Here is a 72,089-nt window from a genome sequence, read left to right on the forward strand (position 1 = left end):
TTTTATGACCTACACAATGGGGCAATGCTTGAGTCGTATATATTTACGAAATTTAGCATACCTGGACAGTTTCCCATACCGTAGCTTGAAGCTATGAAATTAGGTGCGTATCGTCCTAAGGCATCGAGCAATGTCTAATGCTATATTTTTGACCTACCTGATACCATAGGTTTCTAGCATTGGCTAATGCTCAATGTAAAAATCCTTTATTGACATAGTAAATATAAGAGAAATGGTAAGGGGCACTATTGGTGCCCAACACTACAAGGAGGTGGCATACCGTTATTGGAGCAATCCAATATCGGGTTCCACACATTTGAATTTAATAAGTATTATGAAGTATCGCTAAACAACTATAAGGTGTCACCTCATGTGGTGTTGGGCACCTTAAGGTGTCAAATAATATATTAAGATGAATGTAATTATTATCAAAATTCTATTCTCATTTATTTTATCAGAGAAGAAAAAATTGATTTTGAAAATTTACATGTATATTTGAGCATAAATTAAATATTATATATATGTTCAGACCAATTTATTGAATAATAACTTTTATCACATAGTAATTATATTAAAAGTTATATTTCTTTCAAAGGAATGCTAATTAAGATTTGAGTTTTAATTTTGACATTAATTAATTAAGTATATTCATACAATTTCAATATTGTTTAAATTAATTAATTATTTCTCCTTTTATATAGTATTGAAAGTCCTTCATCAATACTAAATTTTTTTAAAAAAATTTGTGTTATCCTCATTTCCTGCCTTGGGCCCGGGACGGTGGTCCAGGCCCACTAACTGGGCAATTGGGGTTGGGCCCATCCCAAACCCCTTTGGTAGGAAGTGATTGACATAGACGGCCCAAGTGTGGGTCCAGACCTGGACGGTGTCCAAGAATAATGATCTGGGACGTTCATCCGGGAGACGTACAACTGTTTGGGGTTACAGTCGAGATGTATGCAAACGGTCCCGGAGCCTGGTAAACGATCTGGGCTCTAGGTAGATGACCCGGGCTTACGATGAACGAAGAGGGACAGAGGTAAACGAACCCGAGTCAAGTCCTCAGGGTTGGCAGGATAAAGCATCCGTGACCCAGACTCCGCCCCATGAAGCGTGGGAGTTGTCCCCACGTTTCACCTGCGGAAAAGGCCACCTTGGGATTGTATGTCGCTGGTTCAGACCTGTGCCGCCACTACTCTGACTGATCTTGTCCCCTGAATCTGCCTCGTAACTCGGAATGCCCAGACCAAAAGCCCCATTTTGTCGGGTGATAGATAGGCTTTGGGCTGCCCCAGTGGGCTCTGATCATTGTTTGTCTTTTATGTTTTTATCCTTAGTATTGGGTTTCCGATAGAGAAGCCAGTGATATTTATAACTTTGTTGGGCCTGGGTCAGCCCGGCCCAAGCCTAGTGCTCCTGTGAGCCTATAAATACACATGACAGAGAACTGAAGAAAGGATCTCTTTTTGGCTTGTATACAGTTACTCTGCTAAAACAAAGAGAAAAACTCCATTGTTATAGACTTTCCAAGCTCTAATACAACTGTCTCGTGGACTAAGGCTCATTAACGCCCCAACCACATAAAAATCCTGTTTATATCTTCTAAACCCCTTATCATTAATTTCGCTTAATTTTTATTAATATAGTTTCCGAAAATCTCGGTAAACAGTTTGAATATAGGATATTAATATTTGGAGAAAATTACATTTTATATGAGATTTTAATAGATTTTAAGAATTTTTACGTTTATGGGTTTATTTTCCCATATTTTTTTATAAAAGTTGGTTTATGTCATAGTTTTAATCTTAATCAAATTTTATTAGTTTGGAAAGGTATGTTTGTAATTTGATTATTATTTTTTTAGCTTATTTGTTTTTTATATTAAATTTTTCTTTGGTTGTTTTGCAATTTTTTTTTGTAATATGAATTTTGTTTATTATTTTTTTATTTATTATAAACATTTTTTTTCCTTTTTTTTAGATTGTACGTTTCTTTTTTCAAATCCTTGATAAGATAACAAATTACTTGATTGATCTTTTACAGTTATGTAAAAATAAAATCCTAGAGCTAGGTTAAATAACATGTACCAGGAGGGGTAACTAGTTACCCTGAGATGAGTAATCTTCTTCCATAAGAGGGATAACTAGTTACCATGAGAGGGGTGACTGGTTAGTCATATTAAATATAAAAAAAAAAAAAAACATCAAATTTGAAAGAAAAAGAGGAAGAACACTTCATTAAAAAAAATATGAAGAAGTAATTATGATTTTAGTAACATAGGTAACCAGTTACCATAAAGAGCCCATAAATATACACACACATCAGAAGGTAAAGGTAACCAGTTACCCCTATATATATACACACAAAGAATGAGAAGGTAACTAGTTACCCCAAAAAATTTACACACAAAGAAAGGGAAGGTAACTAGTTCCCACAGACCTGAAGATAAAAAGGAAAAAAAAAACAGATTCACCCTATTTCTCTCTCTCCCATCTTCTTCTCTTCCTTCATCAAGAATCCTAGTCATCGTCTGCCTCTCATTGTCGACTCTCCACTCTGAACACCTCCTTGCATCACCCCGAAAATATAAAAATATTCAGGTTTGAAAAAAATTCAGATCTGAAAAATGGTCGACAATCGAGGTTAGGACTGCCTAGGTGCGACAAGGCTAGTGTGGAGCTTTCAAGTTCTTGGTTCTCGGCTTAGAGTGTTGGGTTTGTGGTCGGGTTGCAGAGGGGTGGCGTTGGATCTCGAGATCGACGACGGAGATGGAAATGAGGAGGGTGGTTCGCGTCTAGGTGTGGGTTTTCGTGGGGATGGGCTCGGAGTTATGCCGCGAAAGAGGTGTGAATTCACACCTGGGTTCGGATGGTGGGGCTCGGGCGGAGCTGGGGTCTCGAACGGTTGGGGCTCTCGAACAGAGGGTCGCTGGTGCTGGATGGGGTCATAGTTGGGGTCTCCGAAGTTGGAGGCGATTGTGTCGGCCGGAGCTTGAGGGGATGGCATGGCTGGGTTTCGGTGAGAGAATGGGTTTGTGTGGATGGGTTTGGAGAGATAAAGGATTTTTGTGGCTGGGGTTTGAGAGAGAGAATAGTGCAATACTAATTTTACAATAGTACCCCTGTGTTGGCTTATGTGTTTTGGTTTTAAATTTAGCTTCTATATTTAGTTAGCTTGTAATTGTGTTTCCCATAGTTTGTTTTTTTCTTTAATAAATTTTTCCATACAAATTAGCAAAAGTATAATCCTCATATTTTTGCACAGTGATGGCATAAAATCCATATTTTAAAAAAATTCCCTAATATTTGGCTGTTTTTATTCGTATCTTAGTTTGGTTTTAATGAGTTTTGCATTTTATATATAAGTTCAGGTACATAATGTAATTTTATTATTTATTAGGAATTAAAATTTAAAAATTATAATATGAAGTGATTCATATCACTCTTTTTTATTTATTTTGACACCCTCATTCGATCAGGGATATCAATTTCACCACTTGGGGTAGTGTACTGATATGTGTCGTTAGCCGTACCAAATTTAATTATGTTTTCTTTTTAATTTTACCAATTATTTCATTATAACATTAAATAAAGGTCGAACTCACGATAACTATTACTTAATTTATTATTCAAATGATGAAAAAATAGTAAAGAAAAGGTATTTGAAAATAGATGAATTGAAAATAAAAATAAAAAATATCAATAAAAACATTTGAAGATAAATTTAATGGTTAAAATAGTTAAGAGGTCATTCTCCACCACTAAATATTCATTCAAACATTTTAATATTAACAATGATCTATATTCCATATCAATTTATTAACCCCGGAGATAACACATAAGCAATCATTATCTCAAATCTCCCTAATGTACTTCATTAAAGTGAAGCCCTCTTATTAATTTTTTTACTAAACAACCTAATGGAAAACACTTTAGATTTAATCTAGCAAAAATATTAATTTTCATGGATATGAGTGAATCTAAGTAACAAATCCAACAAGCGTGTGATTCATTTAACTTAGGTTATATTCTTCATCACAATTACAGACACCTTTGGCATTATCCTTAATTGTAAATTATCACAAAAACATAGATTTCTAAACGATTAGGTGAGTATTAACCCTAAGATGATAGTAGATATAACGTAACAATTTCTGTAACACCCTAAACTCCAGGGTCCGTTACGGTGTGCCTTGTAAACAGTGCTAAACTCGCTAATCGAGTCATTTGGCCAAAATCGTGTACTAAGTATGATTAGCGGTTTAGGGATTAAAATTTTTGGTTAAGATGTAACGTTTCATTAGAACGTTTATTATATACATTGGGATCTCAAAAATATAATTTAAAGGTCTATTACAAGAAATACTTACAACCAACCGATCTAAGCGGAAAAACAGGGTTTAACCCTAGTTCCTCTCCTTCAAACCTCGGCCGTGGCGGTCGAGCAGCTGCATATGTACACGTCAACACCTAAGCTCTCCAACTTAAGGATGGTCCAGCTTTCTTTTGCCTTTACCTGCACCACATAGCACCCGTGAGCCGAAGCCCAGCAAGAAAACTCAATATGCTCATGAACAGTAATAACATGTCATTAAATCATAAGGCACACGCCTAGCAGATATAGCCCTAGTCAAGCAGGCAAAATGATTCACATAATGATGGGTATCCATGATAGAGAATCCTGCCCTCCTGAGTGGACGACTATCAAGTCAATCTTAATCAGATAAGTGATTTATCACTGGTGGTTCCGGTAACCATACCGGGCTGATAGCCCTGAATAAAAGAGTGACAGTAGTACAAGTCACTAAGGTGGGTTCCGTTCCCTTTATAAATAAGTGATCCTTTCACTAGCTTAAACATGATAGGTGCATGATGATTAGTCACCAACATAACCTTCCTCATGACCCTAGAGTCATAACTATGGAACATTGTTCCCTAGCCATGTGACAAGCAGTCACCTAGGCCTTAGGCCCTGGCTTTGAGTAACTAGTCCTAGACTAGCCAAGCGCTTATAATTTTCATCGACCTTCAGGTTGGTCCAGCATTAATACCCCATATAAGTCATTCAACGCTGATATCGATTAGATCTAATCTTCACTCGGCCCTGCGTCCTCGACGCTTATGCCATTTCTGACTCTCAGGTCAGTGATACGCGACCAGTGCCGATTCTGAATAGTTGATACCACACACAAGCAAGCAATGCCACCAAACATATATCATATGTCAAATATCCGAATATAAGGCATTCAACATGCTTACTTAACAACTGCTAGCATAATTAGGACCATGCATAAACACAGAGGCTCAAGCTCTGAACATTCTCATATTCAATACCCATAGCATGCCCTAATCACATGTTTCTCGTGCAGCAGATGCATCACATTTAATCACTTGACATGCCTCAATCATAACATTGCATGTCACATTTAATCAACCAACATGCATCAAGAATAACCATGCATGTCACATATACACAGGGTGCATTTTTCTTTCTCAGATTCGAACTAGAATGAACAAAAGAATGACCCTTGAGAACGATCAACTTTTAGTCCTTTGGCGGTCACTTAGTCATAACCAAATATGGGAAATCATCAATAAAAAAGATCAACATAGGTTTCCAAACCAATATCTAGCCTCCGAGACATCAATCTAAACTAATCCAAGTAGTAGAAACAATCCCGAGGCCTAAAACTATGTGCCCGGGGTTAAAACACACAAACGGGCTCAACCCTACTCAAGAGTCGCGGCCCTGACACCTTGGGTCGCGGCCCCCAGTCACTCCAGGAGCAAGGGCCGCGGCGCCCAGCAAGGGCAAAAACCTCCCACCTACTTCATCGAGCTAAGGCCACGGCGCCCAAGAATAGGGCCGCGACCCCCAACCCAGAGCCATCCCCAAACACGATTTTTTAACATCCCAAAGCCTCCAAAATCATGCCTAAACATTACCAAATCATCAAATCAAAGTTCCCAAGCTTCCCAATGGCCCAAAACCATCAAAACCCAAGGCTCAATCGAACCAAAAACTCAACGATTCACAAAACCCAATTCTAAGCTTAGAAACTCTAAAAACTCAAAACTTTAAACTTAAATTACCTTTGATTGGGTTGTTTCTCATCAAATCCTTCGGTTAAGAAGCTTCTAATCTTTCCTAGGATCGCTATGCCTCGATCCTCGCTTGATTCCGACTCCTAGAACTCGAGATTTCTTCAAAAAGGCTTCGAACAGTAAAATGAGCTAACGAAGGAGAAAGGAAATGATTTCTAACGTACGTACTATCTGAAAAACTACTTCAAGCTTAAGTAACCTCGAATAAAACCTAGTGCTCGGGGTCCCAAAAACACCCCCGGGGACATTATAGTCAAAACTCTCAGAATTTCCTCCTGATCTCAATAACTCTCAATTTATCATCAAATAACATCCTCATTACCCAATAATTGACCCCGTTATGACAAAACCGCTAACTCATAATATAAGATCATCTCATGCCGAATAGCTCGAATATATCTCCATAATAATAGAATATCATCCACAAATTACAGTATGCACCCAAATATACAAATAAGCCCTCAATGGGCCAAATTACCAAAACACTCTTATAATTATAAATACACCCATATGCATGCATTTATCATCATATAATAATATAATTCACATAAACATGCATATAGTCATTAAATATCATAATAAATCAATTATGGCCCTCCCGGCCTCCTAATCAAGGTCCTAAACCTTAGTAGGAAATTTGGGGCATTACAATTTCCCTAATAAAGCTTAGTGCCTTGATTAGGGGGCCTAGAGGGCAATAATTGAAAAATATGTGCATGTTTGTGATTATGTGCATGATTATATGAATTATGTGAGCTATATTATGATATGACTATATTGACATGTTTGGGTGTATTAGGCATGCATGTGGGCCTGTTTCATATTAGAATGACATTTTCGTAATTTTGGCACGTTGAAGGCATATTTGAATATATATATGTGTGTGTGTGTGTGTGTGTGTGTGTGTGTGTGTGTGTGTGTGTGTTTTGTGATTGATACCACATTATTATGTGGATATAATTGGGTTATTCAGTACGAGGCGATCCTAGGGAGCAAGTTAGTAGTTTAGTCATAACAGGGTTAAATACCCAGCTCAAGGTGAGCCTAGGGATATTTTGGCAAGTTAGTACATTACCGGGATTTATTAGGTAATGGAAAATTATTTAGTGATTAATTGAGGATATTGGAGGTAACGGGAATTGTGAGGCGTTAATTGAGATTAGAGATGGAAAATGTGACAAATGACACTATTGCCCTTGAGGGCATTAGAGAATAAGCTAAAGAGCAAGGGGCATTTTAGTCTTTGTGCCAATATAGTGACTTAGTCAATAGAATCCTTGAGAGGCAAAAAACCAAAGAAACACCTCACACACACACACACACACTCTCTTTCTCTCTCTCTCAGTTTTCACTTTCTCTCTAAGCAAGGTTAGGATTTTGAGATTTTGGAGTAAGAATTCTTGTGTTAAGGCTTGGAAGTTTGGAGTTGGTGCTAGGAATTTGTTAACAAGAAGCCTAGGGTCGTTCTTATCAGTTGAGGTAATGTCTTCCACCTTTTAAATTATGAGTTTTTGAAGTTTTAGAGTGTGCTTGATTTCTATAACTCAAGGGTTGAATTATGGGTTTATGATTGAGTTTTTATGTGTTTTTAAGGTTGTTTATTGTTTTTCTGAGCTGTTAAGTTCATTTCTGGGGTTGGTTTGGGTTAAATTTGTGTTTTGGGGCAAATTTGGGAGACTTGCGATTTCTTAAAATCGCAGTTTTTCTGAGTTCGTAGGGCCGCGTTGTAGCCCTCGTGAACTTAGAGAACAGGGAAGGTGTTTCAAACCGCCTTGGCGCTAGGCAGATTGCACCGCGGTGCATGTCTAGTGAATTGAGGGCTGGGCTCTTTGACTTGAGGAGAGTCGCAGCGCTTAGTGAGGGGTGTCGCGGCTCAAATTGAGGATATTGGACAAGTTAGGTTTCGAGTGGTGGGAACCCGAACCTAAGGACTTGAGAAGGATTCTATTACCCGGTTTAGTAGAATTCGAGGTTCCGGAGACTAGGACTCAGTCCGGAAGTCTTTATTTACTTGATATTGATGGATATCTCTTATTATGGTTGTGACTAGGATACCGCTAGGGCTCGAGATGGGATCATGCTCGGGAATCGTTGATAACAAACTTGTGCTTGGACAAGAGGTAAGAAAACTGCACCCAATACATGATATATGTGATTAGGGCTTGGCCCAGTTTTTGATTGTAGATATGATTAGAGCTCGGGCCCCTATAAATAAACGTGATTATGATTATGCATGTGATTGCTTGATTAAGCATGCCTAAATGCTTTGTATCTGGATAATTGTTAAATGATGTATGCTTGTTGTTGACCCTAGTTTTGGTCAACGACACGGAGTCTAGAAAATGACAGAAAATAATATAGAGCTTGAGAAAATGATCTAATGGAAAATAAAGGACACAAAGAATTATAGTGGTTCGACTCCAGTGATTGGTAATAACCTACGTCCACTTGATACTATTATTAGTATTGAGCTCCAAAGGTGTGATCAAAGAACTCGGGTTCTTGAGTTTCACTGACCTTAAAAGAAGAAAACAATACAAACGATGGATAATAGTAATACAATTCTGAAGAAGAGAAAAAAGATCGATCCCCTTCCTTGAGCTATTTCTTGTGTATTTATAGGCTCCAGAAGGGTTACATGAATTAGGAAATAATATCTATCCTTAATAAACGGATCTGCCAGTCATAATGAAGAGATATTCTCGGATATCATCACAACTGTACAGATCTTTACATAAATGAATGGAGTATACAACCAGTCTGGTCGTATATAAGACTTGATATTTTCATGTGGAAATAATGCTGGTCGATAGGTGAGCAATATCTTTGCCACGTGTCGGCCACGCCATCAACAATTGTTTTTTGGATAAACACTTGTTCGCATTATCTGACTGAAAAGTGCTTGATTTATAAGTCAAGGACGACAATAGTGCGCTGAGCGTTGGTCGAAAGCATTGACTTATAAGTCAAAAGCAGCAATAGCGCGCTGAGCCTTGGTTGATATGGATAGGCCTAATCAGGAGAGTGACATACGCTTGACCAACCCAATGGTCCTTGGAAAATTAAAGCGCTAGGTACGCTAGACCAGCTCCAAGGCTGGTTATATAAAGGATAGGGCAACGGGCCCCGGGGTGACTCCATAGTCCCATATCCTAGGGCACTGGGCCCTAGAATGACTTATTAGTCATTTATTTAGGATAGCGGGCCCCAGTGTGACTCTGAGGTCACCTATGAATAGAATGCATGCATGAGTAGGGTTATTACTGCTGGACATGTTTATTATCATTCTATGATATGTTTTAACTGCTTATGAGCATGATTTAAGTTTTCTTACTGATCCTTGGCTCACATGTGCTATGTGGTGAAGGTAAGGGAAAAGGGAAGCTGGAACAACCATGAGTTGGAGAGCTTCGGTGGCAACGTGTACATATGCGGTTGCTCGACCACCACGGTCGGGGTTTCTCAGAGTAACTAGGGTCAAACCATATTTTTCCGCTTAGGTTAGCTAATTGTAATTTTTGAATTGTAATTAGCCTTTTAAACGTTATTTTGGGATTCCATGTATGAACGTAAATATTTTAATGAAATGGTTATCCCTTTTGACCAAAAATTTTAACCATAATCCGTTAATCACATTTAGTTACACATTTATGGCCAAGAGACTCGTTTAGAGAGTCTAACACTAATAAACACCTAGTATAACAGTCTTGGCTATCCAGGGCGTTACCGTAAACTATAGTGAAACCATATTCAGTGGCCATATAAATAAGATTATAACAATAATAATGAAATTAAGCATAAGAAAATATAAGCAATTTGACATACGAAAATATAAGAATAATACAAATTATCAAAAACAATAAATAATATTTAGGGCTTTAAAATCACCCTTAATAAGCATAAAAATATTACTAAATTTACTAAGAGAAAAAAAGTAGAAAAGAATGTCTCTCTCAGGGTCGAGTGTTTTCATATAAAGACAAACATCTATTTATAATAGTCTCATTATGACTAAAACTAATTAGAATAAATTTTAAAATCTAAAACTTAAACCAATAGATATTAATTTGCTTTTTATATTTATGTGATATCTCCAATTTTTCGAATTTGGTATAAAATCCTTGCAAAAATGGAGTTTGAAATCTGTTATTTTCGTGGTCCCCAAGAAATTGGTTTTTCAAATGCAAGTGATTGTATTTTGGTCATAACTCTCTTTATATACCTTGGATTTGAACTATTCAATATGATATGGAAATCTAAGAAAAATAACTACAACTTTTATTTCTGCTAAAATTTCCAAAATATGGCTGAAACAATATCAAAATCGCACATAAAGTTTCAACTCCAACTTTGGCTCAGGCTCAGGCTCCAATTCTTTTATTTTATTTATAAAAATACCACACTTTCCTATAAAACCAAATAAATAAAATGAAAAATAAATATTTCCAAACAAAAAATATATTAAATTAAATGCATAGAAATATTAATTCAAACTCAATCTATTTTTATAATAATAAATGTGTATTTTAACTCCTAAAATTCTTTATATCACAAAAATCACAAAATATCAAAACAAAATTAAAATCATTAACATATAACTAAAAACTAACAATTTTTAAACCTATGTAAATTAAGAATGTATAATTAAAATTATACTTATCATGCACCGCGGTGATCTGACCCTAATGGGGTGGTTTTTCACCTCTTTGAGTGATGTGGGGCACGGGGCGAGGATTCCCTGCTTAATATTTAAGTGGGGTGGGGCGGGATTGGTACCGAATCCCCAACCCCAACCCCGCATCAATTATATATGTATATTAAATTTTATTATATTTATTAATACTAAAAAGTTTATTTAATAATTATTGTTGTCATAGGTTTTTCTCAATTATATATAAAGAAGCATCTTGGCTCATTATTTAAGATTTGGTATCTCAATTTAATTATTTAGGATAATACTATCTTATTTTTAAGACCATGTTAAAGTATTTTCTATTTAATATCTTATATTTAGATCTAATTTAGTATCTTATATTTTGTAGTATCTGGTACACATATCTTACCATTTATTTATCAATTTACTTATTTATTTATTTATCTGTTTATTTTATTTTATAATGTGTTCTTTTCTTTTTATGTGTGTGGGTGTGTACGTGATTAGTGGTGAAAAAATACACATTTATTGATTTTAATAGTCAAAATAAATTAAGTTTTAATTAATATTTTCATGGAATTAATATGATTTATTTTATAAATGAAAATATTTGATTATGATTTAATTTATTGTTATTTTGTTGGAATTAATTGGTATTTTGGCAAAAAGAAAAAGAAAAGAATAAAGAAAGAGTTAAATCTGAAAAACAAAAGGGAATGTGGCATTTTTGAAGTGAAGGAGCCCAATTTTTCAGCCCAAGCCCAGCAACAAGCTCTCTCTTCTCTTTGCCCAGCTGCCACGTGTCATCGCCACAGCCCGCCACGCGTCCCAGCAGCCATCTTTGACCCACCTTTGACTGACCCATGTTAGCCCTTTGCTTCATTTCAACGTGACCATCAACATTGACCCACATATATGCATATATGCATATTTCCTTCAGCATTTCAACGTGACCATTCCACAAAGGCCCAAATGCATATGAAAGCCCAACACTCCATGCACCCAAGGCACCCAACGACCCAGTCAAGGCCCAAGGCATTTTCTTCAGCCAAGGCTGCCTACGTGGCACTCTCTCATTGGTTGAAAATGGGTCAAAACCCTCTTGTGTCACCAGCCGTGTTTTGTGGGTATTGGGCTTTGTAAATTGCTATTTTGAGCTTTATAGATTATGTTTTTGTGGTATTTTAGAAAAAGAGCATTTTGACTATACACAAAAATAGCTAGGGTAATATTAATAATAAGATTTGATTTTTCAAAATCATATTTTATTATTAATATTTCAGATTTATTTTGTAAACCCCATTTTGTTGTTTAATTTCTTTTTAGTCCTTTTCCCCATCTATAAATAGGGACACTTTCTTCACATTTGGAATGTAATTTTTAGAGTAGAGAAACTATAGAAAAATTTCTACTCACTTTCTTCTCATATTTTGTGAGAATCATGAGCATAATGGCCTAATCTTCCTAGGAAGGTTAGGGATGATTCCATATGCAAGTGATGTTATTTTGCTACTTTGATTTACTATATTCTTAATGTAATATATTTGAGTTATTTATGTTCTTTCATCTCTATCTTTATTTTGTTATCTTTATTTACTTATGCTAATAGTATATAGGATTAGTCATGCTATTTCTATGTGCTTCTAGTTAGTAAAAGTAATATTGATACATAATTTTATGTCTAATCTTCTATTGCATTATTGCCCTTGGGTATTTTGTCATTTTTAGATTTTTCATAAGATTAACATTGTGCTTTTAAAGTAAAGAACTTTATAACTCAAATAAACTTTTGTTAGAAAAACTATGGACTTTAATGTTAGATTTTCCAAGTAAATATTGGGATGTGAACTATTTGCTTGTGTATTTTTGTAAATCAAGTAACCAAGTAACTAAACAAGCATATGGATGATTCTTGAAACCTTTCCATTTCTCAAACTCTTGATTACATCTTACATTTATCTCACCTATCTCACTTTATCATTTCATCAAAAAAATACAATACCAAAATCTCAAACCTCTTTCCATTTACAATTTTATTTACTTCTTGTTACTAACTTTTTGTGTTATTTTCTACTAACCTTTTGATTTTAGGTTACCTCCTTGTGGATCGACCGCCCGATCTTACTACAACTACCGCTTAGTGTAGTCACATTTTGGGCGTTAAATAGTGCGCGTGCAAGACCACTTGTGTACGTGCAAGACCGCCTTGGACGTGTGGTGTAGAGAGAAAAAGATGATGGATATGGTCTTGATTAAGGCTGAGAGAAAGGATCATGGTAAGCTGACATATTTGGGAAAATATAAGTATTTAAGGTAAACATATATGGAAATATTGCTTTTGATTCTAAAGGATTATTGAATCATTTTATAGAAAGAAGTTAATATTCTTAGCGTCATCAAAATAGTAAATGAAATTGCCATGATTTTCCAAGTGGATGGTAGAAATGAACATAGTCAAGATTATGTATGCATACATGATTCTTGAAAATCAAAGGGGATTATAAGAGGATTTCGAAATTAATAGGAAGATAGGGTTTGATGGATGAATCTAGTCGGAATTTTGTCTGGATTAAATATTTGGGAAGAGATCATAATATGATTTTAAGTTTGGATTTGATTAGGTTTGAAATACATGTAAATAGAAATATTTGAACCATTTAGATTTTATTTGGAAATTTGATGGAGAAGTGGTTGGTGAATTTGTGAGCTATAATAATAGAGAATGAGGGCCTAGGCCGAAACACATAGAGAGAAAGGAAGAGACGTGAATAAATTTGGAGAAGAAAAAGAAAGAGAGAAAAAAGAAAGAAAGGAAGAATCAAGGTTTTAGAGGTAAGTATTATCTTTGTACGCCCTGATTTTCCAATAGGCTATTAGCGAGTTGAGACACGGCCTAAATTATATCAGCCACGAGGATCCCCCATGACCAGAGCTGTTGTCGTTAGATCCTACCTCGTTAGCTCGGGGTATCCAAAGGTTCGCCAAGATTACTTAAGGACTGAGTCTAGACTATGAAGGCCACTGGTCGAGGAAGCATCCAGCTCGTGGTACGAGCTAGAGTTGGAGGCTATGACCTTTTAAAAAGTCAACCACGCAAGGTAAACGTGTATATATCAGACATCACGTGTCTGATATATCCCTGACTTCTTGGACACGCAGCATGAACGTGCGTATTCAGACACCCAAGGTTGGGTTGGGCCATGCGGCCCATTACCCCCCTTACCTATTGATTAGACCACACTTCATGTGTCAGGTTTTAGGAATTAATCATGAATGTCACAGAAGTGACATGATAGGTAAGAAGGTCACAGGATGACGACCTTCTTACCAACTCCCAGGTGCCCTCTCCTATAAATATGGAGACCTTGGGAGTTGCAAAGGGTTGGATTCTATTGTGTAAGGAAATACCCTGTAAAAGAATACCAAGCATATAGCAATAATATTGGCTGGTGGAGTAGAAGGATTTTAACCTTTGAACCACCTAAAAAAACGTAGTTGTGTCACCAGTCCATTTACAAAGATCATTCATCTATTTCGGTTCATAGTTAAGCACTAATCCCTTCCTCTTATTTTCTTAATTACCTGTTGGCGAAGAACCGCGTCAACAGTTTGGTGCTTTCATTGAGAGCTAGTTAGATTGGTGCTGTCACAAACATCCAACTATGGTGACCACTCGATCAAGATACGATAACGAGGCGGAACAACATCATGGGCAGGAGGCTCATCATGCCGCCATCTCTGGTGAGCAAAATCCTGAAGTCCTGCAGCAGCTAGGCAAGTAGCCGGTTGGCCAGGATGACACTAGAAGTTCAGTGCCCCGGCCACCTAATCCAAACCCAGATTTTTACACTGCGGTATAAATGGAGAACACTCAGCTGAGGAGCCAACTAGCAGAAGCTAGTTAGCAGATTAAGGAGGTGTTGGCCCGACTACCCCCTCTTACAACCGACACTAACGTCGGAAAGAGGCAAGGCGAGACTCGTAAGTCCCACCGGGGTAATCGTTCTAGGCCTAGCCACTTGGACAGACCTCCGACATCCAACTCTATTCCCACATCGCACCATCGAGAGGCAAACTTCGAAGAAATGCCTAGAGCCGAACAACAGTATAGCCGCTCGGTCCGAACTTCAACTCCCAGCTCCCAACCAGCCTCGAGCGCGCCCAGGAGAGCTCGAGGGAATTCCAGAAGGAGATCCGGGGAGGGCTCATAGCATCAGCTCGTCCCCACCAGCCGTCCTATGCCTCGTCCAGATCGCCAGGCGCGGGACCCGCAGGTTGGCCGGGCCGAAAGGCCCCCACCTAACTTGATCCGCCCTGATGGAACCAGAATTGCATCTCCAGTGAGGCATCCTCCGTCACCAATAAGATATCCGTCTCCTCCTTGGCCCATCCGAGATATTCCAGCTTATGGAAGCAGCAGGAGAAACCTGTCGTCCGCAGGACCTTCCCGACGTAGCAGGGCGCCGAGAGAGAGCCCGAATCCTCACCCCCTAAGGCGGACTCCGAGCTTTTCTAACGGGAGCTACTGGACCGGCAGCTGCCGGAGCGACCTTTCTGGCGGAGACCTGCGTCAACGCTTAAGCTCGGCGCAAAGTCCTCAAGCCACCCAGAGGGGCGACCTTCGAGACCGCCTTAACTCTCATAGGGGGGAACCAGTAGGAGGTGGAAGCCATGCTCGCTCAGGGGGAGACCTGTCCGAGATACGTAACGACAGGAATGCCCCAAATAACCTATCTCAAGATAGGAGGGACAATAACCCACCAAATGTATACAATGGATCCGGAGCTGTCGAGCAGCCCCGGAACAACCAAGGAAATCAGGACAAAACCCTTGAGTGCTGGCTCAGATGGAGGAGCTAATGAGGAAACTCCTGTCGGAGAAAGAGAAAGACGAATATGATTCGTGGGACAAGCTCGAGCTCTTCGCCCCCAGCATAGCAGCAACGGCATACCCACCCGGTTTCCGTATGCCGCACCTATCCAAATTCAATGGAGACGGAGATCCGTCGGATCATCTGGGGATGTTCAATACCCTGATGATGGCCCACAACATTGGCCCCGAACTGAGGTGTCTGATATTTCCCTCTACACTGACTGGACCAACCAGGCAGTGGTTCAAACAAAGCAAGAAACAATCAATCAGCTCCTGGAAAACTTTCTCTGCAGACTTCAAGAGGGCATTCCGAGCCTCCCAGGCTGCCTGCGTCAAGGCCGACTCTCTGGCTAACGTGAGGCAACAACTCGACAAGCCTCTAAAGGCTTACTTGAGCAGGTTCGTGAACGTCGCTGTTCGGGCCAGAGACGCAGATGACAACTCCAAGCTCATGGCTTTGAGGACTGGAATCCTCGTCGGAGGGGGACTCTGGAACGAAATACAAAGGAAAGGAGTTAGCTCAGTAAATGAATTCCTGAATAGGGCCCAAGGATGGATCAACTTGGAGGAAGCCCAAGCCTCAGCTGCAGGAACTAGCCAGGTCCCTGAGCAGCCCGCTGGAGTGGGAACGGAGGTCGTGACAGCGACCCAGAACGTTACACAGAATAACCAGTTCAGCGGAGGTAAGAAAAAGGGGAACGGCGAGGGCAACCAGCACGGCCCAAAGAAGAATAAGTCCGTAGAAAAATTTAAGCCGGTCTACGCGACTTATACAGAGCTCACCCACTCTAGGGAGAACATCTTCCTAGCAAATTCTGCTCGCCTCCCCTGGAAAAATCCGGAGCCGTTAAAGCACCAGAAGGGGAAAATGGACACCTCCAAGTTTTTCCGTTTTCACAACGACGTTGGCCACAATACTGATGATTGTAGGCATTTGAAAGATAAGATCGAAACTCTCATCAGAGCCGGCCCCTTGGCTCAGTACGCGCGGAATAGGGTTTCAGCAAGCCGACCTGCTCCAGAAGTCTCGATCAGCCAGCCCGGGTCTCGGGTAGATCAAGACGTCCCTCCTCCAGTGATAGGAGGAGAGATATCCACAATCTCGGGAGGTCCGCATTTGGCTGGCGCGAGCAGGGGTGCCCAGAAGAGGTACGTAAACGAACTCAAGGCGCATAACGGAGTAGAGTTCACCCCAGAACAGCGTCTGCCAAAGCAGCAACGATTGGAGAGACATCCAATTATTTTTACTGAAGAAGATGCCAACCACATTCAGTTCCCTCATAACGGCCCCCTGGTCATAGCAGTACAGCTCGCTAATCGAAGGGTTAGGAGAGTGCTAATCGATAATGGGAGCTCGGTAAACATTCTATTCTGGTCCACGCTGGAGAAGATGGGTTTGACTGTCGCCGAGCTGAAGGCGACCTCCATGATGCTGTATGGTTTTTCGGGAGAAGGATCAGCGGCTATAGGGACTATCGAGCTGGTGATCACCTTAGGAGAAGGGCCTTGGACAGTTTCCAAACTCCTCGAGTTCGTGGTCATCGACTGCCCCGCTGCGTACAATGCAATTTTGGGCCGACCCACACTCATAGCTTTTGAGGCCATCACCTCTGTTCGCCACCTCGCGCTGAAATTCCCTTCTTCCATGAGGATATGCACGGTCTGTGGTGATCAGCTCACTGCCAGGGAATGCTACAGCATTTCCATGAAGGGAAAATCGAAACCCGGGCAGCTAGCAATGGCCATCCAAGGTGGAGGAGAGGAATCTCAGGAACCTTTAACTGACCCTGAGATTGAAAAACCTCAGAGCGCCGAAGGGGAAAATATCGTCTTAAGTGAGGATATTGACCCCCGAATAGGCGAGGATAAGTCCGAGCTCCAGGCCATTGAAGAGCTCGAGGAAGTAAACATCGATCCACAGAATCCGTCACGGATGGTCAAGCTCGGGAAAAACCTCTGTAACAAGAGGAAAGCGGAGCTGATCAAATTTCTGCAGGATAACCTGGATGTGTTTGCGTGGTCACACGAGGACATGGTGGGAATCAATCCAAATGTCATCATGCACACCCTTCATTTGGATAAGAGCGTTCCTGCAAAGTCCCAGAAGCAGAGGCGCCTGGGAACAACTCGGGCTGAAGCCTTATAGGAAGAAGTAGCCCGGCTCAAGAAATACGGCTTTATCCGTGAAGCCAAGTTTCCGATTTGGGTCGCCAACCCCGTCCTGGTCCCGAAGCCCAACGGGAAATGGAAGACCTGCATCGACTTCTCCGACATGAATAAAGCCTGCCCCAAAGATTTTTTTCCCTTGCCAAGGATTGACCAATTGGTGGATGCTACAGCGGGACACGAGCTCATGTCCTTTATGGACGCGTACTCAGGCTACAATCAGATCGCCATGAATCTGGCAGACCAGGAGCACACCAGCTTCATGACCCCGACTAACGTCTATTGTTACAAGGTCATGCCGTTCGGGCTGAAGAACGCCGGTGCTACATACCAAAGGTTAGTAAATAGAATGTTCGCCAACCAGATCGGGAAGAACATGGAAGTGTACGTTGACAACATGTTGGTCAAGTCAAAGACTGCCGATAACCATGTTTCCGACCTGGAAGAATGCTTCAAGATACTAAGAGAATACAGCATGAGGCTTAACCCTCAGAAGTGCACCTTTGGAGTCGCATCTGGAAAGTTCTTGGGTTTCATCGTCAATACCCGAGGAATTGAGGCAAACCCAGACAAGATCAGGTCATTGCTCGAGCTTCCTCCACCGAGATCGCGTAAAGATGTCCAAGGCCTAACAGGAAGGGTGGCAGCCCTAAATCGGTTTATTTCAAAATCCACCGACAAGTGCCTGCCATTCTACAACCTAGGAAATAAGAAATTCGAATGGACAGAAGAGTGCGAAAGTGCTTTCCTCGACCTGAAGGCACATCTTGCCGAACCACCCGTATTGTCCAAACCAAAGGCTGGAGAGCCCCTTTTTCTCTACCTACCTGTCACAGAGGATGCAGCTAGTGCCGTATTGGTCCGAGAAGAAGACCGGGTTCAGAAATCGGTCTACTACATCAGCAAGAGACTTCTCGGGGCCGAATCCCGATACCCATTGATGGAAAAATTGGCATTCTGCCTTATCACGGCCTCCCAAAAGCTCAGGCCGTAATTTCAGTCCCACTCAATACACGTCATGACCGATCAGCCTTTAAGGCAGGTTTTGCAAAATCCTGAAGCATCGGGACGCCTGTTAAAGTAGGCTGTCGAGCTCAGTCAGTTCGAGATTTTGTACACCCCACGAACTGCTATAAAAAGTCAGGCCCTGGCCGATTTTGTGGCAGAGTGCACAGGATTCCGGGAGGATCCTACAGAAGACTCACCCCAGGTCACCTCGGCCCAGGCGTCGTGGAAGATCTTCGTGGATGGTTCATCCAATGAGAACGGCTCCGGGGCTGGAATCATTTTGATATCCCCTGAGGGACATAGATTCCACTCGGCACTGAGATTCGGATTCAAGGCCTCCAACAACAAGGCCGAATACGAAGCTTTGCTGGCCGGACTGAGAATAGCCCAGGAGCTGAAGGCGAGCTCCGTTCAATGCTTCAGTGACTCCCAACCCATGGTAAACCAGGTGCTGGGCGAATATCAGGCACGAGGAACCAAGATGGCTGCTTACCTGGCAAAGGTAAAAGTTGAACTGTCCACGTTTGGGCGAGGCTCAATCGAGCAGATACCTCGGGAGCAGAACGCTAACGCAGACGCTCTTGCCAAGCTCGCCACCTCCGGGGAGACGGAGGCTTTGGGGTTAGTTCCGGTAGAGTTCTTGGAAAAACCAAGTATAGAAGAAGTCAGGACGGAGGTCGAGATGATCGACGCTAGGCCGACCTGGATGACCCCCATCCTTGAATATCTCACCGAGGGGAAGCTACCTAAAGGGCGTAATGATGCGCGGCGGATACTGTACCAGGCCCCAAGGTATACGATGGTAGATGGGATACTGTACCGACGTGGGCACTCCCTACCTCTCCTACGATGTGTTCTTCCAGGCGAAGCAAAGGCCATCCTGCAGGAAGTGCATGAGGGTTTTTGCGGGGATCACACTGGGGGGCAAAGCTTGGCCTTAAAGGTCTTAAGGCAAGGATATTACTGGCCCACTCTGTCAAAGGACTCGATCTCGTATGTCAAGAAGTGCGACAAGTGCCAGCGATTCGCCACAGTTGCCTGAGCTCCCCCAGTCGGGCTGAAGATGATCTCTTCTCCATGGCCATTTGCAATTTGGGGGATCGACTTGGTTGGAGCCCTCCCTACTGGAAAAGGCGGGGTCTGCTACGCCGTGGTGGCCATCGACTACTTTACGAAGTGGGCTGAGGCAGAACCTTTGGCGACAATAACTTCCAAAAAAGTCCTCGACTTCATGGTTAAGAGCATTATATGCTGATTCGGGCTGCCCAAGAAAATCGTTTCCGACAATGGGACCCAGTTCGACAGCGACCTATTCACTGAATTTTGCGAAAGGTACGGGATTGTGAAAAGCTTCTCGTCCGTGGCCTATCCTCAGGCAAATGGCCAGGTCGAGGCCGTCAATAAGACCCTAAAGGCGAGCCTTAAGAAGCGACTAGACAAAGCCAAGGGGGTCTGGCCAGAATAGCTCCCCCAGGTTCTGTGGGCATACCGGACCTCGCACCGGACTCCTACGGGTCATACTCCTTTCTCCCTGACTTTTGGGAGTGAGGCGGTCCTCCCTGTGGAGATTAAGGTACCTTCGCACAGAGTCCAGGCATATGACCAGGACCGCAACCACGAACTACTTTGCGCTTCTCTTGACTTGGTTGATGAAAGACGAGAAGATTCGCAACTTCAGCTCGCACATTACAAGCAAAAAATCACTCGTTATTTCAACTCAAAAGTCAAAAAGTGCGCCTTTAGCATTGGCGACCTCGTCCTCATAAGGGTTTTCTTAGCCGGTAAGGATCCCAAAGATGGAGTATTGGGACCGAACTGGGAAGGGGCATATCAAATCATTGAGGTCATTAAAGAAAGAACTTACAAATTGGCTTGGCTCAATGGAGCGGCCGTCCCACGAACTTGGAACGCCATCCATTTGAAGAGATATTATCAATGACACCCTTGTAAGGCCTAAGGGCCATTTTTTATGTATTGAGCAATGAGAATTAACTTTTCGTGCATGATTGAATACATTTGCAAGTGTAATCTAAAGTAACCACGAAAGACCCTTTCCTAGTTACTTGAGGGGCATATGGTGCCTGGATATAACCAGGTTGCCTTAAAGACTTAGAAGTTAATTCAAATTGATTGATCGTTGCTTTTCTTAAAGAGCACGAGATATTGATAAAAATTAACGCGAACTAAGTTTTCAAAATAAGGTCCTGGACATAACCAGGTCATAAAACTTAGAAGTTAATTCAAATTGATTGATCGTTGCTTTTCTTAAAGAGCACGAGATATTGATAAAAATTAACACGAACTAAGTTTTCAAAATAAGGTCCTGGACATAACCAGGTCATAAAACTTAGAAGTTAGTTCAAATTGATTGATCGTTGCTTTTCTTAAAGAGCACGAGATATTGATAAAAATTAACGCGAACTAAGTTTTCAAACTAAGGTCCTGGACATAACCAGGTCATAAAACTTAGACGTTAATTTAAATTAATTAATCAGTGTTTTTCTTAAAAAGCACAGAATATTAGTAAAAAATTAACACGAACTAAGTTTTTCAAAGTAGTAACTAAAATGCGTAAAGACAAAAGGAAATAAACCAATTAAAAGAAAAAATTGATAAAACCAATTGTCTCGAGGTGGAAAAACCTCATGCAAAGTTACACAAAAAATTATAATAATAAAGGAGTGGGTGCGAAAAAGAATGGCCCTAGGCTCCACCGAGCTGCCCCGTGGAGGTCGCTGTCTCGCCCTCCTGCTCGGCTATGACAGATGCCTCCCCGGTCTCAGAAGGTGCCTCTTACTGGAGGCGGGCTTTGAATCCTTCCCGAAGGGCCTCCCAGTCCGCTCCTAAGAAGGAGAAGTCGCCGTCTGAGTTAAAGGCCCAGCAATGATAGAGCATGTCCTCCATGGCGGAGCTGGAAGCTGCTTTCTTCGTTTCCAGGGCAACCTTAGCATCCTCGGCCCCAGTCTTCGTCGAATCTCTCTCAGCCAGCGCGGCGGCAAGGGCGGCCTTGGTCTCTTGAAGTTTAGGACGGGCTACCTCCAGCTCAGCCCGCGCAGCCGCCAGGGCATCCGTGGCTTCTTTTTCCTTTTGTTGGGCTGTCTGCAAGGCGGCCAAGGCAGTTTGATGGGCGGCCAAAACCTTTTGATGCTCACCCCTCATATCCTCGAGTCGGGCCTTGGACCTGGATATGCTCCGGTGAGGGGCCAAGACACTCTACAAAAACAAAGAGGCAACTGCCTTAAGTAAAAAAAAAAGAGAAGAGAAAAACAAGGCATGGTACTAAAAGACCATAAAGGGTAAAATCAGCTTACCGTCAGAGCCATTCCCAATGAAGAATCCGTTACATTCTCTGGGCTCCGTGTTTCGATAGCCCGTAGGTCTTTCTCGGTGGCGCGATAGAAGTGGTCAACGACGTAGCTCGCCGTCTCATACACCGTCCCCTGGAAGACGTCGGGGATCTTCTCCAAGGCCCGGGGATCCACGGGGATGCGCACCTCCAGGACTACGGCCTTCATAGTCCTGGCCTCCGCCTCCATGTCCCGAGCAGGGGACTGAACTCGTGGAGGGGGCGGGGGCATCTTCTCCATTGGCGGAGGCGGAGGTACCTTGGCCTGGGCAGTAGGGCTCTGATCCTTCCCCTTGGCGGAGGATTTGGATGTTGTCCCGATGGCCTTCTTGGTCATCTGGAGCTTCTTCACCATGGGCCCGGAAGCCCTAGCGGAGGAGTTCCCTCCAGTGAATTTAGCTCGCAGGTTTCCGAGCTGAGACATCTCCTCTGTCAAAACAAAGATATTGTTAGTACATAAGTTAAGCATTTATGCCAAAACAGCAAAGATAAGGGGAACAGAATCCAAAAAGACATATATCGTAAGGGATCCTACCCCCCGAGCTAGGAGAGGAATCTATGGTCATGACCATCGGCCCCGGAGCTTCTGCTGGGGAATCTAGGTCAATGATTACGCGAGCTGGCTCAGGCTCTGGGTCCAAATTTGGCTCAGGACTAGACTCCTCTACATACTGCCTAAGACCTCGAGCTACGGTACCCTTCTGGAGTGATGGCCATGACCGAAGGTTGGTCCCATACTCCTCAAATAGGGCCGACCTAAAAGCTAAGGTGTTGTCTACGACTATGGTACCCTTAGGGCGGCTATCTTCGTAATCCAACACGAGCCGGTCGACACAATGGAGCAGGGTTATATCAAGGTCTGGGTCACTCTGATGGCGTTGGACGAGCTGTTTGGGATTGAACCTAGCTAGCCGGGGGTCTGCAGTGGCCCTATCTAAGTTCCTAAACAGATATGGGTTACCTTGGCCGGAGGGACCTGCAGCTGCTCCGGACCGGATCCTCTCCTCGTCCATCCTTTGGGCGACCTCCAGATCCCGCTTCCTCCTCATGAGGGGCACCTCGTCCTCCTCGTCCTCATCCCTCGCGGCCTCCTCCTCGGGGATGGCCCTCATTTCACGAGCTGGGGGAGGCACCCGAGGTCTCCTAAGATTCAAATTCTGGCCTGGGGAGATCAGCTTGCAGGCCAGCATCGTTTCGTTTGTCATGAGCTGGCGATAGTCCTTTTCACTGGGGGGCAAGCCCGCCAGAGTCTCGTACTGGCTCCCGAGGATCACAGACTTTTCTGTCCTCGCAAAGATAGCTGCAGAATTATTCTAAGTTAGAAATGGATACAGGGGGGAGCTAACCGATACTTAACTTACGAGCTAAGGATGAGAGATACTTACGAGGACGGTTGAAGTAGTGCAGGTCGCAGTTGCGAAACCCCATGGACATAAAGAACTGGTCTTTGAAGTCGTTGGGGTGGCTGGGCAGCTCGATGACCGCAGCCGTATTTGGAAACCAGGTTAAGTAATAGAACTCGTCGCCTCGCCCCCGCTGCTTCGGGCTGGCCTTGAGGCAGAAAAAGTATAAGATATCTGCCGGAGTGGGGACCTCCCACTCCTGTTTCAAGAACAGATATCTCAACCCCACCAATAAATGATAGGAGTTGGGGGGGAGCTGGAAAGGAGCCAACCTCACGTAGTTGAGGAATTCGATGAAGTATTGATCCAGCGGGAGGAAAGTCTCAGCCTTGAAGTGCTCGTCACTCTAGGCCGCGAACTCCTCGTCGAGTGACGCGCAGCTTTGCTCACCTTCTGCGGGAGGTCGGGCGATCATGGCGCCCCTCCTCAGTTCAATGTGATGGGAAAGGAATATCTTATTCACTTTCCCCTGGTCAGTGATCTTCGAGATGTTCCTCTCGGCCTCGAAGAAAGCATCGGGCGCCACCTCGAGCTCCTGCTCCACGGCCAGCCCAAAGACAGGAATTGGGGAGTCCGTCATCACCTCTTTTCCCTTGGATTGTTGGGAGGACGAGCTGCCGGCGATCCTCTTTGGAGCGTTCTTCTTGGGTCCCATCTGGTTGCCTAGCATACAAAAGAAGAAATTTTCAGAAAAGGTGACCTGAGCATAAGGGAGAATCAAAAGGGATGTTTCCTTTGCACGGGTTGAGGTAATCTCAGCCCGTGGAGAGTGAGACCACGCGGTTCTATGAACACGCGCCTGTGCTCCCAACAGATCCCCGATTACTCGGAATTCGTGTGTCAGGAGGGTCAAGATAGAAATTTTCCTTGGAAGGAAAGTTTCAGTAGGCAAGAGGTGCAAAACTGCCTGTGAAGAGTGTCCCCTAAGCTACCCGGTTTTGCACCCAAAGTACTGGATATTTTAAACAAGCATACCAAAAATCCTACCCATAAAATTTCCCCAGAAAATGCACCCTATAGACCATGCTCCTAAATGGTTTTCTACTACAAGCGATACCCTAACCTAAAGGCTTTCTCCCTTCATACCCACAAAAAAACTAACGGAACCTTGCATGTAGCTACAGGAATTATTTACCTAGGCTACAGTGAAAAAGAAATTCAAAACATGCACAGTCAGGAGACTTACAGAGTTTTCTGGTTGAGAAGAGGATGAAGGGGTCGCCTGGGTTGGGGCCTCGTCGGAGTAGTTGATACCAAAGTTTCAAGGGAGCCCTTGCACCTAAACTTCTGGAGTGGAAACGGTAACCGGGAGAAAAAGAGGGTTTTTTAAGGGCAAGAAGAGAGAAGAAGAAGGAAAATTCTGAAAATTTTCAAATGAACGGGTGGCCCATGCGTAAGGTGGCCACCCCTTTTATATAAGTGAAAGGCCACGTGAGAGGGGCCGTTGGATTGCCCTGATATGGGATCCAAGGCTCTCCACTCGAAAGGCGAAACGACGGCTGAGTATAGGCTAGGCCATTTAATGCGGTTCTCGAAAGACGTACCGTCACCAACCACGATGTTCCACGTATTCGGCGCTTGCGTAAAAGGTGGAATGTGGAGAGTTCATGGGGAAGCCTAAATGTTGGTTTTTATTGATCAAATCAGAGATTATGCGCAGCAAAACAACAATCAAATTGTCAGATTAATCCCATAAGATTTCTAGATCTACTTCTTCACACTCATATATATATATTGAATCAAGGACTAGAATAGAAAAAATTACCTCAGGTCCTTCCTTGCTGCTATCTTTTTGTATGGCTAAATCCTTGAGATCTCACACTAAGATCTTCCAAAATGTTCTCAGGCACACAAAGAACGAGTGTGGGCTCGCTATACAAATAATAGGCAATAACTATTTATCAGATGTTCTCAACACATGAGATTTGATAAAGTTTGGACCTAGGTTTTGTGAAGAGCAATAACCTTTGTTTTTGTCACTGTTCTCTTTTCTCTGAGAGAATCCTAGATATTTTTCTATCCCTGAAAAATTACGTTCTGTGAAAATTGATATCCAATATTTAATAATATCCAATATATTAAAATATTTGTTATTTTAAACAAATTCAAAATAACTGATCAGTTATCAGATTTTTGTTTAAATAATAATATTTTAATCATATTAAAATATTTCATTATTTATTTAATATTTAAATAACTAAAATTGTGAAATCAAGAGACTAAGTCCATCTCTTATGTGTGTAGCACAGTGCCTGTGCACTGTGCCACACGTGTACCACATGCCTGTGATGGCATGTGATTTTTCTCAATTTTTATTATTATTTAAATACCAAAAATCCCAAAAATAAATTAATTATATTTTTGTTAAATCAAATAATTAATTAATTACACATAATTAAACAATAATTATGTTTGATACATAGAAAAATAGTTTACTTATCACATAAGTCCTTTTTGCCTATTTTTTGTATTTGCCTTTGACAGTGATTGTTTGAGCCATTTCGGGGACCATGGACCTATAACATTAAGCTCCAATAAATTGAAACTAAATAATTAAACTCTTTAATTATAATAGTTAATTTATTAATTCTGATATTACTCCACTATAAATTCAGAATTGCACTCTTTATGTTATAGATATACTTTTACAGAAATATTTTTCTTAAGTCGTCCATTGATATAACCATCTTACAATAGTTCAACCCTCTAAGTAATTAGTTCATAAATTAGAATGGGAGAATTACCATTTAACCTTTCTAATTTACTTCTTATTCCTTAAGTACCATTAATTCACTAGTGAATAATTAATCTATAATCTAATTGTAGATTTGAGCTCAAAATCATTCAGTTCCAGAATTGACCCTTAAGGGAACTAATATACGATCCGTTAGGAAATATTAGATTCCGTATTGTTGATACATGTTCCCAGCCATCCATGATATTAAATCTCCAAAACAAAAGTCATTAGCCTCATTCTTTGAAGAGACCTTAACAAATGAATCAAAAGATTTAATAAACATGAACAGGAGTTCATGAACACTCAGGATTTAGGTTGATCTATAAATGATCATCAATTATGATACTAATTACAAGTCTTTATTATTAAATGGTTTTTGGATAAAGACTTTAATTCATATCGGTCCATGTCATATATAATCATATTATATAAAGCACCTTTACCGAGATGTCTTCCCACATCAATAATCCGAATCTAGATTATTTGTATCATTATGATACTCAGTAAACCGTACTTACAACTCCAATTGAAGAATTCCATAACTTTAATTTGTCGTTGTTGACTATTTTTATTCATTCATGCGATCTTAATTCTCTCGTACTAATACAAGATCACATCCTCAATAATGAATATGGAATTTTTCTGATATTTACAAAATTATTCAAACAATAATTTAACAATCTAAATATGACAATAATAATAAACCATTGTATTTATTTATTCACAGAAAAAACAAATGACTTTACATGCTTTTAGGACACACTCCTAACATAAAAGCCCCTACTGTGGCCCTATACAATGTCGTGTACCACGAGCAGGGGCTTGGGGGGCAAATGTACGCCCTGATTTTCCAACGGGCTATTAGCAAGCTGAGATACGGCCTAAATTATATCAGCCACGAAGATCCCCCATGACCAGAGTTGTTGTCGTCAGATCCTACCTCATTAGCTCGGGGTATCCAAAGGTTTGCCAAGATTACTTAAGGACTGAGTCTGGACTATGAAGGCCACAGGTCGAGGAAGCATCCAGCTCGTGGTATGAGCTAGAGTTGGTGGCTTTGACCTTTTATAAAGTCAACCACGCAAGGTAAACGTGCATATATCAGACATCACGTGTCTGATATATCCCTGACTTCTCGGACACGCAGCATGAACGTGCGCATTCAGACACCCACGGCTGGGTTGGGCTGTGCGGCCCATTACCCCCCTTACCTATTGATTAGACCACACTTCATGTGTCAGGTTTTAGGAATTAATCATGAATGTCACAGAAGTGACATGATAGGTAAGAAGGTCACGGGATGACCTTCTTACCAAATCCCAGGTGCCCTCTCCTATAAATATGGAGACCCTGGGAGTTGCAAAGGGTTGGATTCTATTGTGTAAGGAAATACCCTGTAAAAGAATACCAAGCATATAGCAATAATATTGGCTGGTGGAGTAGAACGATTTTAACCTTTGAACCACCTAAAAAAACATAGTTGTGTCACCAGTCCATTTACAAAGATCATTCATCTATTTCGGTTCATAGTTAAGCACTAATTCCTTCCTCTTATTTTCTTAATTACCTGTTGGCGAAGAACTGCGTCAACAATCTTCATCTATGAGATTTTCTAATAAGCATGATGTTGGTGCTTAGGGTTTCCAAACACTGTTAGAGAAAATATATATTTTAATGGAAATATGAAAGTAAGATACAACTCTAAGCAAGAAATACAAATTGGACTAGAAGATTATTAAAACAAATGTTACAACTCTAAACAAAAATATGTGTAAATAAGAATAAAATATGATATATATAGTGAAGAAAAGATACAACTCAAAACAATAATAGTACAAGTAAATATAGAGACTAGAAAATGAAATAAGAAAAAAAGAAGATAGAACACTCTAACACTCACACAACCTTACGTGTAGAGTAATAGGGATTACCAACTTGAAAAAAGTTCAAAACCTTTGTCCAAAAGCTTATTTTCTCATTTTCTCTATGCACAAAGATAACTCTAAAATGATAATAACTCTCTAGAATTATCAAATACTTTGGTGAATTTCTAGACAAGTGCTCAAGTGGATATAAATGGTCTGTCTTGCAAGTGAGCACTAAGCTTCTACTTAAAGAGTTTTGAGACACCTTTTGAATTTCAAACTCCACCAACCTTCTTGTTCGTTACCAATATTTAATTGGGTGTGTATGAAATTAAATGGAATATTTGGGAGTTACCAGAAGTGTTCCACACGGTCAAATTGTTGAAAATTCAAAGTGGGATTTGGCTGTCAGCGTCCTAGGCCGCAACCTGAGTCATTCTAGGTCACGGCCATGAGGCTTTGCCTCCCAAGCTGCAACCTGAGATACTCTAGGGTGCAGCTTGGATCACTTTGTAATCTCCCAATTTTGTACTTTGCCACAAAAACGTCACAACTCAATCCCTTTTGACTTTGTAACTTATATACACCTAATGGCAGTCAAAATCACATCTCAAATAGCTATTCAACATGATAGCCCATGAAATTCAATTTAGAAATGTGTAACTCTCATTTTACACATTAATAGGTGATCTTTTGGATGTTACAAATGGTTACTGATTTGTAAGATGTGTAACTCCCAAAAATATGTTACAAATTTGGACAAAAAATTTGTCTCACTTATTTGTAACTCTCAAAATATTTTAAAAAATGTTGTCACACTTATATTATTTTATAAATAATATAACAAACACTTCAAAAGAAGGGGAATCACTAAGGTTTCGGTCACCACAAGGAATTAAGGTAACCATTTGGGATTTTTATTATTTTTAGTATTGAATAAAGTGGTATTTTGAGGAGATGTTTCTACATTTTCTCTAGAGTTTTGGGGTTTGCTTTAAAGATTGACTTTAGTTATTTTGATGGGTATTCATAGAAGTTACTTGATGTTTATAAAGTTTTGGACGTAGAGTTTTCCACACCATTTTCTCTCAAAGACACTTATGCCAAGGTAAGAATGTTGGACTTTGTTCTTGAGTTTATGTTGCATGTTGTATGCTAATATTTTCAGGCACAAGTACTTGGGAAGATGAGATACTTGGCAGTAGTCTCCTCATAACAGTGACCGAGGTGGTCTTTATGGACAATTATTCCTCCCAACTACTTCTATATATCTCATTTATGCGTAGTTGTATGTTTATGAGCTATGATGAAAGTTTCATGTTATGGTTTGTTTGTTATGTTATGATATGTTTTGAGACTATGAAATGTGTTGCTATGTTGTTGTCTACTTCTATATTGGGCTTTTAGCTCACCATTCACTTTTCCCCTTACTCGCAAGAAATGAATATGTTTGGTAGCATGGTGAGCTAAGATTGTTTCCAGAGAGATATATGTATCTTGTGAGGGGCTCATGGACGGGAAGCGATCGAGGAACGCCATAAATATTTTAAGATTTATGTTTTTTTTTTTTTGCTCTAAGCTATATTCTTCAGTTATAAGACAAATTTTATAATTCATGCAAACTATTATTTTGGTTTTAAACTCGAATCTTAATACTATGCATATTTTCATTAAAGTTTATTCTGGAATGTCTTATGTCCAAAACATGTTTTATGTCATTTATTTAAATATTCGTTAATATTTATAATTAGTTAAATTAGGGTGTTACATATTTGGATCTAAATGTCATAGCATATTTGTGTAGTTATTTTGACACATGGATAGGTTGTATCTCCAAATTTTTTATGTGATGGTGTACATTGTTATAGTATAGGGCACCTCTGACAAATTTTTCAAAAAATTCTAAATAATTTTAAGTGCCAAAATTATGATTCAAAATAACTTATTACACGCATATAATTTAAAAATCGAAATAGAGACATACATGCAAACAAGCTTCCTAATTTTAATTTCGACACTCTAAATTATTTATAATTTATTGAAAATTTATAAAAGATCCCTTATAACTATAACATACATCATCAATTAATTCATGAGCGGAAAACAGAAAAAAGATCTAAGGGTAAGTCCTTTTAAGAATACATACTGCACTCTCCCCCTATAATTATATATGGAGTAAAATTAATTTAGAGTTGAAATTCAGAAAGTCATCATAAGAAAAAAAAAAATCTTATTACATCGTGGTTTGAAATGATATACACATATAGGTCTCTTTTCAAAAAAAAAATATATATATAAATATATATTATCATATCAGTTACATGAACATGACAGTAGCATCTTATATATTAGATGCTTATATATTATATATATATACACACTTATATATATGTGACATGATCGAGGTGGTATGGTATAGTAGTAGCAACTACTATATATTTATGTCGTATCTTATGATCTAGGCTGGCTATGGAATTATAATTAATTTAGCTGGATCCTCGATGTGTATGAGTTGAAGATGGGCCCACGTGCATGATTGCCACAGTTCCTATAGTAATATAACCGCGTAATTAGGGGGGTACATTTTTCCTAAGGGATGGCCCCACGGGAATCCATCTCCAACCAATGGGTAGGGAATTCCTATTGGGAAATTTGACTTTTTATGCTTAATAGTATGGTGTAATACAAAATAATACTAGGGATTTTTAACATTACAAAATAATGCCAAATTTTTTGCTAGTACCCAAAATACCCCTAAAAACAACTATCTCATCTCTTCCCTCCCCCTCTCTTCCTTCCTCATCTCTTCCTTCTTCTTGTTTCTTCCTCACTCTCACTCTCACTCACCTCACCTCACCTCACACCACCACTAAGAGCACCACGGTAGAGCTTGGGACCGCCACTAAGAAAGTCATTTGTAGACTAAAGTAAGGGTTGAGAAATCTTGGAGAAAAATTTAATGGGTAAGCAATTTTTTCTTAAATACTTGGATTAGTGATGTTTCCTTTAAACTTTTTGAGCATTTCGTATAGATCTGAGCAATATTTGTACATTTTTTTGGGTTTTTTCTGGTTTTTTGTCGATCTGCGTTTTCTGGGAATTTTCTGGGTTAGTGTTGTGCTCGATGCCTGCTCGATGCAGGCTCGATGACACACCAATTTTAGCGTTGCATGTTCTGCTCGATGGGTACTCGATACCCACTCGATGGGTACTCGATGGTAATGTTCATTCTCACTTTTTCATGCATGCTCGATAGATGCTCGATGCCTGCTCGATGCAGGCTCGATGACACACCAATTTTAGCGTTGCATGTTCTGCTCGATGGGTACTCGATACCTACTCGATGGGTACTCGATGGTAATGTTCATTCTCACTTTTTCATGCATGCTCGATAAATGCTCGATGCCTGCTCGATGCAAGCTCGATGGCACATCATTTTTTACGTTGCATGTTGTACTCGATGGGTACTCGATACCTACTCGATGGTAATGTGCATTCTCACTTTTTCATGCATGCTCGATAAATGCTCGATGCCTGCTCGATGCAAGCTCGATGGTACATCATTTTTTACGTTGCCTGTTGTACTCGATGGGTACTCGATACCTACTCGATGGGTACTCGATGGTAATGTGCATTCTCACTTTTCATGCATGCTCGATAGATGCTCGATGCCTGCTCGATGCAAGCTCGATTGCACATATTTTTTTACGTTGCATGTTGTGCTCGATGGTTACTCGGTAGCTACTCGATGCAAGCTCGATGGTCATGTTTTTCAACATCATTAAAATACCATTTGTGTTTGTGTTTTTTTATTTCAGGTTCTACTGTTTACGTATTTGTTTCTTACAACGGTGTTTGGGAAATGCATGGTAGGAAATGGTATTTTAAGGATGCTGAAGGTGAAGTGATACCAGTAGAGAATGATATCACTTACTTGCAACTACTTGACATACTGCACGAGACATTTCAGGTGGATAGAGAGGTGTATGAATTGAAACTCGAGGTGCCATACGTATGCGGCGAGCAACCATTTGCACCGGTTCAATTGAAGAATGATCGTCAAGTTCGTGTATTCTTAGGAATAAGCTTGAATGAACGGGTAGTCTTATGTGTGACTCCACTTAAGAAGAATGTCATATCAGATCCTTCTCCTAGTGTGAACAAAAAAGACACGACTAGTATCGATCCATCTCTTGCAGGTAGCAGTTACAAGCATCTTAGCGAGGTGGGCACTTTTGTTCCAGTTACTGATCCGATGGCTACTATTCAGCTTGATATACCACAAGGAGGTCCCTGAGGTGTGCTTGAGGCATATGAGTACGATCCCTATGTGAATGATGATCCAGTTGGTAATTGCTTTGAAGATAATGATGATGGTTCCGAGGATGACTCGTATTATAGTGCAGATGTTTCAAATGAGGAGTTAAACATTTCCCAAGCCCAACAAGTAGAAGAAGAGTCAGGACTGCCTCTTGCACAGGCACCTCTCCCAACTCAAGGACGCCGAGCACCTGCTCGAAGCAGTAATCAACCTGCTAGGACAGAAGATAACACTGGGTGGAGGGAGACAATTGTATCAAGAGAAGATCACACCAGATGGAGTGCCCCAATGTTTACAAAAGAAGATATTGAGGCATCTGCTAAAACCCATTCCTCATCATCTGGTGGACCAATGGGAGAAATATATGTTGGGAAGACTTTTGAGGACAAGAATGATTTAAAAACCAAAGCTGCTCTATTTGCAATGAAGAATAACTTTGAGTATATGGTGAAAAAGTCTGGTACTGACGTGTGGTATATCACATGCAAAGATCCTGACTGTTGTTGGAGATTGAGAGGGAAAAAACAACCAATGTCCCCCATGTTTGAGATCACGGTATACAAGAGCGTACACACATGCTCACTAGAAGTGCGACAAAAAGGTCATCGTCAAGCTGCACCGTGGGTCGTTGGACACCTCATAAAGAACAAATACGCAGTTGATGGGACCAGTTACATGGCAAACAACATAAAGGAGGATATGAAGAAAAATTTTGGTATTGATATGAGTTATGAAAAGGCATGGAGATGTAGAGAGAAGGCACTTACGTATGTTAGGGGGACATATGAGGATTCGTATTGCAAGTTGCCATCCTACTTGCACATGTTGCAGCAAAAGAATCCAGGTACAATTACTGATTTTGTCACTGAAGATGGTCGTTTCCTATATTGCTTCTTTGCCCTTGGAGTTTGTAGGAGAGGATTCAGATTTTGTCGTCCTGTGATATGTGTGGATGGCACGTTCTTGAAGAATAAGTACGGTGGCCACATGCTATGTGCCGTTGCTTTGGATGCGAATAGTCATTTATATCCAATTGCCTTCGGGTTGGTGGATAGTGAGAACCACAACTCGTGGAAATATTTCATGACGAAGTTGAAGGAAGCCATTGGGGACGTTGATGACTTGGCTTTCGTGTCAGATAGGCATGCGAGTATTATTCATGCTCTAGAGGTTGTCTTTCCTGATGCCTACCACGGCGCATGCTACCATCACATCAGTATGAATGTGAAAGCCAAGTTCAAGACTGATCACTGTCACAGTGAGATGTGGGCAGCAGCCTATGCATGGAAGAAGACGGAATTTCTAAAGCATTATGAAAATATTAAGCGAATGGATCCTCCTATAGCTACCTATTTGGAGGGAATTGGTTTCGATAAGTGGTCTCGTCCTTTCTTTCCTGGAAAACGATACAATATAATGACTAGCAACTACGCTGAAAGCTTCAACAACAAGACCAAGGATGCAAGAACCTTTCCAGTTACAATTTTTTTAGAATTCATTCGGTTCACACTACAGTCTTGGTTTTCTGAACGACGTAGTGTGACAGAGAAGACTACCACCAAATTATCCACCCTGATGGAGGCACCAAATTATCCACCCTGATGGAGGCAGATGTATCGAACAATGCTGACAAAGGAAGGTTCATGAATGTCTATGCCCTTGGTCAATTCGAGTTTCATGTAACTGGTGCAGACAGCGATGCTGAGGTGAATTTGATGACGAAATCATGCTCATGTGGGGTATTCCAGCTCATAGGCACACCTTGTCCCCATGCAGCTGCAGCAGCTATAGAGCGTGGAGTGAACCTTTACTCTTTGTGTTCACCGTTTTACACCATTGAGTCATGGAGGAATTCGTACAAAGAAACCATTTACCCAACTGGGAACGAGGATGACTGGATACTTCCAGATGACATTAAGAATATGGTAGTTGGTGTACCCATAGAGAAACAACAAGTTGGTCGCCCAAAAAAACCAAAGCTAGGAAGACCAAGGACAAATCGTTGGCCATCTGGCGGGGAAAAACCAGTTACAATGCGTAAGTGTAGTAGATGTGGTGGTCGTGGCCACAACAAATCCTCATGCAAAGCTCGGCTTTGAGTTTATTTTTTGTTGTATTTTATTTAAATTTGAAGTTGAAGGTTATTTTTCGTTTTCTTTTTTTATTGTCGTTAATGAATTTTGGTTGTTAATTGTCGTTAATAAAAAGATACTCGACTCAAAAAAATTTCTTAAAAATCTACATTTTAAGCAAATAAATATAACATGAGAATGTTCAATGTCTAACATTCTGATACCATAAGTCAACTGTCAATTTGTTTCTGAACAACTCCATGTTGTCATCGCAAATCGTGTCAAGTGGTAGCCTACCCAATAAGTGTTCGATGTGCTTGATGGTGTACACACCACAATCTCCACTGTAACCAAAACATAAATTGCATTAGTAACAAAATCAACATGGAATTTAATTTAAAAAACTTGAATAAAAACTAGACTTTTGTTTACCTGACTTTGGTTTGGGGTACTGAATCAACTGGCATGCGGTGCACATTGAACTCTTTGCATCTTTTAGCTCCAGGTGGAATCGTCAACCGAGGGTCGTCCTTGAAAAGTTGTGACTGTAATAACAACGATGGGAACAAAGTAGACCATGACTTCATAAAAGATTGCAGTTGTTTATCACTTATCACGGTCACGTCCGAATCATAAACATTCAGAGTCCAAGTAGAAATGGAGGCTTCAACTGCAAACCAATGCGCTTGAAGGTAGTTCTGGCACCAATATACAGTGTCTACTCCCTTCCACGATGCCAGAAATTGATTGTCAATTCCCGTAATCATTGATATCACATCTGAATCCCACAAAAACCTTTTCTTATCCGCTTCCTTGGCATTCTGATATGCATCATAACGGGCCGGTACCACTTGTGAGAACATAATATTCATCACAACACCATCTTGCCGATACGCCCCGGGATAGAACTGTCGACGCCTACGTAGCATATGCATGGCCGCATCAATATGCTGCAAAAATGATTGGAAAGTAATTAATCAGCCTATCGAAACCCCTATTGAACCCACTGCTTATACCAGATAACAAATATTAATAAATTTAATAAAATTACTTACCCCATCATCGATCCAAAACTGTGGTGTCTTCATCGTCAGAAACCAACTCGGACCATACACACCAGATTGGACATCCCTCTTCGTCTTGTTCGGAATATCTCCAAGCAACCACTTGCCGACCGTTCTGTACTGTGTAGCAAGTGGCTTCTTTAGAGGGTCGAGGACTAATGGCACGTCATCAATCGCATCCAAACGAGCTTTCTTTCTGGTTGGGTCGGTGTAGTCTTCAAATTTCTTAGGTTTGCGTCTTTTCCTCTTGGCCAATTGAAACTCTACACCAGCAACATCCCCAGGTTCTATAATAGCAATACCTGGGGTCTCAGGATTTGCTGTGAGTACTATCGGGGGAGGAGTGCCTATGTCATGTGAGACAAAATCATCTGGGAGGTCAAGTGAGTCGGAATCAGAATCAGAATCATTTGGAAGATCTTGTACGAATGTCAAGATCTTATTGACAGCATCCATGATGACCACCTGGTTCTCTAGGATGGTATCCTGACGACTCTCGACTCGCTCCAACCTCTCCAACACCTCCCGTAAATCAGGTTGATCAGGACTGGGGTGTACCGATGGGGCTAGGGCCGAGGGTGTGGGGTCGATGGGGACTGGGGTATCCTCATCATCAGGGCCATCAACAAAAATATTTGTTGCCTTCGCAACCTCAGCAGCTATCTCCGCCACCTTCTCAAAATCAGTGGGAGTTTCTACCTCTTCTTCTTGGCCCAACCCGGGATACAAGGGAGCATCACCCTCCGTCAGAGCGCTATAATAATCTATCTCCGAAGGCCGGGGCTTCAACATGGACAACACAATCAACTGCATCAAATACAAAGCATTAAGTCAGTTTGAAACCACCAAAGAATACTCTATTTTGACATAATATAGCAGAACTTACACTCGTCTTCTTGAACATCGGTGCAAGGTCGGCCTTCGAAATAGGACGCTCCTTATTGCTCGACCAACTAAGCATCCTCGGAAACTGGTTTCCATGGTTAATACCATACTCACGTGCAAACTGCTGGATGGCTTCATATGCCCAATACTGCAATGCAGGGACATAACCATACAAACTGTATTTTGCTTCTTTCTGTTTCCCCTTAACTTCCTTTTTCTTCTCATAGTTCCTTTTCTGATGATGCATGTCTTTCTTACATAAATCCATAAGCTTGTTAAAAGACACCTTCCCCCATGGGTAAGTAAAGAAGTACTCAGTGTCCTCCACCATCTTCAGCGAATCTATCCAAACATTTAACTTGCCCTCTCGTGCAAGTAAAACCCCCTCAACAAAGAAACATAGGCCCAACTTGTAGGCATCTTCAACTACAGTGCAGTTTTTTAAAGCAGCCTCCAAATGCATTAACTTCACTGTTTCTTCATCATTAAAGTACTCCTTGATTAAGCGGTCAGTAGTCAAGTGTTTCTTCAAATCAGTCTCAGATGGCCCGGAACTGAAGTTCAACCCCGTAACCAAAGCAAACTCGCCTCTACCAAATCTGCAGGGTCTAGATCCCAAATGTAAATGCAACTCATCCTCTTTGAAGCACTGGATCTTGCGCAACATTAATTGATGCATGAGAGATGCAGAGAAGTCCAATTTCTCAGCCATGAAAAATTGTTTGAATGGGGATTCCTTCACCCTTTCTATCAACCCGAGCTCCTCAAACTTGTCCTTGATTGTTTTAAAGTAACCATTGCCCCTATATGTGACTCGTCCAGGAAAGTGATCTGTCAAGGGTAAAAGATACTTCGGCATCTGCAAAAAATAAAGATAACAATAATACAGTTAAATAAAGTCGCATGAAAAATCCATAAATAAACATACATGCAACCATCGAACCCATCTCGAACACCCATCGAACCCCAACCCGAGTACCCATCGAACCCCCTATCGAACCCCTAGAGCATGCATCGAACCACCATCGAACCCAACATAAGACCCAATCCATCGAGCATGCATTGAACCCCCATCGAGCATGCATCTAATTTCTTAGTTTTAAACCCGGAACCCATAATGGGCCTACCCCATCGAACCCCTAAGGCCTATCCTATCGAACCAACATCGACAAGCATCGAACCCAACAAATACCAAACCCATCGAGCATGCATCGAACCACATCGAGCATGAATCGAACCCAAAAAATACACAACCCATCGAGCATGCATCGATCCTAAACTTGGAACCCTTAACGGCTTAACCTATCGAACCCCCATTGAGCATGCATCGAACCCCCCCATCGAGCATCGAACCTAAACTTGGAACCCTTAACGGCTTAACCTATCGAACCCCCATCGAGCATGCATCGAACCCCCCCATCGAGCATGCATCGAACCCCCATCGAGCATCGAACCTAAACTTGGAACCCTTAACGTCTTAACCTATCGAACCCCCATCGAGCATGCATCGAACCCCCATCGAGCATGCATCGAACCTCCCATCGAGCAACCTTACAGACCCACAAAAATCCCAGGCTTCACTAAAACATACCCACACTATTCCATACCCAAAACAAACCAGATTAATCCATACACACAAACAATCCCACACTAATCCATACACAAACAATTCCACACTAATCCATACACATACACACAAACACAAACAATAAGCTTACCTTTGTTTTGGGTATGGAGAAACTTGAACCGTGGGTTTTGGATGACAGACGGCGAGAGGCAAGACGGAGGCGCGGGGTTTCGACGGGGGCTGTGACGGGGGCTCGACGGGGGGCAGCGCGGCTTCGACGGGGGGCAGCGCGGCTTCGACGGGGGGCAACGCGACTTCGACGGGGGCCGCGACGGGGACTCGAACCGAGAGTTTGAGAGAGAAAGCTTGAGAGAGAGAGAAAGCTTGAGAAACCGATGGGGAGATTTGGGTAGTTCAATGGTCGGGGGGTTGGGAGTTTGTGACCGAGAGTTTGAGAGAGAGAGGGAGAATCAAAACTGGGATTGGGGGGAATTGTGACAGGGGTATTTTGGGTACTAGCAAAAATTTTGGCATTATTTTGTAATGTTAAAAATGCCTAGCATTATTTTGTATTACACTACACTATTAAGCATAAAAAGTCAAATTTCCCTTCCTATTTAAATAGGAAACAGGGTGAGAACAGGGATAATTTTTAATTCTCGAATATAAAATAAGATGGAGATGGGAACAACATTCCTCGCTCCGACGGAAATCCCGTTTAAATTTTTATATGTTTTTGTAATATTTTATATCATTCTTTGTATTATTGTAGTATAGTAGTAATTTTTTAATGTTTTAAATTTTATTTATGATAATGTTTAATATTTTAAATAATAAATATTGTGAAATTTAGGATTTTTATTTTAAAATTTATTTTTAAAATAAATAGATTCTCCACCCCGCCTCCCTATAAGCAGGGATGAACCGAGGAAAGGAATTAAAAATATAAATGGGGACGGGGGAACATTCCTCGCCAATTCCCCTCTCCGTGTGCATCACTACGCATAACATTATTAAATTAATAAGAAAATGGTTTATACTTTTTGTAACAGGTGTTTTGTTCAATTACTTGTTTGGACTCTGTATTTTGACAAATAACATTTTGGACCTTGTGTTTTGTAAAATAGTTAAAATAGAACCCTAAATTAGATTTTGGTCAAAGTTTTCTAAACTAAAATTATAAATAATTCACCAAACTAACAATTTAAAACAAAAACAAAATCATTTTGTCTAACAACTGTGTTGTTATATTCAATTTTTTCTTCATCAAAATTAAGTTTAAGAGTCTATTTGAACTATTTTACAAAATACAAAATTTAAATTTTTTTTTTTTGTCAAAACACATATTTCAAACAAATAATACGAAAAAGCACAAAATAAAAAAGATATAATCCCATAAGAAAAAGACAAGTATGGAATTATGTGTGTATATATACTGTACAGGGGTCTTTCGATCTCTTAAAATATATTTAAACAAGAATCTTTTATCTTTCTTTTTCTTCTCTAGAAGTTGTTGGATTCTAGTAGTATAGCAGTACTTGCTCGGAAAGTGCCCCTATATACTGTTCTTACTATTACTACACCTGTAATTTTCCCTAGAACATCGTTTAAATTATTAAAAAACCTAGCTATATAGGAATTATAAATGGTGTGTGTGTGTGTGTTTGGTGAATAAGTTGTCAAACACCATCTATAATTAAATATTCCATCAATATCGATTGTTCATTCGACTATTTTGTCCTTTCGTGCTTTTAATTATGTTTGGTTTATTATTATATGTATCTAACTGTGAATAAAGTCTAATAATAGACCAACTTATTTTTATTATTAAATTTTACTTTTTTATCTTGTTCATTCAATTATCACCGATTTATTAATTACCATATCATGTTGTATTTATTTCTTTATTTTTTTTTTATAGAATTGCCTCTATATCACTCTTTTGTTGTGACTAGGAAATTTAAGTGGTGGTTATATATAATTTTTTTAGCAATAATTATATATAAACTTAATTTAACTATATATGCAGAGAATATAAAAGAGTGTTTTTATTATATTCCTCTATTTGATTTAGCCCATTAATATGATGAAATATTTTTGTTTAATTCTTTAATATACCTTAGAAATGATTTGTACGTTAATGAAATATCAAAATTATTTATAAAATATCAAATCAGTTCTCTCTAATCTTTAAGTTTAAGTCCATAAAGGGTAGATCAATTTTACTAATATAAACACTACTCATATATAAATATAAATATACAGGTCAATTCTTATATGTGTTTCACTTTAAGCCCTATCGATGGGGCTTTTAGTATTATCGACTTGTGAATAGTTTTCGGCGCGTGGAAAACAACATGTTTGAACTTAGTTTTCAGTACTATAAACTATTCGAAATTTTCTGAAAATTTGCAAATACTTTAAATAAATACAATATACGCAATCATAAAAAAAAATCATGCTAAAAACTGTTCACGAGTCGAGAACACTGAAAAGTCTCACCGATAAAGCTTAAAATGAAGCAACTCCCGTAATTTTCCTAAATTTATATATATATATATATATGTTTAAACTATATTGGTCACATTATAGGCAACAAGTAAATATATGCTTGCAATAATTAAACGTCAAATAAAGAACTCCATTTCTTCGAGCAATTTCCAAAAATATATATGCTTCAAAAATAACATTCCATTATCACCCCAATAATAATGCATTCAAACTCTATTCTAAAACCTAATCACATATTAATTTAAAGGCTCCCATTCCATGATGAAATGATTTAATAATAATAATAATAATAATAATAACATAATCTCAAATGAAAAAGGAAAAAAAGAAAATAAAGTTTAATTGTGTGTATATATAATATACCAAATATATATATATTTATATCAGACCAAATTGGAAGAATCAGGCATCCCTTGATGCCTATCATCGTCTCTACCGGAAGACCTAGTTACCACTCTGCTATTACTATTACTATTACTATTACTACTACTGTTACTGTTACCGTCCGATGACGAGGAGCGTTTCGCGACGGCGATGGAGGCTCGACAAACGGGACAATTGGAGTTAGCGTCCAGCCATGGATTTATACAACCACTGTGAAACGCATGCTTGCACTCACTCAACGCCTTCACATCTTCTCCATCACAGAACCCCATCAAACACACCGGGCACTCCTCTCCCATCTCCTTCAAGTCTCTCTCTTTCTTGTACTTCACCACGTCCGATGGCTTCGGCCCCTCCGTGACATCGCTTGCGGCGGCGCTGCTCGGTCTGCCGCTGGAGATCTGGCGCCGGGGCCGGAAGGGGTCCTGAGGGCATTTGATGGCGAAGAAGATGGTGTAGATCAAGGCTGGGATGGAGATGACGGCCAGCAGGCCTAGGATGAATTCGAGGGCTGAGAGATCGACGGAGCGCGGTGGCGCCGGGAAGGGAGGTGGCGGTCGGAAAATGATGGTGGTGGTGACGGTGGCTGGAGGGTATGCGGTGGTGGTGCCCATGAGAGAAGAAGAGGAAGAGGGTGGAGGCAGCTGAGATAATAGAGTGGTTTGGTTTGGTTTGGCATTGTGGATGTGGTTGTGGTTGAGAATCACCCTATTCTTTTTCCTCTTCTTTCTTTTGTCTTTATTTTATTTTTAATCAATTAAAATCAAGGGAAATCAATAATTGGCTTCACTTGACTATTAATTTATTTTTAAAGATATATGCGAAGTTAGGTACATACCTTGATTATTCTTTTTTTTTAAGATGAAATTACATTTTATATGTGATTTTTAATAGATTTTGTAAAAATGTGGTTTTTTATTTAAAAAGTTAATTTATGGCTTTTCTAGGAATTTTTATTTTTATGGATTTATTTTATCATATTTTTATATAAAAGTTAGTTTATGTCGTAACTTTACTCATAATCAAGTTTTATTAATTTGGAAGTATATGTTTGTAATTTGATTATCTTTTTAAGTTTATTTGATTTTTTTATATAACTATTTTTATATTAAATTTTTCTTTAGTTGTTTTGCAATTTTTTTTTAATATCAATTGTGTTTATCACTTTATTTATTTATTATAAACATTTTTTTCTTTTTTTTTTTAGATTGTACATTTTTTTTCAAAGTCTAAGTAAGGTAACTAGTTACTTGATTCATTTTTCACAGTTATGTAAAAAAAATTGATAGACCTAGGTTATAACATGTATCAGAAAAGGTAATCAGTTACCCTGAGAGAAGTAATCTTCTGCCATAAAAAGGGTAGTCAGTTATCATACGAGGGGTGACGAGTTAGTTATATTAAATATGAAAAGAACCATTAAATTTGAAGAGAAAAAAATACATGATCTTATCTTATAACCCAAAAATATACACACATATCAGAACGTGGAGGTAATCGGTTACCATAAAGAACCCAGAAATATACACTCATACTAGAACGTGAAGGTAACCAGTTACCATAAAGAACCCAAAAATATACACATATCAAAACGTCAAGGTAACCAGTTACTTATTGTAGATCTGAAGATAGAAAAAAAATCCCAAAAATATACACACATACTAGAACGTGAAGGTAACCGGTTACCATAAAGAACCCAAAAATAAAAACAAATATCAGAACGTAAAGGTAACCGGTTACCATAAAGAACCCAAAAATAAAAACAAATATCAGAACGTGAAGGTAACTAGTTACCTATTGCAGACCTGAAGATAGGGAAAAAAATAGATCCAAAGAAAACAAACAAGTTTTGATCTTTAACTCGAGAAGAAGAAAGTATATATGTAATAATATGAGCAATTATTTATCTAAACTTAGAAAAAAAATTACAAGTTAGTTTTAGATCTAAAAAAAAAAGTTTTGATCTAAAAAAAAATTTGTTCTGAAAATTTGAAAAAAAGAGTAAGAATAGTTGGTCGGAGATGGAGGTCGCTAGAGATGGCAAACAAATATTGTAGCAGAACATGGCTGGAATTGTTCTTGATCGGAACTTGAAGATCTCGTTGGAGTTTTGAAGTTGTTGCCGGAGGTGGAAGGTGTTGTTGAAGTTTGGGTGTCTTGGCTGTAGACACGATTTTGTGTGGAAATACTTTTGGTGGACTCAAGTTTCAACAGATGAGTTTTTGCTATGTTAATTACTATAGCACTCCTCTTTTTGCTGATTTGTTTTTGTTTAATTTTGAATTCCTATATGTGATTAGTTTTCCCGTAAACTCAGTTTTTGTTTATTAATTTTTTCTATATAAATTAGAAATTTTTTAATTCTCATGTTTTTGCACAGTATTAATGGCTAAAAAGTTATTTTTATGAAAAAAATCCATTTTTTAATAATTACCCATTAAAAAGAGATCACTATAAAGAAATAATAGTTTAATACTTGGGTGTTATGAGGAAATAAGGCTTTGCCTTTTTTTTCCTTTTTTTATTTAATATAAAAAAATAATAGTATTGATTGAGGATATTTTAAAAATTAATTTTTTAAATGTTTCTTATGATTTGTTTAAAATTAATTTTTTTAAATAAAAATGTTACAATACCATAAAAAAAACTTAAAAGTTTGTTATTAGTTTTTTAAAAGGAAACCCATATTAATTTTCTTCCATTTCTTTACTCTTACCATTTTAAAAAGAGAAATTATAAAAAAAAAAAAAAAAGTTTACTTGGGAGGTAAGAGGAAATGAGGCATTGACTTCTTTTTGTAATATAATATTTGTGTTGTTATAATATAAATTTATATTGTTATATGCATACTACTAGCAGTTGCTCTTCTACTTGATTCTAAACATTGAAGGTTTAAACTATTTATTTATTTATTGTTTGTTTGTTTGTTTGTTTACTATACATGGAGGACTCAATCCAAGTTCAACTTCTCTCTTATTTAAAGGAGATGAGGAAGGATAGAGAGGGTAGAGGAGTGAAGAGGAAAGAAGTACTACTTTATGTTGTTTGGTAAGATAGGAATTAAAGAATATAATATTCTATCATTTTATTTGGTATTAGAAAGAAAATTGAAAGAATGGAGAGATATTTGATTATAAATTACTATCATACCCTTAATATATATTAAATATATTTTTTAATTTTATTACTTAATTATAAATTATATATATATGAAAAAATAGACAATATTTATATATATCTTATAAAATTTTAAAAGACAACGTAATTTTAGAATAAAATAAAATACTTTATAATTTATAAATAAAATTAATCATTAAATATATTTACTTTAAATATTAAAAATATTAGCTTAAATTTTAAATTTATCCCAAGTAAAAGGTTACTTAAAAAAAGTAAAAAAGAAACTTTGAATAAACATTTTAAAAATGTATCATTTTCATAAATCATATCTTAGTTATTGATATACTACTAGGCAAGCACATTTATAATAATAAAAAAAATTTATATTTTTTTGGACCCTGTGTTTTTTCTTATTATTTGTTTGGACCCTGTATTTTGACAAATTATATTTTGAACCTTATGTTTTGTAAAATAGTTAAAATAGAACCCTAAACTCAATTTTGATGAAGAAAAAATTGAATATAACAATACAGTTTTTAAGTAGAATGATTTTATTTTTATTCTGAATTGTTAGTTTGGTAAATTATTTGTGATTTTAGTTGAAAAAACATTGACCAAAATCAGGTTTAGGCTTCTATTTTAACCATTTTACAAAGCATAGGGTCCAAAAAGAAATTTGTCAAAACACAGGGTCCAAACAAATAATGAGAAAAAACACAGGATTGAAAAAAATATAAATCCTAAAAAAAATATTATAAAGAAGAGAATATGTTTCATCCATAGTCAAAATATTATATGAATAAAAGAGAATATATATATGTGGCTTTAAAGTGTAAAATAATAGCAGGCAACAAAAACAGAAACATATATTGTAATAATATAATAAAATATGATATATATATATATATAGTACACTTTTTTTTTCTCTCTATTCTCTTCCGTCCATGGATGGAGGGATTAAAAATGGTGGGCCAGGAAGGAAATACAATCCCTCCATCCCTTTTTCCTCCCTTCTTTCTGTCTAGCCAAACAAAGGAAAGCTCCCCTCCTCCCTCCACTTCTTTCCCTCCATGCCTCTCCATCCTCCCATATTTCCACCCAGCCAAACATACTGCTAGTGTGTAAAATTCAAAAGCAAAAGTTAGTTTATTATATTACAATCATTTGTAGAAGGCAATGCAACAAGGCCTATATGAAATGGGCCAATTTTAGTAGTGATTCATTGAAATAAAAGTGGTCCTCCTCCAATATTGGTAGGGTTTTACATTTGACAACTTCTTTACTTTCTATTTAGATGTATTGTGGTGTTTGGAATATGGCCATGGTTGGGCCACCAAGGTTCTAAGAATGTCTTGGACTCATTCTAATGATTTTTCATGTTTCTCCCATTGGTAGAGAATTGTGTGGTAGATCTCTCTTCTTGTACTTTTTGTGTGTGTGATTTTGCAGATTGGTGATTTAGCATGTATAATGAATTTGATCTATATCCCTTGAATTAAAATTACACAATTTTTTTATAATGAATTTGGTACAGTAAACGAAACAAAAAGATAGAAATTTATTTTTTATTCATTTGAAAAAATAAGCATAATATTTAGAGCTAAAAGGAAAACTTTCACAACCTTTGGTTAAACTTAGAACAAAGGTGAATAGCACTATTGGGTGTTGTTTAGATTTTTTTTAGAAGCATTTAGGTCGTCAAACCTTATATTTTTAGCTCACTTTAGTCCCAGAGATTATATTCCTTCCAAAATATGTTAAAAACCCATGACCTATGCATGCAGATACGGGTATCAATTGGAAAAAAAATATACTAATGATGTTGGTAAAGTAATTTTAGGAACACTTTATTCATATAAATAATTTTTTTTCACATTTGCTTTTTTTTTTTTTGGAATTATTCATATTTAGCACATAGCAAATTAGGAAACGAGTTTTATGAGTGTTACACTCATTTTTTGGTAGTATAAGATACGTCACCAATCCAGACAGGATGAGTGCTTCACGACATGTGTTACCCACCAGGCCACTTGGAAGGTCTGACCCCCGAGAGGCTCCTCGAACTTGTGTAGCTTTCGAGAAGCCCCTCATGACATGTGTTTCCCGAGAAAGTCCTGAGTCATCTACTCAGATTTGAAAGACAAGAATCTGCATTTTACGAAAGTAGATCCCACGACCAAGCCAAAAGTACAGCACGCATGCCAACCTACGTCTAACGCGATTGTAACGTCCTAAACTCCAGGGATTGTTACAGTGTGCAATTTGAACAGTGCTAAACTCGCTAACCGAGTCATTTGGCCATAATCGTGTAACTAAGTATGATTAGCGGTTTAGAGTTAAAATTTTTGCTTAAGATATAACGTTTCACTAAAACGTTTACTGTATACACTGGGATCCCAAAAATATAATTTAAAGGTTCATTACAAGAAATTATTTACAACCAGCCGATCTAAGAGGCAAAACAGGGTTTAACCCTAGTTCCTCTTTCAACTCTCGGCCGTGGCGGTCGAGCAGCCGCATATGTACACATCCTCACCTAAGCTCTCCAACTCAAGGATGGTCCAGCTTTCTTTTGCCTTTACCTGCACCATATAGCACCTGTGAGCTGAAACCCAACAAGAAAACTCAATATGCTCATGAACAGTAATAACATGTCATCAAATCATATCTAGCATGCCTAACAAATATAGCTCTAATCAAGCATGCAATTAAGTTCAAATAATGTTGGGGAATCTAGGATATGAAATCTTGCCCTCCTGATTGGATGACTATCAAGTTAATCCTAATCAGATAATGAGTGACTGACAAGCAAGTCACCACAAGGCTCAACACCCATAGCCATGCAAATGATGATCATTATAATCATACAGAGCTTATAGCCCTGAGCAGATGAGTGAATATCACTTTGAGGTTCTGTTAAACCATAATGAGTGATTGACGAGCAAGTCACTATGGGGCTCGGCACCCATAGCCATGTGACGGAGCAGTCACCTGGGCTTTCTGGCAATGACTCTAATCAGATGAGTGACTGACGAACAAGTCACTACGGGGCTCGGCACCCACAGCCATGTGACGAAACAACCACCTGGGCTCAGCACCCATAGCCATGTGACTAAACAGTCACTAGGACTCTCTATCCCTGGCTCCAATCAAAAGAGTGACTGCTGGGTAAGTCACTTTGGGCTCAACACCCATAGCCATGTGACTAAACAGTCACTGAGGCTCTCTGGCCCTAACTCTAAGTGACTAGCCTTAGGCTAGACAAGCACTTTTAGTTTTCATCGAACTTGAGGTCGGTCCGACATTAATGCTCATTTGAGCCATTCAATGCAGATATCGATTAGATTTAATCTTTGTCAGCTTGCGTTTAACACACTAAGACTGTTCTTGACTTTTTAGTCAATACCATGTGACCAATGCTCAGTACTACTGCCGAACTTGACAAGTAGGTCACAACTTCACAGTTAATACTGACACCCTAGCCAATTCTGACTAGTTAGTCAGTGCCACGCACAAGTAAGCAATGTTACCAGGCATATATCATATGTCAAATATCCAAATGTAGGGCATTCAGCATGCTTACTTAACAATTGCTAGCATACTTAGGATCATGCACAAACACAAATTCTCAAGCTCTGATCAATCTCATATTTCATGCACAAACACATCACATGCATCACATACTGGGTGCAGTTTTCTTACCTTTGGTCCAAGCACAGGTTACCAATAAACGAGCCACAAGCACGATCCTGATTCCAAGCCCCTAGTGATAACCTAGTCACAACCATAATATAAAACCTCATCAAAAGGAGTAAATAAATACTTTCAAACCCAACCCAAGCCTTCGGGACGTCGAATCCCACTCAACTAGGTAGTAGGATCGATCCCAGGCCCTTTGAGTTAAATTCCCACGACTAAAACACAATTCTAGGCAAAAATTCCCTTAAGTGCCGCGGCCCGCCCCTCAAACAAAGCCCTCCTCCTTCTTCTAAAAGCTTGGGCCGCTGCACCCTAGAACAGGGTCGTGGCCCAACCACGAACCAGCCATTTTTCCTCGTTTTTAACATTTTAAAACCTTCCAAAAGCCTACCCAAACATCTTCAAATCCCAAAATCAAAGTTTCCAAACATCCTAATCATCCAAAACCATTGAAACACAAGCTTCAATTCAATCAAAAACTCATCAAAACACGAAGTCCAATTCAAGCTTAAAAACTTTAAAAACTTATAACTTAAAACTTGAATTACCTCTGATTGAGTTGTTTCTCAACTAAATCCTCCGGTTAATAAGCTTCTAATCTTCCCTAGAATCGCTATGCTTCGATCCTCGCTTGAATCCGAGTCTTAGAGCTCAAGTTTCCTTCCAAAATGCAATCGGGAGACAAAAATGAAACTTTGAAGGAGAAAGAACGTTATTTTTATTTCTTAACAAGTTACTTCAAGCTTAAGTAGCATCAAACAAATCATAATGCTCGGTGTAATGCCCCGAATTCTCCGATGTGTTTAGCGGCGTGAATAGTAGGCCGGGAGGGCCATACTTGCTTAATTGTGTTAATAATTGATAAAATGCATGTATATGTTGATTATATTATGATACGATGTGAAATGCATGCATGTGAGTCCATATTCTTAATTACAGGGGTGTGATGGTAATTTGGCCCGTTGAGGGTAAATTGTTTATTTGGATGCATGTTGGTGATATGTTTTAAGGCCACATTATAATGTGGATTTGTTCGAGCTATTCGGCATGAGACGATCTTTAAGTGTTAAAGTAGCGGTTTTGTCATAACGGGAATAAGTTCGAGGCTCGAGGTGAGTCCCGGGATGTTTTAATGATTAGAACGTTTCCGGGAGTAAAAAGGGTAACGGGACATGAATTATTGGTGTTTGGGAATTTTGAGAATAGCGGGAATTGGGAAGCGTTAATTACGATTAACGGTATAGGTTCAGAAGTACCAACTTTGCCCTTGGGAAGGCTTTAGAAACTCTTAAAGACCTAGGGGTATTTTAGTCATTTGGGTTTGGATATATGTGAAGTTTGGATGGCTATAGAAACCGTACAGAACAGAGCAAAAACAGAGCAAGAATTACCCTTCCCGTACATCCATTTCTCTCTTTCTTCCTTTGAAGTTTTTGGTCCCAATTTGAAGATACAAGCTAGGAAATCAAAGCTTGGGAGTTGTAGACTCGGTTCATCCATTGAAAAGGACTTTAATCTCATTTGAGGTAAGAATTCATCCATGAAAAACAAGCCATACTCTGTTTTACTTTGTAGTTTTCAGCTTATAGTTTTGGTGTGGATAGTAGGAATCAATGGGAGTTTTGTGTAAGATTGATTGGGTTTGATGAGGGTATGATGTAGATGAGGTTTGGGGGTTGAATTGGGTGTTTGGTAAGGTTTTGGATTGGTTTGGAGGGTTTGGTTTCAAGAGAAATCGCAAAGAAGATGAACCAGGAAGTTTCTGGTCTGTTGTTGGCGCAGCAGCGCCACTTAGGGCGCAACAGCGCTATTCAGGGCTCAGAGATGGGCTCTCTGACTTAGAAATAGGGCTGCAGCGCCACTCACAGGGCTGCAGCGCCATCTGATGGGGCTGCATCGCTAGTCCATTTTTCAGCAAACACATTTTAGGGCTCGGAATGATCCTTAAGGCTCGGGGTTTGGTTCCTTTGCCCCGTTTGAGTATTTTAAGCATCCCGAGAGTGGGGGATTGATCCCAGGAGTGTGGTTTTAGATTGTAAACTATTTATTAATGGATTATAATTGGTTATGATTAGGTAACCGCTAAGGAATCTAAAGGTTGATCGTTCTCAGGGTTGTTTTTCTAATTCATTCTCGCTCGAACCAGAGGTAAGAAAAATGCACCCCAAGTGTGACATGCATGGATATTTATGAGGCATGTTGGTTGTGTTAATATGGACTTGGATTGAATAAAGAATGTTTGGCATATGTTGCTCACTTGCACATGGTACTGACTCATTAGTCAGATTTGGCAAAGGTGCTAGTATCAACTGTGAAGCTGTGACTTATTAGTCAGGTTCGGCAGTGGTATTGGGCACTGGTCACATTGCGCTGACTCATTAGTCAGGACGGCCTTAGCATGTAACGCAGGCCAACAAAGATTGGATCTAATCAACTATCAGCATTGAATGGCTCAAAGAGCATTAATGCCAGATCGACCCCGAGGGTTGATGAATGAAATAAGCGCTTGGAGGCTAGTGGCTTACCTAGCAGCCACTCTCCCACTTGAATTAGTGACATGCTAGTCAGTCACCCAGTATGGTTTATCAGAACCTCATGTGATGTTCACTCATTTGTTTGAAAGCTTTATGCTCAGTGTGATTATAATGATAATCATTTGATAATGTTTATGCAAAGTGTTATGTTTTCTTGCTGGGCTTTGGCTCATGGGTGCTATGTGGTGCAGGTAAAGGGAAAGAGAAGCTCACCTAGCCTTGAGTGGAGAGCTGATGTGGTGATGTGTACATATTTGGCCGCTTGACCACCATGGCCAAGGAGTTCTCAGAGGAACTAGAGGGTTTACCTTATTTTTGCCGCTTAGGTCGGCGGGGTTGTAAATTTTAAACAGTAGTGACCATTTTGTGTTGAGAACGACTTGTAAACGTTTTGTTTAGCTCTGCAGAGCAGTTCGTAATGAAAGCTTCCATTTCCTTTTTATCGATTTTAAAACTTAACCTGTTAATTACACTTAGAGCACGTTTTTGACCAAAGGACTCGGGTAACGAGTCAAATTTCCGGTCCACCGTTCACCGTAACTGTTCTGGGGCAGCCAGGGCGTTACAACTTGGTATCAGAGCAATGCCAAGGTTAAGGTTCCTGTAGACTGGCTGGGCATGTACACACATCACTGAAGTCAAGCTCGACTCATGGTTTGGTAACTCTTTATGTAGTTATGTGCATAACTGCCTAAATGTGGTGCAAATGCTTTATCTGTATGCATGAGTCACTGTGTTGGCCTTGTGCCCCTGAAATGTTATGCACTGTTATGTGATACATGCTGAGTGCTAAGTGCCATAAACATGTATCTGCTTGTGCATATTGAATGACTGTGGAATATGATAACTGTCTGCTTGTTCTTGGACCGTGAGGTGGCAAGAGGTTTAGTTATTACTACCTAACTGGCCGTATTGGTTATTGTTTCAGTAAGGTATCAGTGACAGAATGAACCCAGAATAGATAGACACTACAGCTGGCCAGAGTGGTCAAGGTCAGAATAATGACAACAGCCAGGGTCAAGAGAATGACCATTCCCAGATTCCACAGCCAGCACCTGCAAACTGGCAGCAGTTGTTTAATGATTTGCAGGCTATAGTGTTGAAGCAAGGGGAGGAGCTTCGTCTCCTGAGGCAGCAGCAAGTGCCTGCAGTGGTTAATGTGTCAGAGGCACCTTCTGTGTCAGTGCCAATTATTGGGCAACTATCTGGGGTTGAGAATAGATTGGAACCTCTTTATGAGCGGTTCAGGAAACAGCAACCTCCAGTTTCTGAAGGCAGCGCTGATCCTATTAAAGCTGAACAATGGATGAGCATGCTTAACACTATTCTTGACTTTATGAAGGTAGTGGGTAGTGAGAGGGTGGCCTGTGCTGCCTATATGTTTCGGGAAGATGCCCGGATATGGTGGGAAGTGGTTGGTCAGACCAAAGATGTTAATCTCCTGAGTTGGGAGGAATTTCAGACTTTGTTTAATGAGAAGTACTATAATGATGCTATAAGAGCAGCGAAGGCCGATGAGTTTATGAGGCTACTTCAGGGAAGCTTATCAGTTACTGAATATGCCTTAAGGTTTGACAGTTTGGCAAAGTTTGCCAAAGAGCTGGTGCCCACTGATGGGACCAGGAGAGAGAGATTCCTCCAGGGGCTACAGCCCAGGTTAGCCCGTGACGTTCGCATCACCACTGTGGCAGGAGTCACTACTTATGCACAGGCGGTGGAGAAGGCACTCACAGCTGAGAGTGCAGAGATTAAGATCTGGCGTGACAATACAGCCAGAAAGGATTTCAGGAGGACAGTTCCTCCATTTGTTGGTTCTGGTAGGGGTGTTGGCCCCAGTGGTCAGAAGAGGAAGGTTCCTGATACTAGGGGTGAGCACGGTGTGGTTTGGGCGGTTTGAACACTTTTTAATACACCACGCCACAAGTGCGGTTTAGTAACTAGAACACACCATGCGGTGTGATTTAGTTGCACCAAACCGACCAAACCAAACCAAACCATTTTTTGCGGTGTGGTTTGGGCAGTTTTCCACGGTTTGTGTTAAAAAATATGCCATAACAAAATTTAAATTTTTAAAAAAATACTAAATCCTTAGTTCATAACAAATCCTTAATAAGTTTTAAACAACATCACAAGTTATCAATTAAGTTAAGTGAAACACAAAAAAAATATACAAGTCTCCCATATTGGGTAACTATAAAAAATGATATATATGTAAAGTTTATTTTTTTTTAATATATTTGTAAGTATGCGGTGCGGTGCGGTGCAAACCAAAATTTCACACCGCCAAACCGCGCACCGCACCGCACCGCACCGCGCGGTTTAGCTAAAATACAAACCATACCGAACCATTACACTTTTGACACCGCGGTTTGCGGTGTAGTATGGTGCGGTGCGGTTGGTCACCGCGGTTTGTCGGTTTAGATGCTCACCTCTACCTGATACCTTCCCAGTTCCAGGTCCTGACAGGAGACCCCGTGGTATTACAATGGGTCGTCCTGGGGGTAGTGAAGCCTGGAAGACTCGTCCTGAATACCCTAGGTTCAAGAGGCGCCATTTGGGAGAGTGTAGGGCAAAGGCCTGCTACTTGTGTGGAGCGGTGGGTCATCTTAAGAAAGATTGCCCTCAGATAGGGAAAGAAGAACCCAGAAAGGTGGACAGCTCGGCCCCAGCTCGAGTGTTCACATTGACTCAAGCAGAAGCTGAGGCTTCCCCCTCAGTTGTTACAGGTCAGCTTCTTAGTGCAGGAACCCCTTATCATGTGTTAATTGATTCTGGTGCTACACATTCCTTTGTTGCTAGTAGCATTATTGATAGGTTGTGTAGACCTTGTGATTTCTATGCTGTGGGGTTTGGTACTTTGCTACCCACTGGAGAGATAGTGGTATCCAGAAGGTGGGTCAGATCCTTGCCAGTAACAGTAGAGGGCAGAGAGTTGTCAGTGGACTTGATAGAGTTAGTTATGACTAACTTTGATATGATACTGGGTATGGATTGGTTGGCAAAGTATGGGGCAACTATTTACTGCAGAAGGAAGATGGTCACCTTTGAGCCTGAGGGTGAGGATCCTTTTGTATTTGTTGGTGCTGTGCATGGACCTCGCGTTCCTATGATTTCTGTGTTGAGGGCCAGGGATCTTTTGCAGAGAGGATGCATTGGATTCTTAGCCAGTGTGGTTGACGCCACTCAGGTCATGCCAGTGAGACCAGAGGATACTAGACTTGTATGTGAGTTTCTGGATGTGTTTCCAGAAGATTTGCCAGGATTGCCACCACACAGAGAGATTGAGTTCGTTATAGAACTGACACCAGGGACGGAGCCAGTGTCTAGAGCACCATACAGAATGGCCCCAGGTGAATTGAAAGAATTGAAAGTGCAGTTGCAAGAGCTGCTAGATATGGGTTTCATTAGACCTAGTTTCTCACCCTGGGGTGCGCCAGTTCTGTTTGTGAAGAAGAAAGATGGTTCTCTGAGGATGTGTATAGATTACAGGGAACTGAACAAGTTGACAATTAAGAATCGATATCCTTTGCCAAGGATAGATGACCTGTTTGATCAGCTGCAAGGTATGAAGGTATTCTCTAAGATCGACCTTCGTTCTGGTTATCATCAGTTGAGGGTCAAGGAGGGAGATATACCAAAGACTGCCTTTCGTACCAGGTATGGGCATTATGAGTTTTTAGTTATGTCATTTGGATTGACTAATGCCCCTGCTGCTTTCATGGATATGATGAATAGAGTGTTCAAGGATTACTTAGACCAGTTTGTGATCGTCTTCATTGATGATATTATGGTGTACTCTCAGACGGAGTTAGAGCATGAGCAGCATCTGAGGTTGGTTCTACAGAGACTGAGAGAGCATAGGCTATTTGCAAAGTTCAAGAAGTGTGAGTTCTGGTTGTCTCAGGTATCCTTTCTTGGACACATTGTCAGTAAGGAGGGGATTAAGGTAGATCCAGGAAAGATCGAAGCGGTCAGAGATTGGCCAAGGCCAAAGAATGCTTCCGAGGTTAGAAGTTCCCTTGGATTGGCAGGTTATTACAGGCCGTTCGTGGAAGGGTTCTCGAAGATTGCTAGTGCTTTGACTGAGTTGACACGCAAGAGCCAGAAATTTGTGTAGTCAGATAAGTGTGAGAACAGCTTCCAGGAACTGAAGCAGAGATTGATTACAGCTCCGATTCTGAGTCTTCCGACAGATCAGGAGAAGTTTGTGATCTACTGTGATGCTTCTCATCAGGGTTTGGGCTGTGTTTTAATGCAATCAGAGAGAGTTATTGCCTATGTTTCTCGTCAGTTGAAGGAGTATGAGAAGAGGTATCCTACTCATGATCTGGAGTTGGCGGCTGTGGTTTTTGCTTTGAAAATATGGAGGCATTATCTCTATGGAGAGAAGTGTGAGATCTATACAGACCACAAGAGCCTGAAGTACTTCTTCACCCAGAAAGACTTGAACATGAGGCAAAGGCGTTGGCTGGAGTTGGTAAAAGATTATGATTGTGAGATTTTGTATCATCCCGGAAAAGCCAACGTAGTAGCTGATGCTTTAAGCCGGAAGAGTCCGGGGCAGATTCATGGTATGAGGCTGATAGCCAGAGAGTTAGCAGATGATATGACCAGAGCTGGTATAGAGTTACTGGTGGGCCAGTTGGCTAACATTACGCTACAGTCTACATTGTTAGAGAGGATCAAAGAAGGTCAGTTGAGTGATCCACAGCTGATCAAGATCAGGGAAGATGTTCTGGCTGGAGCATCCAGGGACTATACAGTGTCTGAGGTAGGCTTGCTGAGATACAAGGGGCGGATATGTGTTCCGTTAGACACTGCATTGAGGCGAGAGATTCTGGATGAATCTCATACTACACCTTACTCTTTGCATCCAGGCACCACGAAGATGTATCAAGATGTGAGATCATTGTATTGGTGGCCGGGGATGAAGAGAGATATAGTAGAGTATGTGGCTAAGTGCTTGACATGTCAACAGGTCAAGGCTGAGCATCAGAGGCCGGCAGGGTCACTGCAGCCTCTGGATATTCCGGAGTGGAAGTGGGAAGACATCACAATGGATTTTGTGGTGGGCTTGCCCAGGACTTCTGGTCAGCATGATTCCGTTTGGGTGATAGTGGATCGCTACAACAAGTCAGCTCACTTTCTGCCAGTGAGGACTACATATACAGTTGATCAGTATGCAGATCTCTATGTGAGAGAGATCGTGCGGCTCCATGGTGCACCTAGATCGATCGTGTCAGATCGGGACCCTACTTTTACTTCCAAGTTCTGGGGGAGTTTGCAGAAAGCCATGGGGACAAAGTTGAAGTTCAGTACAGCTTATCATCCTCAGACAGATGGGCAATCTGAGAGGACGATCCAGATTTTGGAGGACATGTTAAGAGCATGTGTACTGGATTTCGGTGGTTCTTGGAGTAAGTATCTGCCTTTGATGGAATTCTCCTACAACAACAGTTACCAATCTACCATTGGAGTAGCACCTTATGAGATGCTATATGGTAGAAAGTGCAGGTCTCCCATCCATTGGGATGAGACAGGAGAAAGTAGATACTTAGGTCCTGACGCAGTTCAGAGGACCAGTGAGGCTATTGAGAAGATTAGAGCTAGTGATAACTCTAGGATTTAGAGTTATTTTCACATCTCTAAACTTAATTTTCAAACCAAAACAAAAGAGTAATGAGTTGTGAGTAGTGTAATTGTGTCCATTTAGTGTATATTTGTATCAAGGGACTGTGTGTCTGTATTGTCATATTTTTCTTAGTGATTTATGTAGTTTCGTGTTTATGTTAATCAGGAAAGGAGGCTAAAGCAGGTGATTGGGAACTTTGGATTAAGAAGGGGAACAAATCTGGAAATAGCGTGTTGCTGCTTCAATGCTGTAGCAACCACAACGTAGCAATCGGCAGGGACCAGTGAAGAAACGTGACAAATTCCAGCTGGACTTAATGAAGAATAAGTGACGCCTAGGTGGCGAGGATGCTGTACAATGAGTCAGCTGGATGGTGTGGCAAAGGACAAGAGGGCACAATTGACTTTGACTTTCCTATTAGGGTAAAGGAAAGTACCCTAAAAAGAGGGTACCAGCCGAAATAGGGGGACACGGATCATTTTGGAGAATTCTGAATATTTTTCACTAAGCAAAGTACAGAGAAGGTTTGAGGGAGAAGATTTAAGAAGAGTATGACCAACAGAGAAGGAAGAAGGCTGATGCCATAAGGAGGATTTGAGCTCACAATTCATTCTTCCTACACCATTTCTTTCTCTTTGTATTAATTTCATCTAATTTCTGCAAACTCCATGGATTACTTCTGTATTATTTTCATGTTTAAGTTTGCAACTATGAACTAATTTCCTAAGGGTTTGGGTGATTATGAACCCTCAAGTATGAACTCAACATATAAATGCAATGGCTAAGTGATTATGTCTTTGTTCAATTGAATGTGCTTTACTGTTATTGAATGTTAATTATTGGCCATACTTAGCATTTATTAAGCTAGATCTAACTTGGAAAAGGGAAGTCTAGTTGATTTCATTCAATTGATGCAAGAGATTCATCTAGTTTTAGGTGATTCTGAGTAGTAGAATAGGAATGTTTTGCTACCTTGCATAACTTAAGAATTGATGCTTAAATGAATGTTTATAATCTGATTTCATGCAGGAATGTATAGAATGGGAGTATAGACATTAGATTGCACGTTTTGGGAAAAACTTGCCGGGTTTTACGAAATTTGTTAACACTGTCATAATTGCTAACCCATTGCTGAGCCATTGCTGTAACAACTGGAACGAACCCAGGGGAATTAATCACCCGAATCCATTTTTCTTATATCTGAAAACCACCCAGTATTTTGTCATTTTAATCTCTGATTTTTGGTTTAATTCCTTTGTTTGTCTACAATTATTTTCAGAGTTAATTACCCACTCTTTCCTTTGTTTTAGTTACTATTTTATAAGTTGTTTTTGGTTGATTTTACATTAATTTAGTTAAAAAGTCCCTGTGGATACGAACTTTGATACATTATCACTGTATTACTTGTTGTCGATTGTGTATACTTGCGCATATTTTAATCATTAGAAAATTTACAACAAGTTTTTGGCGCCGTTGCCGGGGACTTTAAAATTAAATTCTGTTTTATCAACTATTTGACAATTTATTTTCATTGTTTTTAACCTTGTTGGTTCGGGTTGTGCAATCTCAGGTACCTACAGTGCATGAACCAGCAAGAGGACAGTGAACTTGCTCCTATTGACCCCGAAATTGAACGTACTTTCAGAAAAAGGAGAAAGGCACAAAAGGCTAACAGCCGCTGCAACATGGCTGAAAATGTTGGAGAAGAAGAAGAGGGTGCGCAAAACATGACTAATCCTATTGTCTTGGCGGATGATAGAGCCAGGGAAATAAGAGAATATGCTGCCCCTATGTTCAACGAGCTCAATCCGGGCATTGTGAGGCCCGAAATTCAAGCACCTCAGTTTGAGCTCAAACCTGTCATGTTCCAAATGCTCCAAACAGTTGGTCAATTTAGTGGGTTGCCAACGGAAGATCCTCATCTCCATCTTCGCTCATTTTTGGAGGTGAGTGACTCTTTCAAGCTACAAGGAGTAAGTGAAGAGGCGCTAAGATTGAAGTTGTTCCCGTTCTCTTTAAGGGATTGAGCTAGATCATGGCTCAACACCCTTCCTCCCGATTCGGTGACAAATTGGAACGACTTGGCTGAAAAATTCTTAAGAAAGTACTTCCCTCCCACTAGAAATGCAAGGTTTTGAAGTGAGATTATGTCTTTTCAACAAATGGAAGATGAGTCTACTAGTGATGCTTGGGAAAGATTCAAGGAGCTATTGAGGAAGTGTCCTCACCATGGTATCCCACATTGCATACAAATGGAGACATTTTACAATGGTCTCAATGCAGCCTCTCAAATGGTATTGGATGCTTCAGCCAATGGAGCCATTCTTTCCAAGACTTATAACGAAGCATTTGAGATTTTGGAAAGGATTGCAAGTAATAACTATCAATGGTCAAACACTAGAGCTCCTACAAGTAGAAAGGTGGCGGGAGTTCTTGAAGTAGATGCATTAACGGCTCTAACAGCTCAAATGGCCTCAATGACCAACATCTTGAAGAATATGAGTTTGGGAGGAAGTATTCAGCCAGCTGCTGCCATTCAAAGTGCAGAAGTATCGTGTGTGTATTGTGGGGACGGGCATACTTTTGAGAATTGCCCTTCAAATCCAGCCTCGGTTTGCTATGTGGGTAATCAGAATTTCAACCGCAACAACAACCCATATTCTAGCACTTACAATCCAGCGTGGAAGAATCATCCTAATCTGTCATGGGGGGGTCAAGGAGCAAGTTCAAGCACAGCACCAGCACAAGGAAGACAAGCATATCCACCAGGTTTTTCACAGCAGCCAAGACCTTCACAACATGTTCAAAACTCCCAGCCGAACTCTTTGGAGAATCTAATGAGGGAGTATATGGCTAAGAACGATGCAGTAATACAAAGCCAAGCAGCTTCTCTTCGTGATCTTGAGATGCAGCTCGGACAGCTAGCCAATGAAATGAAAACTAGGCCACAAGGATCTTTGCCTAGTGATACAGAAAACCCAAGGAGAGATGGGAAAGAACACTGTAAAGCTATTCAGCTGCGGAATGGTAAAAATCTGGGAAATTCTGAGGAAATACAGGGTAGTGGAGAGCCCACTTCAATCCAAAGCGAAGGAGAAACAAGTAACAAAAATGCCCAGGAAATTGCTGAAACTGGCCCAGTTGCTACAGCAAAGGGTCAGCAAACTGCTCCAGTAAATTCTGGTCCTAAACCGCCCCTTCCATTTCCGCAGCGATTTCGCAAACAACAACAGGATGGTCAGTTCAGAAAGTTTTTGGATGTACTGAAACAGTTGCACATTAATATCCCATTGGTCGAAGCATTGGAGCAAATGCCGAATTATGTCAAGTTCTTAAAGGATATTTTGACAAAGAAAAGGCGATTGGGGGAGTTTGAGACTGTAGCTCTTACAGAAGGATGCAGCGCAATGTTGAAAAGTAAAATACCCCCTAAATTAAAAGATCCTGGCAGTTTTACAATTCCGTGCTCAATTGGGGGTAGAGATGTGGGAAGAGCATTATGCGACTTAGGCGCTAATATCAACCTTATGCCTATGTCAATTTTCAAGAAGCTGGGTATTGGTGAGGCACGACCCACTACTGTTACTTTACAACTTGCGGACAGATCTATGGCTCATCCCGAGGGCAAGATTGAAGATGTGTTAGTTCAAGTGGATAAATTTATATTTCCGGCGGATTTCATCATTTTAGACTATGAAGCGGATAGAGAGGTACCTATAATCTTGGGTAGGCCTTTTCTTGCTACAGGGCGTACTCTTATTGACGTGCAGAATGGTGAACTTACCATGAGGGTGAATGACCAACAAATCACCTTTAGTGTGTTTAAAGCTATGAAATTCCCGGATGAAGTGGAAGAATGCTCTAGAGTTGACATTGTTGATACTTTGGTAGCTGAAAAGTTCAATAAAAGGGTGGAAAAAGCTGTTATGGGAACCCAGATTTTTGGAGATGAGGAGGAGTATAGCAGTGAAGATGAGGAGATGATTACATGGGTAGATTCTTGCCAACCAACCAAGAAATATAGTAAGGTGTTTGAAGCTCTAAATTTGCCAGAAAAGCACTTTCAGGCCCCTAAACCATCTGTTGAAGAACCACCTCAGCTGGAGTTAAAGCCGCTGCCAAGCCATTTAAAGTATGTATACTTGGGCGAAAATGACACTTTACCTGTGATAATTTCAAGCTGTCTGGAGTCTGTTGCTGAGGAGTCATTGCTGAAGCAGCATAAAAGGGCGATTGGATGGACAATGGCTAATATTCAAGGGATCAGTCCAGCTCTATGTATGCACAAGATCTTGCTGGAATCTGATTGTACTCACTCTGTGGAGCAGCAAAGGAGGTTGAATCCAGTAATGAAGGACGTGGTTAGAAAAGAAGTCATTAAGTGGCTTGATTATGGGATAATCTATCCGATTTCCAATAGCACTTGGGTTAGTCCTGTCCAATGTGTTCCGAAGAAGGGGGGTGTTACAGTAGTTACAAATGACAGCAACGAACTTATTCCTACTCGCACAGTTACAGGGTGGCGGGTTTGTATGGATTATAGAAAACTGAACAAAGCCACTAGAAAGGACCATTTCCCTTTGCCCTTCATCGACCAAATGTTGGACCGCTTGTCGGGTAAGGAGTTCTTTTGTTTCCTTGACGGGTATTCTGGGTATAGTCAGATCTCTATCGCGCCTGAAGACAAAGAGAAGACTACTTTCACCTGCCCATACAGCACATTCGCTTTTAGGAGGATGCCGTTTGGGTTGTGTAATGCACCAGCCACATTTCAGCGGTGCATGATGGCGATTTTTTCAGATATGGCTGAGAGTATTTTGGAGATATTCATGGACGATTTCTCTGTCTATGGGGATTCATTTGAAGGTTGCTTGGAGAATTTAGAAAAAGTCTTAAAGAGGTGTGAGGAAACCCATTTAGTGTTGAATTGGGAAAAATGCCATTTTATGGTGCAAGAGGGTATTGTATTGGGGCATAAAGTGTCGAAAAAGGGGATTGAAGTTGATAGAGCGAAACTGGAAGTTATAGAGAAACTACCAGCCCCTACTACAGTTAAAGGCATTCGAAGTTTCCTTGGTCATGCTGGTTTTTACAGGCGCTTTATTAAGGATTTTTCGAAGGTGTCAAAACCGTTATGCAGCTTGCTGGGGCAGAATAGACCTTTTGAGTTTACTGATGAATGTCAAGAGGCATTTTTGAGATTGAAGTCAGCCCTTGTTACAGCACCAGTGATCACAGCACCCGACTGGTCATTACCTTTTGAACTTATGTGTGACGCCAGTGACTTCGCGATTGGAGCTGTTCTTGGGCAGCGGAAGAACAAAATCTTTCATTCTATTTACTATGCAAGCAAAACATTGGTGGATGCCCAGATTAATTACACTACAACTGAAAAAGAGCTGCTGGCCGTGATTTTTGCCTTTGAAAAATTTCGAGCCTATCTTGTGGGGACTAAGGTCATTGTGTACACGGACCACTCTGCGATCAAGTATTTGATAGCCAAAAAGGACTCTAAACCGAGGCTCATACGTTGGGTTTTGTTGCTGCAAGAGTTCGATTTGGAAATCCGAGACAGAAAAGGGACAGAAAATCAAGTGGCAGACCACTTATCAAGGCTAGAAACTAACACTCACAGCAGCAATTTAGAGGCAGAATTACAAATTCAAGACTCATTTCCTGATGAATAGCTGCTGGTTGTGGAGCAAGAACAGGTACCATGGTATGCGGATGTTGTAAACTTTTTAGTTGGGGGTGTGCATCCACCTGATTTCACCAAACAGCAGCTTAAAAAGTTCTTACATGACATCAGATTTTATTTCTGGGATGAGCCGTACCTGTACAAACAGTGCCCAGATCATATAATGAGAAGATGTGTACCAGAAACCGAAGTTTCCAGCATCTTGGAACACTGCCATTCAGCTCCATATGGTGGTCATTTTGGTGGACAACGCACTACTGCCAAAGTGTTTCAATCAGGTTATTATTGGCCCTCTATATTTAAGGATGCCCACGATTTTGTTCAGAGATGTGATCGCTGCCAGCGAGTGGGAAATATCTCAGCAAGGAATGAAATGCCACTTAATTACATTTTGGAGGTGGAATTGTTTGACGTGTGGGGCATTGACTTCATGGGGCCTTTCCCCCAATCTTTTGGGAACCTCTACATTTTAGTGGCTGTGGACTATGTATCGAAATGGGTGGAGGCAGTAGCTAGTCCAACGAATGATGCCAAAGTGGTAATGAAATTTATGCATAAAAATGTTTTTACACGATTTGGGACGCCAAGAGCACTAATCAGTGATGAGGGGACGCACTTTGTCAACAAGGTCTTGGCTGCCTTATTAGCTAAGTACAGTGTAAAACATAAAATAGCCACAGCATATCACCCGCAGACCAACGGGCAGGCGGAGATTTCGAACAGAGAAATTAAGGGAATTCTTGAAAAAGGTGAATCCCAGCAGGAAGGATTGGTCCCAACGATTAGATGATGCACTCTGGGCTTACCGTACAGCTTTTAAAACTCCTTTAGGCATGTCACCTTATCGCCTAGTTTATGGGAAGGCATGTCATCTTCCTGTAGAATTAGAGCATAAGGCGTTTTGGGCGTTGAAGAAGTTAAATTTGGACCTTGTAGTTGCTGGAGAAGCATGAAAGCTGCAGCTGAATGAACTGGACGAGATGCGGTTGTTTGCTTATGAAAATGCAAAGCTGTACAAAGAAAAGACGAAGAAATGGCATGACAGCAGGATCAAGGAAAGAGTGTTTGAGAAAAATCAGCAAGTGTTACTGTTTAACTCCAGGTTGAAGCTATTTCCTAGAAAGCTTAAGTCCCGTTGGTCTGGACCATTTACTGTGATGGAAGTGTATCCATTTGGAGCTGTCCTGGTGAAAGATGAAAAATCGGGAAGAGAATTCACAGTTAACGGACAGCGGCTGAAACATTATTTTGGTGGGGAGGTTGACAGAGAAAAGACCTCCGTCAATCTGAAGGATGCTTGAAGGAGAAAGGCTATGGGTTACCATGCATTTCTTGTGGCACATTTGGGCAACCCATGAGTGAAAGAGACAGTTGTAAATAAATAATGGATGTAACTAAGTTTGGGGTGTATTACCCCTTGAAAAAAAAAAAATAGAGCATCAAGCAGCAGGTCAGCCAGAAGTTGATAAAGCTGGGAATAGGCTGAAAATAGAAGTCTGGGCAGAGGCGTTATTTTTCTGGAATGTTGGATTGCTATATCATTGCTTCAGCATTTAGCAGGGTCGCAGGGAAAGAGTTGCTGCCCAGTTGCTATAGCAACCAGTCAGCAACACTGGGCATCAACTAAATGAAGCTGGATCCAAGAGAAACATATCGGGGCTTAGCATGGGATTGCTTGGTTCGAAAAGAAAAATCGCGCGTGTTTGAAAAGAAAAAAAAAGTGGAGCAAATGATTAAGGTATTGATTGGGCAATCATTGGGCGTTTTACATTTTTTCAGACCAAGTAATGGTATTATTTTGTCTATTTGTGGACCCAGCAGGCCTGTTGTTTTCAAAACCAAAGAAAAAGGGTCCATTTGACCCTATTAGTTTATTGGGCTTGTTGAGTAAGTCAACTGGGGCCCCATGTGTAGTCAACCCATCCGTGTTCCTTGTTGATTCAGTCAGCCCACCACCCAGCATCAGCCCACCAACCTAAAACCCTACCCCACTTTTCCACCTTCACTTTCCTCTTCCATTTCTCCAAACCGCCGTCTGCCACCACTTCGCCTCCACCACTTCATCTTCCATTTCTCATCACATCAATAATGGTGTACTTTTTATATATATATATATGTATATCTCTTTCTAGCTAAAAACAAAAACCCCTTTGGTCTTATAAAAAAAAAAAAGAAAAAAAAAAAACAACAACAAAAAGCAAAACAGAGAGCACTTTATTATTTCGGATATATTAATATTATATATATACTGTATTTTAATTTTCCTTTTCCTGTTATTATATTTCTATATATATATATGTCTTTTCCTTTTCTTATATATATTCTAGTATCTTCCGTTGATTATATATATATATGTCTCTAAAATTCATTATATATATATATCTTTAGTGCACCCTCCCTGAATCACCCAAGCACCTCGTCGACCACAGCTGCCTCTGCAACCAGAAACCACAGAAATCCCTCTGCAAACCACCTTCGAAACCATCCCAACAGCCACCGCCCATATCTCCCCCATAACCCGACCACTAACCCTCGGCCACTTTCGGCAAACCAGGTTGGCCCAGCCCAGTAATCGCTCATCCGAGACCCACGCCGAACTTTCCTCTGCTCCGTCTCTCTTCAACCCAGCCCGAGCTACTGTTCGACCCAGCCCCCAGCCGAAGCTCTTCTCCTTCACCATCCACAAATGTCGCGAGTAAAATCAGTTGCTCACAAAGAGAAAGGCACAAGGCGACAGTTTAATGAAGTGGCCAAGTTCTATTGCCCAGTTGCAGAGGCAAAATACAACAGTCAAGTCGTTCATCGCGAGTTGTACATGGAACGGGGACTTGTGGCAGATTCAGAGGGCATCAAAGAGTTACCTGAATGGTTGCAGGCAACAATCACTGAGAGGGGGTGGGATAAAATTGTTGTGACACCGGAACCAGCTCTCACTGAAGTTGTTCGCGAGTTCTACGCGAATTTTTTATCTCAGGAATGGCCCACCGAAGTCACAGTGCGTGAAGTGCAAGTCCAATTTACTGCCGAGGCGATTAATAATCTGTTTGGGCTCGAGACAGGGGAATGTGTGTTTTCCAAGAACCGAGGAGAGATTTGGGGGGATGAGTTGGTTGAAGTGATGGAAAATGTCGCTCCAGGTGATGTCTGGGATGTCGATGAACAGGACAACCTGCGGCTTAGACGGACGGATTTAGAGCACGAGCTGAAGTGTCTCTATTCATTTGTGCAGACCACTTTATGCCCAACTTCGCACGATTCCACTGTCAGCAAAGCCCGAGCTTTCATGTTATATTGCCTTCGGAAGGGGTTGCCAGTGGATGTTGGCACAGTCCTAGCGCGGGAAATTTTTGAGTGCGCACAGCGGGGCAAAGGGAAGCTGTTTTTACCAGCCACTATCACTGCCTTATGTCGAGATGCTGGTGTACTGGTATGGCCCGAAGAGGGGCTGTTGCATCCTAGAGCAGCAGTGAGTTTTGGCCCGGCCCGAGCGTCGAGGGCTCATCGTGCCTCTGCCTTCTCTTCAGTGCATGACCCTGCTGCCCCTGTCGACAATGCCCTCATGGAGCGGTTTACTCAGTACGAGATGATGCAGCGCCAAATGCATCATCGGCAGGGTGAACTATGTGACAGAATGCAAGCATTTTGGCAGTACGAGTAGCAAAGAGACAGCAGCGTGGAACGTGCATTCAAAAAGCTAACTCCCAGGATGGTTCCACAGTTCCCTCAGTTCCCACAGCAACTCCTCGACCCATGGACGGACTACTCAGCCCCTGCGCCCAATCCGGAGGCTCCCAATGCGGATGTTCCTCAAGAGGACTCCGAGTAACAGGGGGTTTCCTTTCCCTACATCTATTTTATAGTTTCTGTTCTGTGTTTTGTCTATTTGTTCTGTCTGTTAGTTGTTAGTTATCTAGTGTCCAGTCACTGTTTTTTGTGGTTCTGTTTGTGTGTGTTGTCCAATGTGTCTTTGAGAGATTTGATGATTTAGTCTGGCTTAGTGTACTGCTCGATGATGAATTTTTTTTCCGCTCACTCCATTTGTGTTTGCTGCCTGGATTTTATATGTTGTTTATGCTTGATGATTTGCTATGATATCATTGATGCTTCCTCTTAGTCTCTAATCAATAGTGATGTACTTTTGTTATCCCACCTTGTTTTGAGTTTTTCAAATGACTGCTGTTTGTGAAATTTTAAGCATCTAGAATTGGTTAGTGCACCCCTTGAGGCGAAATCCTAGCTAATCTTATCCCTTAGAAATGATCTAGGCCATTTTTGGACGCTTGAGCCTTTCTAGCCTCCCTTATATAACAAGTTCCCTTAGTGAGCCCGTCTTTGAGCCTATAAGCCTATTTTTCTTGTTTATCCCGATCTTGCATGCTACATATCCCCTCCTAAACATGAACTTTCCACACACCTCCCAACCTAGTTGCTTTCACTTGTCAAGAATTATCACACTAAGTTTGGGGTGAGTGAGGTGAGTGTAGTTTTGTGGTGAGCTAATCCGAAATTTCAATATCAACCACATTGGGGACAATGTTGGGATGTAAGTTTGGGGTGGGGGAATTAGCTCACAAGACAAACACATATATACAATCAAACCAATTCTCTTGCTATTCGTTATACAGTTTATTTTACTTGTCTTTAGTATTTCCTTGCATATAAAGTAAAAAAAAAAAAAGTAAAATAATAATAATAATAATAATAATAATAAAAACATAAAAAATATTATATAAAAAAAAATATAGTAGAAAAGTTCAGAAATAATAGCAAAAGAAGTACATTAGAGCAATATGTCTTTGTGAGTATAAAAGAAATGTTGGGGAAGTGAGTTTGAGAGATATGAATCATGATAAGGAGGTTTGGTTCTTGACAAGTGAGGTGGTTAGGTTATGAGCTAGTTAAATGACATCATTTACCGTACCCTAACCCAAGCCTTACATTACAAGCTTAATAAAGTCCTTTTGATCGAGGGGATAAGATTAGACTACATTAGTGGAGAGGAGTGCACTAATCCAACTTATGGGAGCAATAGTTAATTTTGAGGATCAAGGAGCAGTTGTTAGAGGAATTCAAGGTGTAGGTGGGAAGCATTTGTACATGCTATTGGCTAGGTGACTTTAGGGAGGCATTATTGATATCCTGAGTACTGAAATTGAGAAAAACAGCATATAAAGTCAAGGCATTAACACTGCATCATTTCATTCCATTCCACTTTTCTGAGAGCAACTTGTTCACTAAGCCATATTGAATTATTTAGATCTCTCTCTCATGTTTTGTGTGTGTGTTTTTATTTATTTCTGTTTTATCATTACTCGAGGACGAGCAATAGGTCAAGTTTGGGGTGTTGATAACTCTAGGATTTAGAGTTATTTTCACATCTCTAAACTTAATTTTCAAACCAAAACAAAAGAGTAATGAGTTGTGAGTAGTGTAATTGTGTCCATTTAGTGTATATTTGTATCAAGGGACTGTGTGTCTGTATTGTCATATTTTTCTTAGTGATTTATGTAGTTTCGTGTTTATGTTAATCAGGAAAGGAGGCTAAAGCAGGTGATTGGGAACTTTGGATTAAGAAGGGGAACAAATCTGGAAATAGCGTGTTGCTGCTTCAATGCTGTAGCAACCACAACGTAGCAATCGGCAGGGACCAGTGAAGAAACGTGACAAATTCCAGCTGGACTTAATGAAGAATAAGTGACGCCTAGGTGGCGAGGATGCTGTACAATGAGTCAGCTGGATGGTGTGGCAAAGGACAAGAGGGCACAATTGACTTTGACTTTCCTATTAGGGTAAAGGAAAGTACCCTAAAAAGAGGGTACCAGCCGAAATAGGGGGACACGGATCATTTTGGAGAATTCTGAATATTTTTCACTAAGCAAAGTACAGAGAAGGTTTGAGGGAGAAGATTTAAGAAGAGTATGACCAACAGAGAAGGAAGAAGGCTGATGCCATAAGGAGGATTTGAGCTCACAATTCATTCTTCCTACACCATTTCTTTCTCTTTGTATTAATTTCATCTAATTTCTGCAAACTCCATGGATTACTTCTGTATTATTTTCATGTTTAAGTTTGCAACTATGAACTAATTTCCTAAGGGTTTGGGTGATTATGAACCCTCAAGTATGAACTCAACATATAAATGCAATGGCTAAGTGATTATGTCTTTGTTCAATTGAATGTGCTTTACTGTTATTGAATGTTAATTATTGGCCATACTTAGCATTTATTAAGCTAGATCTAACTTGGAAAAGGGAAGTCTAGTTGATTTCATTCAATTGATGCAAGAGATTCATCTAGTTTTAGGTGATTCTGAGTAGTAGAATAGGAATGTTTTGCTACCTTGCATAACTTAAGAATTGATGCTTAAATGAATGTTTATAATCTGATTTCATGCAGGAATGTATAGAATGGGAGTATAGACATTAGATTGCACGTTTTGGGAAAAACTTGCCGGGTTTTACGAAATTTGTTAACACTGTCATAATTGCTAACCCATTGCTGAGCCATTGCTGTAACAACTGGAACGAACCCAGGGGAATTAATCACCCGAATCCATTTTTCTTATATCTGAAAACCACCCAGTATTTTGTCATTTTAATCTCTGATTTTTGGTTTAATTCCTTTGTTTGTCTACAATTATTTTCAGAGTTAATTACCCACTCTTTCCTTTGTTTTAGTTACTATTTTATAAGTTGTTTTTGGTTGATTTTACATTAATTTAGTTAAAAAGTCCCTGTGGATACGAACTTTGATACATTATCACTGTATTACTTGTTGTCGATTGTGTATACTTGCGCATATTTTAATCATTAGAAAATTTACAACAGCTAGAATGCTTGCTTCTCAGAGTAGACAGAAGAGCTATGCTGATCCCAAGCGCAGGAACGTGGAGTTCCAGGTAGGAGACTATGTTTTCCTCAGAGTCTCGCCATGGAAAGGGGTGAGAAGGTTTGGGAAGAAAGCAAGCTGAGTCCCAGGTTTGTAGGTCCATTTGAGATCCTGGAGAGGATTGGTCAGGTGGCTTACAGATTGGCTTTGCCTCCGACGTTGTCTGCCGTGCATAATGTATTTCATGTATCAGCTCTTCGGAGGTATGTATCTGATGTGGGCCATATTATGAGCTATGAAGATCTGGAGCTTGAGCCAGATCTCTCATTTAAGGAGCAGCCAGTTCAGATACTTGACAAAAAGGACAAGGTCCTCAGGAATAAGACAATACCTTTGGTTAAGGTATTGTGGAGGAACAGCAAGGTCAAGGAGGCGACCTGGGAGCTGGAGTCAGATATGCAGAGTCAGTATCCCGAGCTGTTCAGGTAATTTCGAGGACGAAATTTCAGTAAGGAGGGGATAGTTGTAATGCCCCGAATTCTCCGATGTGTTTAGCGGCGTGAATAGTAGGCCGGGAGGGCCATACTTGCTTAATTGTGTTAATAATTGATAAAATGCATGTATATGTTGATTATATTATGATACGATGTGAAATGCATGCATGTGAGTCCATATTCTTAATTACAGGGGTGTGATGGTAATTTGGCCCGTTGAGGGTAAATTGTTTATTTGGATGCATGTTGGTGATATGTTTTAAGGCTACATTATAATGTGGATTTGTTCGAGCTATTCGGCATGAGACGATCTTTAAGTGTTAAAGTAGCGGTTTTGTCATAACGGGAATAAGTTCGAGGCTCGGGGTGAGTCTCGGGATGTTTTAATGATTAGAACGTTGCCGGGAGTAAAAAGGGTAACGGGACATGAATTATTGGTGTTTGGGAATTTTGAGAATAGCGGGAATTGGGAAGCGTTAATTACGATTAACGGTATAGGTTCGGAAGTACCAACTTTGCCCTTGGGAAGGCTTTAGAAACTCTTAAAGACCTAGGGGTATTTTAGTCATTTGGGTTTGGATATATGTGAAGTTTGGATGGCTGTAGAAACCGTACAGAACAGAGCAAAAACAGAGCAAGAATTACCCTTCCCGTACATCCATTTCTCTCTTTCTTCCTCTGAAGTTTTTGGTCCCAATTTGAAGATACAAGCTAGGAAATCAAAGCTTGGGAGTTGTAGACTCGGTTCATCCATTGAAAAGGACTTTAATCTCATTTGAGGTAAGAATTCATCCATGAAAAACAAGCCATACTTTGTTTTACTTTGTAGTTTTCAGCTTATAGTTTTGGTGTGGATAGTAGGAATCAATGGGAGTTTTGTGTAAGATTGATTGGGTTTTGATGAGGGTATGATGTAGATGAGGTTTGGGGGTTGAATTGGGTGTTTGGTAAGGTTTTGGATTGGTTTGGAGGGTTTGGTTTCAAGAGAAATCGCAAAGAAGATGAACCAGGAAGTTTCTGGTCTGTTGTTGGCGCAGCAGCGCCACTTAGGGGCAGCAGCGCTATTCAGGGCTCAGAGATGGGCTCTCTGACTTGGAAATAGGGCTGCAGCGCCACTCACAGGGCTGCAGCGCCATCTGATGGGGCTGCATCGCTAGTCCATTTTTCAGCAAACACATTTTAGGGCTCGGAATGATCCTTAAGGCTCGGGGTTTGGTTCCTTTGCCCCGTTTGAGTATTTTAAGCATCCCGAGAGTGGGGGATTGATCCCGGGAGTGTGGTTTTAGATTGTAAACTATTTATTAATGGATTATAATTGGTTATGATTAGGTAACCGCTAAGGAATCTAAAGGTTGATCGTTCTCAGGGTTGTTTTTCTAATTCATTCTCGCTCGAACCAGAGGTAAGAAAAATGCACCCCAAGTGTGACATGCATGGATATTTATGAGGCATGTTGGTTGTGTTAATATGGACTTGGATTGAATAAAGAATGTTTGGCATATGTTGCTCACTTGCACATGGTACTGACTCATTAGTCAGATTTGGCAAAGGTGCTAGTATCAACTGTGAAGCTGTGACTTATTAGTCAGGTTCGGCAGTGGTATTGGGCACTGGTCACATTGCGCTGACTCATTAGTCAGGACGGCCTTAGCATGTAACGCAGGCCAACAAAGATTGGATCTAATCAACTATCAGCATTGAATGGCTCAAAGAGCATTAATGCCAGATCGACCCCGAGGGTCGATGGATGAAATAAGCGCTTGGAGGCTAGTGGCTTACCCAGCAGCCACTCTCCCACTTGAATTAGTGACATGCTAGTCAGTCACTTAGTATGGTTTATCGGAACCTCATGTGATGTTCACTCATTTGTTTGAAAGCTTTATGCTCAGTGTGATTATAATGATAATCATTTGATAATGTTTATGCAAAGTGTTATGTTTACTTGCTGGGCTTTGGCTCATGGGTGCTATGTGGTGCAGGTAAAGGGCAAGAGAAGCTCACCTAGCCTTGAGTGGAGAGCTGATGTGGTGATGTGTACATATTTGGCCGCTTGACCACCACGGCCAAGGAGTTCTCAGAGGAACTAGGGGGTTTACCCTATTTTTGCCGCTTAGGTCGGCGGGGTTGTAAATTTGAAACAGTAGTGACCATTTTGTGTTGAGAACGACTTGTAAACGTTTTGTTTAGCTCTGTAGAGCAGTTCGTAATGAAAGCTTCCATTTCCTTTTTATCGGTTTTACACCTTAACCTGTTAATTACACTTAGAGCACGTTTTTGACCAAAGGACTCGGGTAACGAGTCAAATTTCCGGTCCACCGTTCACCGTAACTGTTCTGGGGCAGCCAGGGCGTTACACTCGGGGTCCCGAAAACATCCACGGGGGCAAAATAGTCAAAACTTCCAGAATTTCCTCCTGATCTTACTAACTCTCAATTTATCATCAAATATTTATTCTCATTCCCCAATAACCTGGTAATGCACTAAATACCCATTGACTCACTCCGAGTCAAGTATAAATCCCGTTGTAACTTTCCCACTAGCTTACCTCTTAGGATCGTCTCGTGTTGAGTAACCCTAGCATAACCAAATAATAATGAAGCACCACAAGCACATGCCACATATATGCCAAATATGCCCAAAATGGTCAAAATATGAAAATCACCAAATTAATCAAAAATTGGTTCACATGCATATTTAATACACCTAAACATGCATACAATCATTTAATAACATAATAAATCAATTATGGCCCTCCCAGTCTCCTAATCAAGGTCGTAAACCTTATTAGGAAATTTGGGGCATTACAACTATCCATTCCTTACAGAAATTTCATCCTTGAAATTTATCTTAATTGCCTGGAATAAGAATTCCGCACAACTGATTCCAGTTTCCCAGGTCGCTCCCTCGACCTCACTATTTCTGTATCATACTGTTTACCGAGATTTTCGGAAACTATATTAATAAAGATTAAGCAAGATTAATGATATGAGATTTAGAAGATATAAACGAGATTTTTACGTGGTTGGGGCGTTAACGAGCCTTAGTCCACGAGACAGTTGTATTAGAGCTTGGAAAGTCTATAACAATGGAGTTTTTCTCTCTCTTTCGACAGAGTAACAGTATAC

At 40.3% G+C, this 72,089-nt stretch overlaps 3 protein-coding genes and 1 non-coding gene across 5 annotated transcripts; 1 reads left to right on the top strand and 3 right to left on the bottom strand.

Annotated features, from left to right (window-relative positions):
• Positions 1-34,693: 34,693 nt before the first annotated feature.
• Positions 34,694-38,662, bottom strand: LOC133801457 (uncharacterized). 2 transcript variants are annotated; one of them, XM_062239671.1, is made up of 5 exons: positions 38,216-38,662; positions 36,499-37,356; positions 35,604-36,395; positions 34,981-35,498; positions 34,694-34,892 (listed from the first exon to the last, which is right to left on the bottom strand). In XM_062239671.1, exons 2-5 carry the CDS (start codon positions 37,354-37,356, stop codon positions 34,751-34,753), a joined length of 2,310 nt encoding a protein of 769 aa, XP_062095655.1. In that variant the 5' UTR covers positions 38,216-38,662; the 3' UTR covers positions 34,694-34,750. The 2 variants fall into 2 exon arrangements, with proteins under 2 accessions (XP_062095655.1, XP_062095653.1); XM_062239669.1 differs by having other exon boundaries at positions 35,604-36,419.
• A 2,046-nt stretch (positions 38,663-40,708) lies between these two features.
• Positions 40,709-41,759, bottom strand: LOC133801458 (RING-H2 finger protein ATL33-like). The gene has a single exon (XM_062239672.1). It carries the CDS (start codon positions 41,571-41,573, stop codon positions 40,959-40,961), a length of 615 nt encoding a protein of 204 aa, XP_062095656.1. The 5' UTR covers positions 41,574-41,759; the 3' UTR covers positions 40,709-40,958.
• A 16,314-nt stretch (positions 41,760-58,073) lies between these two features.
• Positions 58,074-58,180, bottom strand: LOC133802907 (small nucleolar RNA R71). The gene has a single exon (XR_009877652.1). It is a non-coding gene; the product is annotated as a small nucleolar RNA R71 (small nucleolar RNA).
• Positions 58,181-62,622: 4,442 nt separating this feature from the next.
• On the top strand, positions 62,623-62,943 carry LOC133800408 (uncharacterized). Its single transcript, XM_062238364.1, has one exon. The coding sequence runs from the start codon at positions 62,623-62,625 to the stop codon at positions 62,941-62,943; it is 321 nt and encodes a 106-aa protein (XP_062094348.1).
• Positions 62,944-72,089: the final 9,146 nt, after the last annotated feature.

The sequence above is a fragment of the Humulus lupulus genome, chromosome 9, assembly GCF_963169125.1.
Source record: "Humulus lupulus chromosome 9, drHumLupu1.1, whole genome shotgun sequence".
In the NCBI taxonomy this organism is placed as follows: Eukaryota; Viridiplantae; Streptophyta; class Magnoliopsida; order Rosales; family Cannabaceae; genus Humulus; species Humulus lupulus.

Coding starts and splice junctions, on each gene's coding strand:
- LOC133801457 (XM_062239669.1), bottom strand. CDS start 37,356: ATGCCGAAGTATCTTTTACCCTTGACAGATCACTTTCCTGGACGAGTC. Junction 36,420..36,498: donor CGATGTTCAAGAAGACGAGT/GTAAGTTCTGCT, acceptor TATTTGATGCAG/TTGATTGTGTTGTCCATGTT. Junction 34,893..34,980: donor GTACCCCAAACCAAAGTCAG/GTAAACAAAAGT, acceptor TTTTGGTTACAG/TGGAGATTGTGGTGTGTACA.
- LOC133801458 (XM_062239672.1), bottom strand. CDS start 41,573: ATGGGCACCACCACCGCATACCCTCCAGCCACCGTCACCACCACCATC.
- LOC133800408 (XM_062238364.1), top strand. CDS start 62,623: ATGCGGTTGTTTGCTTATGAAAATGCAAAGCTGTACAAAGAAAAGACG.